This window comes from Mustela lutreola, chromosome 13, assembly GCF_030435805.1.
Source record: "Mustela lutreola isolate mMusLut2 chromosome 13, mMusLut2.pri, whole genome shotgun sequence".
Classification (NCBI taxonomy): domain Eukaryota; kingdom Metazoa; phylum Chordata; class Mammalia; order Carnivora; family Mustelidae; genus Mustela; species Mustela lutreola.
The window spans coordinates 21,683,203-21,755,291 of record NC_081302.1 but is presented as its reverse complement, the minus strand read 5'-3'; the positions used below and the strand labels follow the sequence as shown (position 1 = coordinate 21,755,291).

At 35.4% G+C, this 72,089-nt stretch overlaps 1 pseudogene; it reads right to left on the bottom strand.

Moving 5' to 3' along the window:
• Positions 1 to 52,286: 52,286 nt before the first annotated feature.
• On the bottom strand, positions 52,287 to 53,513 carry LOC131814055 (SWI/SNF-related matrix-associated actin-dependent regulator of chromatin subfamily E member 1-like; annotated as a pseudogene).
• Positions 53,514 to 72,089: the final 18,576 nt, after the last annotated feature.

Below are 72,089 nucleotides of genomic sequence, written 5' to 3'. Positions count from 1 at the left end.
TGCCTGCCTCTTCGCAGTGTCTCCATTGACAGGTGCCAGAGTGCCCTGAATGTGGGATCCTTCCTTGATACTGCCTTCTGACATGTAGATGAATTTTGTCTCTCTGTTTGTTGCGAGTTCATTCATTAGGAACTTTGTGTCTGTGAATGGATATGTTTGTTTTTACTTCTCTATACAGAAAGAGACTGTCAGGTGAAGAAGAAAGGTAAACTTCAGCTTTCTGTTTCCCTAACAGGCCTAGGGATGATAGAAAGATAGATGACGCATGGGTAGAGAGATAGACGCACAGACAGACAGATGCCCTGTGGATTTGTTTCAGGTAGGTGAGACACTGTGTATTTATATGCTATTACAGATCTCCCTGGACTTGCAAAGGGGCTGTGTCTCAATAAGCTTTTATACGTTGAAAATATCATAAGATGAAAATGCACTTAACACCCCTAACCTGGTTATCATTATTGTTTAGCCTGGCCTATTTTAAATGTGCTCAGAACACTTACCTTAGCCTACAACTGGGTGAAATCATCTAACACAAAGCTTATATTATAATAAAGTGTTGAGTATCTCTTGTTTGTATTGAATACTGTACTGAAAGTGAAAAACGGAATGACTGTAGGGGAACAGAAATGGCTGTCAGTATATTGGTTGTTTACTTTCGTGATCGTGTGCCTACTGCTGCCCAGCATGACCAGAGAATAGCACCTACAGTTAGCCTAGACATAGAGGAAAATTCAAAACTCTTAAGTATGGTTTCCACCGAATCCATTATGACTTTGGCATTATCATAAAGTCAAAAAAATATAAGTCAAACCATCCCACGTGAGGATCTTCTCTGGTGAGTTATAGAGGAATGAAGCTCTCAATAGACATGCAGAATAGCAGCTGGGGAAATTATTAGTAAGAGGAAAGAAATTGCACAACTATTGGTTGACCTATATGTTGTCTTTATGAGTCTCATTTTATTCTCTGTTACCTGAAGCTGCTGCTCTACTCCTAGTCACTGAGCTGAATATTCATCTCCAGGATTTGCACATCCACTCCTCCAGTTTCACCCACTCCTACCTACCTTGAATTCCTTCTGCGGGCCTTGAAGGGCGTAACTACTTTGTTCAGATTGGAGAATCACCCCCTCCACCCTCCCACTCCCCGCCCCACGTTTTACCTTTGGTGAAGGCAGAACTTAACAACCCGTGATCTGACTGGGAATATGTTCCCGGTAACTTAGATCTTTTATTTTGTTTTGGAACATTGTTACATATGCTTCATTGGAAATGAAGTGTACACAGTGTAGTAAATAATTAAGGAGCATCATAGGTTAGATTGTGTTTGTTAGTAGTAGAAAGGCATTTTTTATAGTTTGATTTATAGTGGAAAAAAATATCAACTTCAAATACAGACTATGGCCCATAATACTTAAAATATCCCATTTATAAATTAATTTTGTGCATTAATCAATTCTCAACTTTGGATTTAATCCAATGTATGAGTGACAAAAGCAATAAGAATATATGTATGCCGGGGCGCCTGGGTGGCTCAGTGGGTTAATCCTCTGCCTTCGGCTCAGGTCGTGATCTCAGGGTCCTGGGATCAAGCCCCACTTCGGGCTCTCTGCTCGGCAGGGGGCCTGCTTCCTCCTCTCTGCCTCCTCTCTGCCTGTGTCTCTGCTTACTTCTGATCTCTGTCTGTCAAATAAATAAATAAAACATAAAAAAAAGAATATATGTATGTAGAATTTAAATTGTTCATGCTTTTCATATAGTGTTGAAATGTTGAGGGTTTTGTTCTGTTTTGTTATTTTTATAATCATTGGTGGAAAGGTAAAGCCAATGACACAGTTAAGAATGCACAACCTTAAAGATACTCTATCATTGTATAAAGACATGGCTACAACATTTTATGCAGTTATATGTAGATTCCAATAGAGTGCTTTAAACACTTGCAATAGGTACCCTTCTGTTTTGAAAAGGGCACTTTTTAAAAGCAATCTTCATGAATTTCTTTCTGTTCAGACTAATACATATAAATCTAAAGAATACTGTATCTCTGAGAACGGCTTTTTAAAATATTGATTTGATTTTTAAATGAAGGCTATGTTATTAAGCATTCATTAAAACAACCCTGTATCTCATCATTCCTTAAGAAATGATCATGGCCTTGTGCATTGCTTGTGAGGGGACAGTAACTGCTTTTTGACATATTTACTATCTAATGACTTAATCAGGTCACAAATAAGGCAACCACCGTACTCACTGAGCTGGGTTGTGAATGCATTTCTAACTGACTATCTACTGTTACCGTGAGGTTACATTATTATTACATTACTATAATGTGAGTGAGGCAGAGAAATTTTGTATGAACATTTTTCAGCTAGTTTGAAGCAGAATATTTATGCCTATGAAATGACAGAAGCAGACAGATTTTGCTGACAAGAAAGAATGGTTGTGTTTTGTGAAAAATAAATGTATTGGAGACCACAGGGCAAAAAAGAAAAATTGCAGATAGTGAAATGCCTTCTGAAAATGAGAAGACAGCCACCAAACACCGGCAAACCACACAAGGCAGTAAAACATACAAGTGACAAGTCCAATGACTGTCATTCTGACCACTTTCAGAAGAAGCAACAGAATAAAGCAACTAGAAGGTATGTTATGTTCAATGTTTACCCATTATTCCTACTATTCAAAGTAAGCAGGTCCTCACAATCAGTTGGGAAGTAAGGGTAAAGTAACCAGGAGCGTGACATTTGTCACATCCTCACAAGGGACAGTAGTCCTTTATAGAAACTGGCCGGTTTTGATTGACCTTTTAATATACTGAGCAGATTTTATATTCTTTCATTTTGAATAAGCACATGAATGAACAGGTCTTGTCTTACTAGGTTAATATTCATTGAACATCAAGGAAACGGTACAGGCATGCGTGTTAGAATCACAATAAAATAAAACCAGTCATTACTTTCAAGACGCTAGCTAACTGGACAGGCACCCATACCAAAAAAATAGATTTTTCCAGTATACCAGGATATAAATTTATAATTTCTTATAGTCACTTCGAGTTGGGGATCTAGCCAAAAGATTTACCTCCAAAGTAGTAACCAAATATCAATGTCCATATTGATCATTATGGATAATTTTTATTTTAAGACTTCAGCTAATTGGTACATAACACTGAAACTATACTGTATATATTTCCCTGTTTTGTGCTTATTCTCTGTCCAAATTCATCTTTACTAAAAAATTAGTAAAAATTCATCTTCACTCAGGTTTATAGAAAACACTGCTTTTATTTATTTGAATCCTTTGTTTATCTTAAGAATCACAGTTCTTGTGCACATTTTAATTTTCTTTCTTTTACCCATAAATAATTAAGTTTATTTGGAATGTGGTGTCCTTAGGTACACAGAACGTGAGTACCAGACATGACATCGATCACAGACATTGTGGCCTGGACCTCATGCTAAGTAACTAATATCTGGGAAGCAAATAACTATATAGACAGAGACAGGTGAAAGTGTTTATTCTCTCTTTTTCTTCCCCTCTTCCTTCTCCTTCTTGTCCTTCTCCTGTAAGTGCCTACTAAGTGACTGCGAATAATTAGTTGATTCTAGTTATAAGAATAGTTTGCAACTAGATAAGACTTCATCAACTGATGTACCAGGCTTAATAAAAGTGATTAAGGTGGGCTTTTTTGTTTGTTTATTTGCTTGTTTTTTGTAGCTAAATCATTCAGACTAAAGATATCCTAGGGTCTTTGGAATGTTTCATTTGTAATTTCAGATCTCGCTCTGGTTTGAGCTGCATGAGTATAGCACATACATTTTTAAATAAAGATTTTATTTATTTACTTGAGAGAGAGAATGAGTGAGAGAAGCAGATGCCCCGCTGAGCAGGGATCCCCAAGCAGGGTTGGGTCCCCAGAACAGGATCATGACCTGAGGTGAAGGCAGCCACGTAACTGACTGAACCACTCAGGCGCCCCTACAGTTTTTTTAAAATAAAAATTTCCAGAAAGTGTTTGGTTGTTCAAATACGTATGATTATACTCTTCAACTCAATGCATACTAAGATATTAATATAATGTTAATTCTCCCCAAACCTGAGAAAAACTTCAAACTTCTGTTAATTTATATAGATTTGGCCCAAATCTATATCAAAAATTGTAATGGCTAAAATTCAAATAATGTTGGGAATTTTATTTAATAATAGGAGGTAAACAGTTGGAAATACATCAACACAATTGTCACAGTCTTAAAATTGTCCTTTATATATGCTTGATATTCTGGAGAGATGAACTTCATATGTAAAATATTCCATATTACAAATTTTACTAAAATCTTTTAAGTTAAGCACTTCTTTTTAAAGAATCATGAGTTATCAGGAATTGTACTAAACTATTTTTGATAGTTTGTATCCAAAGTCGTATATGATTATAATAAATGCAGACTACAATATTCTTGGGGATATAATTAGAACCCTTTACTATCCTTTGCCAAAAAAATGTTCCCTCTCTTAATTCCCCCTGAAAATACTACACATTAATGCACTTGTTGGCAGTGAAAATCAGTAGAGTATCATAATGTGGTATTGCAGTAGGTTGCATTTTTATATTTATTAACATTCGTCTATACTCAAAGTCTTATTTCCTTCGGATTTGGACAATTTCTTTTTACGAGATAAAAGAAAATGTGTCATAAAGTTAATTTCCACATCTAAATTGCAGGATTGTTGGTCCCTGAAAAATAAGATTCTTTTAATAGGAAATTTACCTATAGTAATAAAGCCTTAAAGCTCTCATTGCAACTAATTTTTAGAAAGTCAGCAATAAGGAAAATGATTATAGTACAGCAGCAATAAAATGTACTGTATAGATTTAGTCAATATATGATGCAATATGATATAGCTTACTTATTTTTTATGGATTAATATAATACTTCCCTTCCTAGGAAAGGGCAACCAGAGGAAGAAACGGAGAAAAAAATAAAACAAAAATATGCTCACAAGCATCTGGATTCCAAAGTTGATATAGTTTTGATTCCAAAGTTGATATAGTTTTGTGCTCAAAATCTTCGGGTTTTATTTTACTACTCAGCATTTAGTAGTCATGCTGTACTGAAAATAATCTTTGGTATATATCAATATATTTTATAAAGATGTGTTACATTCCCAACACAAGCCAGGCACCATGAATACAGCCATGAAAAATCCTGGAGTTGTCTTTGTCGCTCTTATGTTTTCCACCCTTATTTCTCGAAGTGTACTCTCCATGTGGACCCTGATGCCTTATAGATTTCTGCATGCATGGTCTCTCCTGATTTTATGAGTAATCTCGTCTCACTTTGTGGTGGTAAAATGAATAAGAGGGAAGATACATTTCTCAAGGTCACCCAGCAAGTGATGAAGTCAGGATGAAGAAGTGATTCCTTCAGCCTCAGATTTTTTTTTTTAATCCTATGAATGCTAAAACCTAGAAATAGGTAGAAAAGTAGATAGGTACAAAGATAACTGTGAGATCTCTTACACAAAGAAAAACTAGTTTATGAGAATACAAAGGGGGAAGATATACTACATCATATCCTGGAACAGGTAGTATCCTCAACTGCTTCAGAAATAAGTCAAGATTTTGACTGAAGAGAGCAGGAAACTCTGATGTATAGTAAGAGCCAAACCATGGACAATCCCAAGGGTACATCTGAGAGTAGGCTATTCAACATTAGTATTAGTATTAGTATTAGTATTAATATTAGTATTTGTGCTCATATTTATATTTGTATTCATGTTAATGTAGTGGTGTGATTTGCAGAACATTCTGGAAAATCAAATTATTTTTTAAAAGTGAAAGGTCTTGAAGCAATGTTGGGGAATTTCCAGACAATGATGACCAATTAAAAGATTTTGAGCAGGGTGCTGACATAATGCAGATTTTTATTTAGGATAATAAATCTTACAGAAAAGGGCGAACTAGCTAAGAAAGGAGAAACATTGGAGAAAAGAACTCCTGGTTGGGTAAGTATTTCAGTAACCCAAGTGTGAAACCAATAAATAAATAAATAAATAAGAGAGAGAGAGAGACAGTGGAAAAGGAAATGAGAAGATATTTCACAAGGATAATATATGAAAAGTTTGAACAAAAGAGTGCCTTTACTGGAACTTAAACTCCATGAACAGATAGCATTTGTTGGTCTTTCCTATATCGCCAGCCTTCAGATAAGAATCTGGCACAAAGGACAAAGTAATCAGGATTTTTTAAAATGATTTTATTTATTTATTTGAGAGAGATAGAGACAGAGAGAGCATGCAGGAGTGGGTGCGGGACCCGGGAGGCAGAAGGAGAGGGAAAGAGACAAGCAGACTCCCTACTGAGCAGGGAGGTCAGTGCGTGGGGCTCAATCCCAGAACTCTGAGATCATGACCTGAGCAGAGGCCAGACGCTTAACCCACTGAGCCACCTAGACAACCCAGGAAATATTTTTAAATTAATAAATGTAGTGAGTGAAGGAAAGAGGCTAGTAGAATGTAAGTGAACTTGGATGGTAATTTTTGACACAGGGGGCTGAGATGTTTTTTGAAATACATCTTCATGATTCCAAATTTTGATGTTAGTAATATTCTTCTGAACACTCCCATTTGCTGATCAGTTCTTAAAACTCCCTTTGAATCTTGTTGGGTTTGTATAATTCTACCAAAATTAGGGAATAAAGAATGGTGAATTTTTTTTAAATTTCTTTTCAGCATAACAGTATTCATTGTTTTTGCACCACACCCAGTGCTCCATACAATATGTGCCCTCCCTAATACCCACCACCTGGTTCCCCCAACCTCCCACCCCCCCCCCAAAACCCTCAGGTTGTTTTTCAGAGTCCATAGTCTCTCATGGTTCACCTCCCCTTCCAATTTCCCTCAACTCCCTTCTCCTCTCCATCTCCCCTTGTCCTCCATGCTACTTGTTAATAAGTGAAACCATATGATAAGTGAAACCATATGATAATTGACTCTCTCTGCTTGACTTATAGGAAATTATGACTCAGCATAATCTCTTCCAGTCCCATCCATGTTGATAAAAAAGTTGCATATTCATCCTTTCTGATGGAGGCATAATACTCCGTAGTGTATATGGACCACATCTTCCTTATCCATTCATCCATTGAAGGGCATCTTGGTTCTTTCCACATTTTGGCAACCGTGGCCATTGCTGCTGTAAAGATTGGGGTACAGATGGCCCTTTTTTTCACTACATCTGTATCTTTGGGGTAAATACCCAGTAGTGCAATTGCAGGTTTTTGAATAATTAACTATTAGCTGAAAAATTCCATCATCATGAATTGCAGATCAGGACAGTGGATTATAAAAATACCCATTGGAGATGCTTACAGTCTTAACTGCTGGTAAAGACACATAACTAATTTTTGCATGTACTTTCCTTATAATGGAGAAAAGCAGATTAAAAGATTAGCATTTTCCAGTGAGTGGAAAATACAATAAAAATATTCAATATAAGGACCACTTTGATAAACCACTCTGTTGCTTCTATGTTTATGCACCCCGAAGGTTGTCAAAAACGTGAATGTACAACTTTGGGTTAGCACGATTCCTTCAGTGTTCTTTTGGGACTTAAAAGATTTAATGATTCCATTCCCTAGAAGAGTTCATGTAACATAATCCATGCTTTTCTGGTAATATAAGACTTCCTGTATCAAATCTTCAAAAACTAATTTCTGAGAACACATTTTATAGTCTAAGTTAGATAGGTCATTACTTTAACTGCTCACCTTCCTGAAGAGGATGGATATACAGAGGCAGAATTTACTCGTAGACCTAGAGTTGAGATTCCCCTGGAAAGGTGCTGCTCCTTCACATTTCTATTACCCTTGAAGCATTGTTCACTCTCTTGTGCATCTTGTGTCTTACAAACAAAATGACAATAGGATCAGGTCTCAGCACCTGAAAATGAAGGCATCCCTGCAAAGACCTTATGATTTCTTATAGGAGATACAGATCTAATTGCTGTGCTCTGGCTAGCTGGCCCCATTTTCACTCCTCACTTGGAGCAGAGACACAAATGCAAAGTTTTCTTTCTTCATGCCTGTGTAGATGTGCCTCTCAGCACTCATCCTGAGTGAGGAAGCAAAATTAAAAATGGAATGTAAATTTTCCCAGGCTTGTGTTTGAGCCTCAAACAGAGACAAAAAAGACAGCAAACTCTGGAATGATTAGCAACACTTAGATTTTGAATTTCCAGAACATCTACCAAAAATCCGGAACACAATGTATGTATTGTCATAGTTTCTTAGGAAAGAAAATAATTATGAGCTGAAATATTTTCATTTTGCCTGAAGAAATTCATGACTTGGTGCAAACACTGACCAGAATTTGGAAATCCAGGAGAGGTATTTGTTTAACTAGACACCTTCAGGTCAAGGTCAAGAGTGCCATGTTCCTTGGCAAGAACACTAATGTTTCATCCCTCTACTTCTTTCTCTTCTATGTATGTTTTTGCTCTCTCTACTGGATTTCTACTTTCAGTCTATAAACCTGCTCACATCCTATTTGTATGAATTTTTAAAGCTTTATTTTATCTAATTACTCCTCTAGCTATTGTCTCTCTCCTCTTTCCAATTAAACCTCATTTTTTAAACCATAATCTGCCATTTACTTCTTAATTTTTGCCCGTTGATTTGATTTTTCCATCAACCTAGGTCAGTTGGATTTATGACTCTATAGCTGTATTGACAATGCCACAGCTAAAGTGACTAGTAATAACCTATTTTTTTTAAAGCCACTATACATGGTTTACACCTAGTGCAATTCCCTGCTGCATTTGACACAGTTAATTGCTCTCTTGTTTCATGACTATGTCTGGTGCATTTCCAGCTACCTCTTATGATTCATAGTACATCTGTTGGGTCACTTTTTCTATCTCCATATTGAATATCACTGTCCTTCTTCTCCTTAATGTTGGTGTACTCCAGATGTCTAAATTCATTCTTCTAATCTATCTTTTCTCTCCAATTTACTGTTCTCAAGGTTTTGAGTCACCTAGAGAGCTTATCAAACTTGTGACGCTATGGAGAACCCCCATCCCACCGTCATCATTCTGATCCATCTGGTCAGCAACTCTTGCCATGCGAAAGAGAATCCAGGTCCCTTCTCTTCTATGTGTAGTCGACCACTGCAGAAAATGTAAAGGAGGCTTGCAAAATAGAATCAACCCATACTAGATGTTTTTGTTTACCCTTCTCTTTCTTTATATGCTGCCATTTTATTTTTTAGATATTTCTCAAATAATGCTCTTTTATCTTTAATAATACTGTCCAAATGTATGGCAATACATTTGTTTTTTTTTAAATTATGGTAAGATATACATAACATAAAACTTACCATTTAACCACTTTTAAGTATATAAGTCACTGATAATAAGTACAGTCACATTTTTGTACACCACCACCACCATGCATCTCCAGAACACTTTCATCTTCCCAACTTAAGCTCTATACCTATTAAACAGTGACCTTCTGTTGTAATTTTTTCTCTCCCTTTGCCTCCTACAACCACCACTCTACTTTCTGTCTTCATGAATTTAACCACCCTAAGTACTTTATATAAGTAGAATCATGTAGTATTTGTCCTTTCGTGACTGGTTTATTTCACTTTTACTAAGCTTTTCAGAGTTTATCCATGCTGCATGTGTCAGAATTTCCTTCCTTCTTAAGGATTAAATAATACTTCAGTGTGTGTGTGTGTGTGTGTGTGTGTTGTAGCATTTTTTGTTTACCCATTCATCTATTTGTAAATACTTGATTTGTTTCCACCTCTTGGCTACAGTGAATAAAACTGGTATAAACATAGATGTACAAATATTTGTTTGAGTCCCTACTTTCAATTATTTTCGGCATATGCCCAGAAGTAGGATTGCTGGATCATTGTAATTCTATTTTTAATTTCTTGAAGAAATGCTATTCTGTTTTCCACATCAGAATCACCATTTTCCATTTTCCACTGCTGTGCAACTAGCAGTGCACAAAGCTTCCAATTTATCTACATCCTCACCAACATTTGTGTTATCTTTTATTTTTGTTTTTGTTTTGGATACTAACCATCTTAATGGGTATAAAGTGGTTTATCATTATGATTTTGGTTTGCATTCCCCTAGGATACTGACATTGAACAGGTTTATTGGTTATAATATGTTTTCTTTAAAGAAATGTCTATTCAAGTGCTTTACCCATTTTAATTGGGTTTTTTAAATTGTTGAATTGAAAAAGTTATTTATATATTCTAGATAATAATTTATTTTTTTAAAAGATTTTATTTATTTATTTGAGAGAGAGAGACAGTGAGAGAGAGCATGAGCGAGGAGAAGGTCAGAGGGAGAAGCAGACTCCCCATTGAGCTGGGAGCCTGATGTGGGATTTGATCCTGCGATTCCGGGATCATGACCTGAGCCGAAGGCAGTCGTCCAACCAACTGAGCCACCCAGGCATCCCGCTAGATAATAATTTATTACTAGATATATACTTTGCAAGTATTTTACCCCATTTCAGGAGTTATCTTTTTACTTCATTGATGGTGTCTTATGATGCCCTAAAATGTTTTATTTTGACATACTCCTCTTTATATATTTTTGTTGTTGATATTGTCTGTGCTTTTGGTAGTCATTCTTCCACACCTTTATCAGAGTAACTTGTATAAATTATAAATCCAATCATGTCATTCTCATGATTAAAAACTCTCTGACATATCTCCTTTTCCTATGGGAAAAAGGTTAAGGTCTTTAAGATGGTAAATAAGATTTTCATCGTTCAGGCTCTTGCCTCACTTCTCCACATACTCTCCAACAGCATTAAGGTATTGCTGTCCTGCCTTTTGTGATAGTGCTCCTTTCCCTAGAATCCTATCTTTCTCTTCTTGTTCATACCTTAGGCAAGAAGTCCTTCCTTTTAATTCACCACTTTCTAATCATCATATTCAAGTAGGGTCCATTTCATGTGCACCTTAAATCTGATGGTTATCTCTTACAATGATTTTGTCAGTCCTTTATAATAATAATGGTTTTCTGTCATTTTTCTATGCTAAAACATGACCTTCCCCAGGAGAAAGCTATGTTTTATTCACCTTTATATCCCCTATGCCTTAGCATAATAATGTTGGGCTGAGTCCTAAATTTGTGGCTATGATTAAATGCAAACTTAAGGGTCATTCTAGTTTTGAGATAAGTTGAGGTGAAAGAGGTTAGGGAAGGGGGAGTGGGGGAACTATTGCAGGGCAGGAATCTCTTAGGAAGGACAACGTTTAAGAGTGCGAGAAGCATTTGAGAGTAGTTCAGAGCTTATGAGTGAGGAATCAGGAGAAAGGCAAGAGAATGTATATGTATGTAGGATCAGAGAAAATTTGAGGAAGGTCATCTGACTTTGGAGGTCAAGAACATCTAGGAAAATAAAGTATTTCTTCCTGGGCTAAATGCCAAGCAGAAAAAAAAAAAATGTTCAAAAATAGGCATAGCTACGTCCCTATTAGGAAGCAAAAGTTGCTGTCAGCAGCAGTTGGTCAGCAACAGCATCCATGAATGGATTACCTGTAAGACAATGAAATTATGACCATAGAGAAAAAAATAAACCCTGACTCAGCCTTGAAAGCACCTAGAAAAAAGGACACACTGCCATTACGCCACTCACACCCATGTCAGTGGGGACTCATTTCTTATTATAATATACTCATTAAGATTAAAGTAACAGATGAAAAGAAACACTATGATAGAGATTCTTGGTTTTCTGATGATTTTATCCATTTATTCCAGAAAAAATCTTCCAGTTCTGGAAACTAAACAGAGCAGTCTTCCGATAAACTAATTTAAACATAATACCATCATTCAGATTTTTTTTCCGATTTCTTAAAATGGCAGGTATTTTCTGTTGTATTGCTTACACTGATACTTGAAATAACTACTTCATTTCAGATGTTTTATAATACAATATCACTAGCTTTGATTTGTTCTTTTAGCTTTGACTTTGAAATTATATGGTTACATGCAGAAATAGCATGTCCTCTTGTACTTTCATAGCTGGCAAAACTATATTTTTTCCCCTTACAGTTGGATCAAGGACTACATTGAACTTATAGTTGTTTATTGTACTATGTATAATCTAGTTCCACAATGAACTAAAATACTGAAAAATAGAAAACTCATGCTATAGCATTCATCATAAATTTGATTAGAATGATAAAATCACATAAGATAGTTTTATAGTATATTAGGTCAAGTATTCCATCTTCCTTCATTTACCAAACACTAAAAAAACTTCAAGAAATGGCATCCTTCATTTGAGTACCTCTGTTCTATTTGGCAAGTGACTTGAAATATCTCCAGAAAATGATTTTAGTCTAACAGTAGTCTTCTAAAAGTGGAGAACTATAGCACTGATACTTCTATCATCTTAGCAATAATACTCAGAGTAATATGAGTATATCTGCAGATCCCTTAAATTATTTTAATAATTTCAATCTGAAGTATTTATTTTCGTTGTTATAAAATTACAGTGTCATTTTTAAAAGAAAAACAAATTTTATTTCAAATATTGTAACACTCTGTAATCTATAAAACAGGTCCAAAACAAACTCTTTAGAAGAGTGTAGTCAGGGCACCTGGGTGACTCAATCGGTTAAGCATCCAAACCTTAGTTTCAACTCAGGTCATGATTTCAGGATCATAAGCCTGCTTAAGATTCTCTCTCTCTCTTCCTCTGCCCCTCTCCACCCCATGTATGTGCACACACTCTCTCTCAAAAATAAATAAAATAAAATAAAATAGGGACGCCTGGGTGGCTCAGTTGGTTAAGCGGCTGCCTTCGGCTCAGGTCATGATCCCAGCGTCCTGGGATCGAGTCCCGCATCGGGCTCCTTGCTCAGCAGGGAGCCTGCTTCTCCCTCTGCCTCTGCCTGCCATTCTGTCTGCCTGTGCTCGCTCTCCCCCCCCCTCTGATAAATAAATAAAATCTTTAAAATAAAATAAAATAAGAAGCAGGAGAAAGAGGAGGAGGAGGAGAAGAAGAAGAACAAGAAGGAGGAGGAGGAGGAGGGAAGGAGGAGGAGGGGAGGAGGGGGAGGGGAGGAGGGGGAGGGGAGGAGGGAGAAGGAGGAGAAAGGGATGGAGGAAGAAGAGTGTAATCCATTAGTAGAATAACCAATCCATTGTAGCCAAAGGCTATTCCAGAGCAATATCTTTTTAGTTATCTGTGCGATCCCTATAGCAACTTTTGAGTACTTCTGATATAGCAGCTTTTTTTTTTTTTCTTTCAACTTTTGATTTAAATTCTAGTTAGTTAACACATAGTATACTACTACTTTCGGGTGTAGAATTTAGTGATTCATCACTTAACATACAACACCCAGTGTTCATCCCAAGTGTCCTCCTGAATACCCATCATCCACTTAACCCATCCCCCCGTCCACCTCCACTCCAGCAACCCTCATTATTTTCTCTATATTTAAGAGTCTGTCCTGCCCTGTTCATCTGTTTTGTTTCTTACATTCCACATACGAATTAAATCATATGGTTATTTTTCCTTCTCTGACTGACTTATTTTGCTTAGCATCATACTCTCTAGCTCCATCCACATCATTGCAAATGGCAAGATTTCGTTCTTCTAGATGACCAAGTAATATTCCATTATATATATGTGTTATATATAATATATATACACACACCAATTATTTGTCCATTCATTTTATACACACACACACAGGCCACTTATTTGTCCATTTATTAGTTGATGAACATTTGGGCTCTTTCCATAATTTGACTATTGTTGATAATGCCGTTATCAACATTGGGGTGCATATGCCCCTTTGAATCAGTATTTTTGGTATCCTTTGGATAAATACCTGGTAGTGCAATTGCTGAGTCCTAGCATAGCTCTATATTTAAATTTTGAGGAACCTCTATAGTGTTTTCCAGAATGGCTGCTCCAGTTTGCATTCCCACCAACAGTGTAAGAGTTCCTCCTTCTCTGCACCCTTGCCAACACTTGTTATTTCCTGTGTTGTTAATTTTAAGCGTTTGGACAGATGTGAGGTGATATCTCATTATAGTGTCAATTCATATTTCATTGATGATAAGTGACATTGAGCATCTTTTAATGTATCTGTTAGTCAACAGTATGCCTTCTTTATTTTTTTTTTCAAAGATTTTATTTATTTATTTGACACAGAGAGAGATCACAAGTAGGCAGAGAGGCAGGCAGAGAGAAAGGGGGAAGCAGGCTCCCTTCTGAGCAGAGAGCCCAATGTGGGGCTTGATCCCAGGACCCTGGGATCATGACCTGAGCCGAAGGCAGAGGCTTAACCCACTGAACCACCCAGGTGCCCCAGTATGCCTTCCTTAAAAGTGTCTATTCATGTCTTCTGTCCATTGTTAATTGGATTACTCATTTTTTATTCATTTATTCATTTTTGGGGTGTTGAGTTTCATGAGTTCTTTACATGTTTTAGATACTAACCCTTTATTTTGTATGTCATTTGCAAATATCTTCTCCCATTTTGAAGGTTGCCTATTAGTTTTGTTGATTGTTTCCTTTACTGTGCAGAAGATTTTTATCTTGATGAATTCGAGTCCTTTTGTTTCCCTTGCCTCAGAGGACACATCTAGTTAGAAGTTGCTATGGTCCATATCAAAGAAGTTATTACCTATGTTCTCCTCTAGAATTTTAATGGCTTCCTATCCCACATTTAGGTCTTCCATCCATTTCAAATTTATTTTTGTGTATGGTGTAAGAGAGTGGTCCAGTTTCATTCTTTTGCATGCTGCTCTCCAATTTTCCCAACAACATTTATTGAACAGACTGTCTTTTTTCCATTGAATATTCTTTCCTACTTTGTCAAAGATTAGTTGGCCATGTAGTGTGGGTCTATTTCTGGGTTTTCCTTTCTTTTCTTTGTTTGTTTGTTTGTTTATTTGTTTGTTTAAGTAGGCTCCATGCCCATTGTGAGGCCCAGTTTGGGTCTTGAACTCACAACCCTGAGGTCAAGACCTGAGCTGAGGTCAAGAGTGAGGTACTGACTGAGCCACCTAGGCACCCTCATTTCTGGATTTTCTCTTCTGTTCCACCAAACCCTATGTCTGTTTTTGTGCCACTACCACACTGTCTTGATCACTACAACTTTGTAATATAACTTGAAGTCTGAACTTGTGATGCCTCACTTTGCTTTTTTGCTGTTGTTTTGTTTTGTTTTCTGAGTTTGCTTTGGCCATTTGGGGTCGTTTGTGGTTCCATACATATTTAAGTATTTTGTTCTAGCTCTGTGAAAAATGCTGGTGGTATTTTGATAAGGATTGCATTAAATGTGTAGACTGCTGTGGTTAGTATAGACATTTTAACAATATTAAAAGAATTTTTAATGTTATAGACTTTTTGTTGTTGTTGTTATAGACGTTTTAACAATGTTTAACAATGTTCATTTTTAACAGTGTTCTTCCAGTCCATGAGCATGGGATATTTTGCCATTTCTTTTTGTCACCTTTCTCTCATGAGTGTTCTATAGTTTTCAGAGTACAGAAATTTGCCTCTTTGGTTAGGTTTATTACTAAGTATCTTATAGTTGTTGGTGTAACTATAAATGAGATGAATTCCTTGATTTCTCTTTCTGCTGCTTCATTATTGGTGTATGGAAATTCAACAGATTTCTGTGCATTGATATTATATCCTGTGATTTTACTGGATTCATGTATCAGTTCTAGCAATTTTTTGGTGAAGTCTTTTAGGTTTTCTACATAGAGTATCACATCATCTACAAACAGTGAAAGTTTGACTTCTTCCTTGCCAGTTTGGATGCTTTTTAGTTCTTGTTGTCTGAAGGATTGCTTATGCATTTATGACTGTATCTTTTCTCCATGAACATTATTTGGTTGATGCAATGTGTCAGATAGTACATTAAAAATTGGAAAAAGAAATCAATGCAGTTTCAGACCCTAGAAGCTTGTTTAATAATACTAGGGTAGACATAAACAAAAGATTATTATTGTTGTTGTTAACATGAGAACCTATTCTACTACATATAAAGGAAAATGGGGAGAGAAAAAGGAAAAAGCAACTTTGTGGAATATTTGTTTGTTGAGCTGCAGACATCTTGAGCAAATTGCAAATCTTAGTAGTTTTTGGACTTTTATAATAACTTTGTACTTTTTATGACTGTAATCTATCTTTCATTCTGTCTGTCTCTATTTCTATCTCTCTCTCTCTTTCTTGTTGTTGTTGTTGTTTTAATTTTGGAAAAATCAGTGATATTCTTTTGGCCCCTTTATTTCTAAGCTAAAAACACATATAGTCATTTTATAGTGTCTTATCACTGAGTACTCCATCTCTTGAATTATTTTAATTTCTTTCTTTAAAATTTCCTTAAATGACTTTTTAAAGTTTTTTATTACACTACATTGTTTTAAAATGTTCAAATTCTAAAATCACTATCATTGCAGAAATAGATGTCACAATCACGTACAATGAAAGAGTAGAATCTGTTATGAGCTGCCTGACCACCATATGGTCCTGGAAGGTCTAGGCCAACTTTAATTAAAGTCACATCCATATATCTGTGCTCACCTACCAATTTCCAAAATTAGTTATTCAACATAAATTCCATTTTTATGTGTTCCATATGATATCCTGAAATTTAAAAATCTAAGCAAATCAAAGTTGTTTATATGTTTATAACATATAATCCATATATCATATAGAACATTGAATAATGCTATACAAAAAGTAACCTATCTTACATGCCAAGATATTTTAATTTAGTTTGACTTGTAGGTGATGGCAGAGTGGTAGAAGAGTATCATAACTATTTTAAGAATTCAATTTTCTTAAAAAATTAAGCAAATTTATTACAGAACTGTTCATATCATACAGGAAAGGGGTCTCACAGATATTGAGCATTTCTCATATATCATAAAACAAGCTAAATGCTTTACAAAATTATTTCATTTTATTCTTACAAAAGCATCTGTCCATTTATCTGCTACCTCTGTTTTGTAAAAGAGAATTGAGAGTTCGAGAAGTTAAGCAACTGGAAAAGCAAGGTCAGGAGCAAACTAAAGCTATTTGGCTCTAAACCTCACCATGATTCTACCATATTATTGTCACTAGTAAGGAGTACTCTGTAAGTGAGAAAACAAATTTTCTTTTAATTTCTTTTGTTTTTGAAATAAAATTCTTAGAGTAAGGAAGGAAATAGGGGTTGTTGGAAGGTCTGGAGTAGTCTGCTTTTCGTGGAGTTTGTGAGGACACTACTTGAAAGGTTGCTAGACCATTGATAAGAGGTACACAATGGGATTTTCACATTTGAAGACAAATATTCCATGGTGAAACACCAAGTCAGTAAGTCAAAATGAAGGGGGAAAAAAAAAGGCCGAGTAAAAGTCTACCAGGCAGAGTAAAAGTCTACCAGGCAATACTTAAAGTTTTAGGAACAATATAAATTTAAGTAAACTCTTTACTGTAACTGAGTTATTAATTAAACTGATTTGAGAAACATTGGAAGATATAGGGAAAACAGTGTCTCAGATATATAAAACCCATTTATAAGTGGAAAGAAATTTTTAAAATTTTAAAGAGGAATAAAGACCAGTTAAATTTCCAAAATTAAAGAGAATCAAAATATTCAAATCTGCAAATAGTGCATTATTAGCACATATATATACACAAAATAAGTCAGATTAAAAAAGGCCCATGGTTATTAAGAAGACTATATGTACTTCCATTTACATTCTATACCCCATTAATTCCTTATTTAATTTATTGTGGTTTGTTGATACATTTCTACATTGCTTGGTAAGTGATTTTGAGATATATATGTCCTTTACAAGTCAAATTCAAATCATTATATACTGAGAGCTGCTTCTTGAAAAGATGACATGATGAAATACCTTATCAATTCTCTTTAAAAATTAGACATTAACTCAAACTGAAAGGGTTAAAAAAAAGAAGGAAGAAAATTAGAAAAGTTTGCACTAGAGGAACGTCTGACAAGCCACTCAATCATTTTCAATTTCTCTGTGAAATCATATTAAAAATAAGATCTCCAAAATCAAGAAAGGTGATTCGTATTAGGTAAAAATTTTGTTAGTAAGGTTGTCTTCCATTCAACATCTTCAAACAATTGTCAGAAATTGGTTAGTATTATTCAGGATAGGAAGGCAGCAATTTGGGAATTGAACATCATTGTAAGTTAGAGTGCACCAAAAATCAGTTAGCAGTGATGCCTTCTTTAATTTTTAAAGTATATTTATAACATTTTATGATAAAATATATTTTTAATTACTCTGCCTGGTTTAGAAATTGAAAAACAACTAAACATAGGTTCTAATCTTAAAATCTCTATCTAGTGAGGATCTATTAACCTATTAATGTGTCAACACAACTTATAATAATAATTATTATATCAATATCTATATTTTGTCTTTATTAAGTGGTACTATGTTTTTATGAAACTGCATATAAATAAATTTGAAAACATTTAAATCACTTTTGAACATAAGTACTAATTTTGTTGATAATTACTGAGTGTTTGCCAAGTGCCAGGCACCATTCTAAGCATTTAAATTCACTATACAGTTGTAACTATTAAATAAGAATACAACCCACTAACAAAAAGAGCTATTATTATCCTCATTTACCATTAAATAACTTGGAGACAGTAAATCATTCTCTTAAGTTCAGAAAGAAATTAATTGAGAGAGACAGTGCTGAAACCCACATCTGCCTGCCCCAAATGTTCTACTTTTAAGTACTTCATTATATTGATGTCAAATTTTATTTTATGTTTTTATAATCCTGCCCACATGATTGTTTACTTTAAATTGCTACCTTTCTGAAACATAAAATTCCATTTTATATAGATGAAAGTAATAGAATTGATGAACTGCCAATGAAGATTATGCCAAAAAGTATTTTCTCCCCAAGAGTGTATAAATTTATACTGCTCTTTCCTATGTCATCAGTGTTCTCTTTGTGACTAAGGACATAATGTAGAAGTAGTACGACCCATGTTATATTGAAGTTGTGATTCTATGGCTATTGAACAATGGAAATTTAACTATGATGGAGATGAAACTCAAGACTTTAATCATATTAACATTATACTGTAGTCCACAGGGACTTTTTTTTTTTTTTTTTTTAGTACAAACATTCTAAGATACTCAAAAAATTTTCCACTTACTTGTTAGACCAAGGACAAAGTGCATGAGGTCCACACAGAGCACCATCACCCATGTGTCATCATCTTGAATATACTACCACCAGAGTCCTTGATAATATGTTTGAAATGCCAGGAAGAAAAATTTTGAGAACTTGCATATCTTCTTTATCAGATAGCTTTAGGAAGGAAAGTTTCATAAATTTCAAAGCTCTTAAAATCTGAACTTGTTCAAATAAGTATATTTTATTCAAGACTATAAGGTTGGCTGAAAATGTAAAAAAAAAAGTCAGATATTTTTAGTGATTTAAATATTCATGATTTGAAATTAAATGTTCAGCTTAATTGCTTTTTACTCCATAGGGATTTCAGTAATCTGTACATTGCTTAGTACATTTCTGCATCACATAAGACAGTCACAAAAACAAGAATGTAAATACATATTGGTCTTGTATATCAAAATAATTCCCAGTCTTGCTAGAAGGTATTTGTGCCTTTAAAAAGGAAATGAATTGTCAAAGAAAACATTGAAGTTTTCCTGAATCTGCTAGAGAACCATCATATTGAGGGTTACCAAACCTTCACATTTTATCTTGAATGTTTGATTTGAACCACTCTTTGAAAGGAAACAGTTTTCATAATTTACTACATACTGTTAGGTAATATTTGTGGTTTTCTTTCTTTAAAACCTCAAGAAATTTTCTTTATTTTTAATATCATTTTCTACACCATGTTTCTTTCCTCTTAGCCTTTTTTTTTTTAAGCTAGCGGAATTTACATGAAGTATTTATATATTCTGGCATGACTTGTCTGTCTCTTCCCACACCTGTCACTTGTCTGATTAGGTGAACAGATAGATGACTTTGTCTTCTTCATTACCTTCTAGAACACCGTCAAATTCTCCTAGAATAACCTACTGGGCTTGCATCAGGCTGTATCGTGTACTGCTCTGCACTTAGCTGCTCTCCCCAATTTTCTCTTTTCCCACCCATTTTCATTTTCTGGTTCTCACTATGGAGTCTATTCTTTCTCTAAAGAAATGGCTCTGGTCTTAATAATTTAAAGCCCTTCTTTTCTTCTAAAATTGAAACATTGAAACTAACAGAAAAAAGTAAGATTCTCTTGAAAAACAATATTCTATCTCTAATTCACATAAAAGAGGAAAGAGAAAGAGAATTCAGGTCAAAGAAATTTTTTCTATGATGATATAAGAACAAAAGAACAAGGGTGTCATATATCTAGATGTGTATCTACATATATTCATGTATTGTTGATCCTTCGTATATATATATGTGTATATATACATATATATGTTACATACAGGTTTAAAAAATAATACAAGTTAAAACATCAAGTCATAAGCAATATACTATCTTCTCTAATTAAAAGCAAAATTATTTATACTCATACTCTTTTGTTCTTTGAATATATTTTCCCACTCTTCTCCTCTAATGATTGCTTTTCATTTTGTAGTATAATATTTTCTGTCTTTCCTGGTATATTTTATTTTACCATAAACTGAGTTTAATATAAAAACTACTTTTCCAAATCATTAACAAAGTAGTTAAGTAATAGATTTCAAACAAAATCACAGGAGCAGACCAACCAGAACTTAGAATTTATAATTTGTCTCTAGCACAATTTCATATTTAATTTTGCCACCATGATTGCAAGTAATAACTTACAAAACACAGTAAAAAAGTTTAATAATATTCTCCAAATAGATTTCATGATCAAATACCAATATATAAATTTCTAGGATGCACTTAGAAATATATATACACTTAAAAATCTATACGCACTTAGAAATATATATATTTGTTATACAACAAAATCATTTCAAAACTATAAACCTACTTTTTAATGATTTTATCGTTTTTATTGGATTAAGTGATCAAGATAAATCTACATTTATGTATTTTATTGACTTTATGTGTAATATGAGATGTGAAAAATAATTTATGTAGCTAAAATTTATAATCTGGTGAGTATTTTTCCATAGGTATATTATAGATATAATTATACCATTATAGAGGTAAATATACTGTAATCAGATTTGATAAAGTTTATTGAACTCCTGTATGAGAAAAATCAGTATTTGACCAGTTTTTTTATTATGTGTGTTTTTAAAAATTTTATTATGTTATGTTAATTACTATACAGTACATCATTTGTTTTTTATCTAGTGTTCCATGATTCCTTGTTTGCAAATAAGAAAAATGCCCCCAAATTTATGTCATATTCAGGGCGCCTGGGTGGTTCAGTTGGTTAGTCCTCCAGCTCTGGATTTGGGCTCAGATCATGACCTCGGGATTTTCTGCCTCCCTTTCTCTCTGCCTTCCTCCCCACTCCTAAGACTCAGCTCACATGAGCACTCTCTCTCTCACTCTCTCTCTCTCAAAAAAATTTAAAATATATATCATATCCATATGTATACCAAGAGCTTTCCTAAAGCATTTAACCTAAACTATCATTACCAGTCATGGTCTGCAGTTGAACAAGCATGACTTTCACTTTGAATGTTCACAATCCACTGGAGAAATACTTTTATATTAATTCTTTCATAGCCCTGCCTCTTTTCCCTCAGCTTCCATGACATATATCACCAGGTTATACATGAACTAAATGTTTTTTGGCATAAGGTCAATTGCCAAGGGAATTGGCAATGATTATATTTTTTCCTTCCAAGGAAAGAAGAAATAGAATACAAATAAGAGGGCAAAGAAGATGGAATGCTGATAGATTTCAGTTGTATGAGAACACTCACGACTGATATGGCCACGGGTAGAGTTAACAGATGGCCAAAGTGCATATTAAAAATCTATGGGAATCAGCAATACATAATGCCAAGTACTCTCGAGCTAAAGATGTTTGGCGTCAGAGTCAATTGCTTCTGTTGATCCCGGTGTTTAATGTGTTGCTATTTCATCCTCAAAGGGATGGATGTCTATGTCAGGAGCTCAACTGATGTGGGAAAGAGAGAACAGAATTACCAGGTGTTGGAGAAGCCAATAAATGCAACAAGTCAGAAAGGAAACAGTTCAACCTTTAATTACTGCCATGGTATAAGCAGCAATCTAAAATGGAAGTGCTGACTCCCCCTGTTCCGTGTTGCTCCACAGAATGTGGGTCAGTGTGGAGGGAGGAGTCATCCCACTGTTGAGATAGTCCTGAACAAAAGGCTTCATCAGTTTTATGGATTCTGGAGTGGGGGAAGTGAGGAGGGCAAGAAAGATCTCGGAGTAGAAGAAGAGTACTGGATGCCGAGGGGGGGCAGGGGATGTCTTCAAGATGTCCCCCCTCTTGGGGCACCTGGGAGGCTCAGGCCATTAAGCATCTGCCATCAGCTCAGGTCATGATCCCTGGGGGCCTGTGATGGAGTCCCCCATCAGGCTGCCTGTTCTGCGGGAAGCCTACTTCTCCCTCTCCCTCTGCTGCTCCCTCTGCTTGGGCTCTCTGTCTCTCTCTGTCAAATAAACAAAATCTTAAAAAGATTTCCCCCTCTTTTCTCCATAAGGAGGCCTCACCAGAGGTTCCTGAAGAGGACCTCTACCCAAGGCCTTAGATAAAGAGACCTAGAAATTAAGGCCCACAGGCTGGGGAAGGCAAGGCTGCCCTGAGTCTGACTGGCAGAGTGCCTGAGTCGTTGGCCGCAATACCCTGGGCTACTGCATTGCATCCTGCTTTAGTCTGGGATGCAGGGGGCAGCTTTTCCCCTTAGGAGTACCTGTATTTGGGGCTGAAAAATCAACATTGGTTTTTAACCAGTAGCCTGAGTTCTTAGTTTGCATTGTGATATGTTGGGGTTAATGTAAAGCATGAAATCGGCCATAACACCTGACTTGTTAAAATGTAACAGGTGAGGCCCCTGGAAGGCGATGGAAGGTTTCAGAGAAGGGTATGGGCCTTTGGAATACCAAGGCCTACAGGACCACTCTGCCCTAGGAATGTCCCGGGAGCTGGCTTCTGGAAGCTTCCCTAGCCCAAACAGCAGCCCTGAGATCTAAGAGATGGATGCATTGTCCCTTAAGCTATGTTTAGTAGAACTTAGAGAACACACAGATTAGCATATCGTATCTTTCTCTTCAGCAGATCCTCCTAGTTTCAGTAGGACCCCTTGTCACACATCACATACTTGAGAAACAGCGATAAGAATATGTGATTATCCTGAAGGACCAAAAAAGGCGGGGGCAAAGAAGTGCAAAGGGGTTTTGGTCTCTGAGCGTTGACCCCCTTGCCCTCTCCTCTCTTTCCCAGCAAAGTCTGGAGTCATCTTTCATCTGTCGGTACAGGGATTGCTGACCATTTCTGGCAGTGATACCCACCTCACTAATTGTGAAAATCATGTGGGGAGTGATCGCTAGTGCTAGAAAAGGGAGTGGTTAACACTTGGGACAGAGGCTTCTCCAAATAACACTCTAGAAGTATGAGTTAAGATTCAATCCCTACAGATAAAAGAGAGCAACTAAATAGAAAACCAAAGGTATCAGCTAACCTGCTTATGTTTATGTTCCTGAATGCATGGGCCTCTTCATACTCTGGAAAATTGCGGACCATCCGTAATTACTATGCATGGCCTCACATTTTTGAAGAAAAGATGAGAGAAAGAGAAGAGAAGGGCAACACACCAAGGGAAGTGAAAGTGCCATCAGGAAGGTAATATTAGGATTGGGCAATAAATTACTTTAAGAAAGGATGAAACAAACCAGGGCATGCGATATGATGTAGGTCGTAGTTCAAGAATTGATAACAGTGTGAAGAGGAGTCTATCTAAAAAAAAGAATAAATTTCAAGAAAGTGCCCCTGAATGCAAGAGAAGTAGCGTAGAATTGTTTTTCTTCTCCCTTTTATAGTAACTTTGTGAGATTGACAGGAAATTCACTAAATGGGAGTTCAGTTGTTTATCTCTTAATGCTCAGGCTCCTGGTCAGCATATAGGTTTTGTTTTGTCTTGTTTTTTTAAGATTTTATTTACTTATTTGACAGATAGAGATTGCAAGTAGGCAGAGAGGCAGGCAGAGAGAGAGGAGGAAGCAGGCTTCCCGCGAGCAGAGAGCCTGATTCAGGACTCGACCCTGGGATTATGACCTGAGCTGAAGGCAGAGGCTTTAACCCACTGAGCCACCCAGGCGCCCCGGGTCAGCATATAGTTAAGCAGTAGTTGAAAGATCCTTAATCCAGACATAAGAATCCCACAGAACAAGAATAATTGTAAATGCTTATTTTATCTGTTTATAAAACTATATCCTGGTTCCAATGTGCCTGGTGGCTCAGTTGGTTAAGCGTCTGCCTTCGACCCAGGTCAAGATTCCGGAGTCCTGGGGTCAAGCCCGCATTGGACTCTGCTTAGCACGGAGTCTGCTTCTCTCCTGCCTGCTGCTGCCTACTTGTGCGTGCGCATGCTCTCTCTCTCCCTTTCTCAGTGTCAAATCAATAAAGAAATAACCTTTAAAAATAAAAGTATTGTTTTTATATATTTATATATCCTGGTTCCTATAGCCCCACATACGGATGACTCAAACAAAACAGGGGAGCTTCTGGTGGCTGCTGGAAAGATGTGGATTCCAGAAAAGAGCCGGCAGGGCTGCAGGGCATGTTGTGAGTCAGGCCCCTGCAAATTTGAAGGATAAACTCTTTTTTGAGCAAGTGGGGGCTTCTGGAAATCGCCTCTAACAGTCAGTGCAATTGAATCCCACTTTGGAGGACATTGCCCACCTGTCTCCTGCTGTTGCCTAGGTGAGTGACTCAGGATTGGGAAGTGGCTTGTCTTCCCTGGGGAATCTCCACTGACAGATGTTACTAAGTTACAGGGAAAAGACAACCAGAAATGAAATGAGCCCAAGGGATTGCTTTTAAATGTTTCCACAGAAAATCAGGGTAAAATATGAATTAATTTTATATCATATTTGTAATAATCAGAATAATATATTTAGCCTCATATTGACTCTAACACAAACACCTAAAATTATTTAAAATCATCTTTTATGAGATCATTTAAATCATTTTAAAAGATGAGCATATATCATATTTGGTTTGACAGGTGTTTCATGCCATGAAAGTGTATCTCTGTGTAATGGTCTGAAAGGCTACTATTCCAACAATTTTACTTTTTGTCAGATCAGCGTTCTGAATGATTTCAGATGAACACTGAGATTTCACAGACATATATTTATACACCCTTAAGTACTCTTTCCGGGAGTCTCAATCCTCTTCACCATCTCCATAGAAATGAGTGTCTCCCTGCTTGCAGACATTCCCTAAGTTTATTTCAAAACAGTGCATGTGATACAGTTTCATATTTTCTTACTCTGTGTGGCTTTCTTTTTGTCTTCTATATTATGCAAAGCTTAAGAACATCAGCTATGACATAAAAATAAGAAACGGGTTATATATCCTAGTCAGTGACTTGAACGTTTTTAAAGAATTTACTTGTCCAAGGCATAGAGAACTTTCTAAAGTGGAATGATATATGGAAAATTGTATGCAAGTATATTACAGAAATTAAGTTTATGGACTCAAGAATTCCAGGAGTGGCTCTAAAGCTGAGTAAAACACATGCAGCAGATATACCAAAATAAATTTCAAATCGGTGAATGACCTAAGTTTTAAATGTAAAAATCATTAAAATAACAAATAAGTAAGTATTGCTCTAATTTTTCTAAGCATGACTCCGAAAGCAAATAGCATGATGAAGAAAGCTATATAAAAATAAAAGATATGTCGGGCGCCTGGGTGGCTCAGTGGGTTAAGCATTAAAGATAGAATAGGTGTTTCCTTGATGCAAAGAGTTTCTTCAAATCAGTGAAAAGTGAGGCTACCAGTAATAAAACATCAGTTATATGATGTTATATGATGTTATATATCAGTTATATGACTCTCAAGCAGGGCTCCAGCAGAAACCGAGTCTTTCCTTCTGCCTGTCCCCCTCCTCACGCGTGCTCTCTCCCTAAAATGAATAAAGCCTGGAAAAAACCTCCATTTGATTGGAAAATACATTAAAGATAGAATAGGTGTTTCCTTGATGCAAAGAGTTTCTTCAAATCAGTGAAAAGTGAGGCTACCAGTAATAAAAATCAGTTATATGAATCAGCCATTCCTAAAAAATATATGAAACAATTTTAAGCTTAATGTTTCAAAAACAGTAAAACAAACAATAGAGACGCTATTTCTTCTTTCTATTACAGTATGAGATCTTAAGTGCTGGGGCCAGTTCAGGTAAGGCCTATGCTCCTGTCCAGGCATTGAAACAACAATGCCAAGATAAACAAAGAAAGTAGTTTGCGTGTTCTTATATGTACAATTTTAAGAACATATAGAGAAAATAGAAATAAAATGGTGACAAAGCTTAAGTTTAAAGATTTTCTTATCTTAATGTTAATTACCATAACAAAGAGCACAACTATCTTGAACATATTTGGATGAATTTGTTCAACAAATGATGCATTTAGAATAATGAGACTTTAAAAGCAATGTGGCAGGGGGTCCGGGGTGGCTCAATGGTTTAAGCCTCTGCCTTCCACTCAGGTCATGATCTCAGGGTCCTGGGATTGAGCCCCGCATCAGGCTCTTTGCTCACTGGGGAGCCTTCCTACCCCCTTTCTGCCTGCCTCTCTGCCTATTTGTGATCTCTCTTCTCTGTCAAATAAATAAATAAATAAATAATGATGTGGCAGATTAATTCTCTTTACATGGAGTATACTAAGCTATTTTACATGTATTTTGAATCAGAAACATATTGCAAGAAATCAGGATATATTTTTTATCCGTAAATATGACCTACACTGAATATTGTGAGTTTTCCTTTGTATCATAAACTTATATTGATTTTGATTTTTAAATTTTGTGTTTTATAGGTTGTCTATGGCATTTTCCTTTTAAAATAAAATGTATTTAGTTTCAAACAACAGCAAAAGTATTTAGTGAAGTTTATTCTTATAAATATTTTCAAATGCATTAAATACAAATTAATTGAATTGCTTTTTAAAATCAAAGAGTTGAGAGCTAATTTTTCAGAGTATGAAAAATGGAGAAACATTACACTTAGAATTTAATTTTTTTTAATTTTATATTTATTTGAAAGACAGAGATCACAAGTAGGCAGAGAGGCAGGCAGAGAGAAAGGAGGAAGCAGGATCCCCGCTGAGCAGAGAGCCCGATATGGGGCTTGATCCCAGGACCCTGAGATCATGACCTGAGCCAAAGGCAGAGGCTTTAACCCACTGAGCCACCCAGGCGCCCCTTAGAATTTAATTTTTTACTTTAGGCATTTGATAACTATTAAATATGATGAACAATGGATAATACATAAAAACTCAGCACACTAATTACAAGCAGTGTATCCATGTAACAATTGCAAAGAACTCACATGCTATCACTCTTCAATGGGAACGTGTTAAAGATGAGTCTACCATAAGCATTGATCTTGTAGCTAGGACAATTTTCCTTACATAAATTCCTCACATAAATTTCCTTAATAGCTACTTATCAAAAGTGACAGGCTTTGAGTGTATAATTGAGAGGGAAAAATAAAGTGCCTATTAAGATAAATTATAATCACATATAATAAAATAAGATTATTGAAGTTATTGAAATAAATCAAATGAAGTAGTGAGATTTCAATACATTTCAATATATTTTACCATTTATAAAAATATTTTATTGAAATTCAACTTTTCCCCATTTGTGCAGGATAAACATTGAGGCATTGTTTTAACAACACAAGTTTTTAGGCCATTTGCTCAAATTTTGATTAGGAAATTGTGTGTAATTGTCTTTTAAAGGAATCAAAAAATTAGAATAACTTAAATTCTCTTTTAAGAAAAACATGACTTTACTAAAACCTTGATAATTATGTCTTGATGTACAGTACTTTTGTCAGACTTGTCATGATTTGGAATATTTCAAATAAAATATTTATCTACTCTTTCATTTACTCATGTATAACATAACTTTACACTTTAGACAATATAAAAATTTCTTCTCTGGCTATATACCCTGATGTAAATACACTATTCTCCATCTGATTGCTGAGTACATACAAATTCAAGCTTGGCCTGGAAAATCCCTCTTTTATACCTGTTGAAATATTCCAGACTGTATAATTTAGCAGTCACCCATTTTATTTTTATTTTTTTTAATTGCCTTAGTATTAATGTTGCATTAAAATAAGCTGTACTGGGTTTGGTTAAAATTCCTCTTTGTGAAACTAGTTTCTTCCATGGTCTTTTCTAGTAGTCCCTCTTTAAATCTTAACTACAGGGGTGCCTGGGTGGCTCAGTGGGTTAAAGCCTCAGGTCAGATCCCAAGGTCCTGGTCTGCTCGGTGGGGAGCCTTCTTCCTCCTCTCTCTCTCTCTCTCTCTGCCTACTTGTGATCTCTCTCTGTCAAATAAATAAATAAAATCTTTAAAAAAAAATCTTAACTACATCCATAAAATTATTTGGGGCCACAATTCTCTCTCTACATGACCCTTATTTAGAAATGTGGCCAACTCTTCTCTTTCACATATGGCCTGTTGGGTCACTTACTGGTCAGCCAGAGTGTGGACATGCAGAAAGAAAAGTATATATTTTGGGGGTGCTTGGGTGGCTCAATCCATTCAGTGTCTGCCTTCAACTCAGCTTGATCCCAGGGTCCTAGAACTAAGTCTGGCATTGGTCTCTCTGCTCAGTGGGGAGCCTGCTTCTCCTCTGCCTGCCACTCCCCTTGCTTGTGTTCTCTTTCTCTCTCTTTCTCTTTCTCTGTCAAATAAATAAATAAAATCTTAAATTAAAAAAAAAAAAAGGACTCCCTTTAAAAAAAAAGAAAAGTACATTTTTGGCAATAGTTTTCTTTACCAAATGTGTTGTAAGCTAATGAATATAAAATAAAATCATTCAAGACATAAATGTTTTATAGTAATATTTTCTTTTTTTGTAATATTTTCTTTTTAAAACCTGTTAGATTTTCAAAACTCCACTTTTTTTTTTTTTTAAGATTTTATTTATTTATTTGTCAGAGAAAGAGCGAGCGAGAGTGAGCACAGGCAGACAGAGTGGAAGGCAGAGTCAGAGGAAGAAGCAGGCTCCCTGCGGAGCAAGGAGCCCCATGTGGGACTCGATCCCAGGACGCTAGGATCATGACCTGAGCCGAAGGCAGGTGCTTAACCAACTGAGCCACCCAGGCGTCCCAAAACTCCACTTTTTGATAAAAAATTAGAGTTAACCCAGCTCTTACCATCATCATAAAAACACTGACTTCTTAATTGTAAACTAAAAGTTTACAATAAATTTTGATGTCAATAAAAATCCCTCATAAATCTGTGACTCTTCTTCAAAATATCAAAAATTAAATATCAAAATTAAATATCAAATTTTCCTAAACTGTATCACCAAGCTAGGTAAAGTTATTAGCATGTTGTGAGATGTAATTAAAACTTAAAATAATTTATTTATTCAAATTTTTCTAATCTTTGCACATTTAAAAACATAACCTATTTTTTCACCACTTTTTATATTACTTGACAAATATACTAAATGTTTGTGTTGTTCCTTTTTATGATGGTTGAAAATGTACTAAGCTTGCAAGTTATTTTTTTTTTTCATGTCTTTAATTACAGGAGTAGAGGTAAGATATCTCATTCCTTCACTTGAGTTGTTATTTAAAAATGTTTTTAGTAAACTTGCTTTTATTAATTTATCTTTTCATCTTTTTTTTTTTTTTTTTGCAAATGAGCAACGACATGATTCAAAGACAGGTGGTAAAGACAAGAAAGAAAACAGGTTCTGATTACAACAAAAAAATCTTTTTTTATATTTTCGGGGGAGCTTTGCTCTACACATCAAATTCCTTTTGGAAGTAAATGATAGAACAATTTAGAAAAGCAGCTCAAATGAGTTCCTATGACCTCTAACTGGCTCTAGAGAGCTAATGCAAACTGGGAAGAATTAAAGAGAAGAAAGATATAACCTTCAAATCTTGAAACAAGAAAACTGATGCCCAAGAAAATCTGGAATTGCTGATAATCCGAAGCGTGGGATGCATACCTAATGTATTTGTCAGAGTTCCATCTAGGATATTTAGAACAAAGTGCAAAAGCATCACTGTGACTGGGGAAGTAACACACTGTGACTGGGGAAGTAACAAGAGATGGAAAGCGATAGCATCATTTTGCAAGAATTTAAGTTGCTGGAATGACTTCAAGGAGAGCAAAATTAGCAAACCATTATAGCAATCAGGCTTACTTTAAGCAAAAGAAGATTTTCCCATTGCAAGGTCTGCATCTGAGTAAAATGAGTATTAGTAAGATATTACATTTCCTATTATTTTTTTTTCATTTCCTATTATTTTTGTTACTAAGTTGCTATTGTCATCTTCCTCCTTTTGGTGAAACACTGAAAGTGGAACATCTGCTTTTGATGAAATTGGTGTATCAGTATTTCTGTACAAATCCCAGTCATAATTAAAGGTTACTATTCCTATCTTTTCAAAAGATGTTTTGAAAATTACATCTCATTTAGAAAAATTACTTTCCTTTTTGTCTAATAGTTATACTTCTTTCTATTTCTCAAAAATAAAATAAAATGGCCCATTCTGCAAAGGTTAAAGCCATTGCTCTGAATACTCTTTAGTGCATGACAGATCTTTTTTTTGGTGGTCGTTGTCTTGGCAAGTTTAGCTAACAAATGAGTCTTCTAGACGACTTTCATATGCTTTTCTTCATGAAAGTTTGTCAAACTGCAATGTTATTCCAGAGCTCAGTTCTTTGATTTGTGTTTAATAGTGCAAGGGAGGACTCAGCTAAATTTAAAAGAAGATGAGAGATTAAAAAATTTAAAAAACTTTCTTTTTGCTTTTTTTAGATGTTTCAAATTAAGGATGGTTACAACTAAATGCTTTCCCACTTTTTTTTCTGAAAACTGTGTATTTTCTATGACCTCAGCCCTCTTTCATACCTATATTTAACAATGTTGAGAAATATTCTAAAAGAATCTAATTACTTGCCACACATCTAAAACAAATAACTTGGCCTCTCCACTTCCAATTCTCACTGCCATCTAAAACCCAAAGTTCAAAACTTTTCTTCCTACATTCCCCATTTCAGAATTCAATACCTCTATCCATCTAGCTATTCAATAAGAAACCTATGAGTCACTCTTAATAAATCAAATCCTCATGTCTCTAGGCTTTCTTTACTTAAGAAACTCATCAGTTCTCGGCTAGAATATTTCAATAGCCAGCTAACTATTCTCAAGATAATATATCTAGAAAACAAACGGAATTACTGCTTTACTCAGATGAAAATCCTTCAGTGGAAAATTGTATTAATTTTTCTCCATATATATACCAGCAAATTTCCATTAATGCTTCATACTTAGCTCAAATAGTACCATTCAATTAAATGATTCCTAAGTCACCCCTAAAAAACAATCACTACCCCATCAGGGAGAGTGCATACATTATTATCATTATACTAAATACCTAGTTATACAGTTGCATTTCCTCTACTGATATATAGAACCCTGTTCCATAACTACCTCCCCTACCAGCATATGAGGGTGGGTCTAATAAATATGTGCTTGTGAGATCAGTTGGCAGTAGGAAGCACCATTAATTTGTGGAAGAGGTAACAATATAGGCTCAGATCTGGTAATAGCTTAAAGCAAAGTGTGAGCATCAGAGGGCTTCCTTGGAAATTTCAAGGAGAAACAACTCCTACGGCCAAAAATCAGACAGAGTTGAAGAAAACACACCGGACTTAATGTTAAGACCAGAGATGGGATAATTTCAGCACAGGTAAGTTTGCAATACTAGCGTAGGGTCTTGGCAGGGAAAGAGTAGGACTTTGAGATTTAGAATGGAAATGTGTGTGCATGTACTCAAAGCCTTGACTCCATAATTGATCTTACCCTCTGGTCCTTTAGAAATGGCCCATTGCACCTTATCGAAAAACAGAGGTTTTCTTTGCTTAAAGACTACTAAGAGGCTTCAAATAAAAGAGGCACTTCACTTATTCTTTTTTAAGATTTTATTTTTTTGAGATAGAGTGAGCATGAAAGGGGGAGGGTCAGAGGAAGAGGGAGAAGCTGAGGACAGAGCCTGCTGACATGGAACTTGATCCCAGGATACAGGGATCATGGCCTGAGCCAAAGCCAGATGCTTAACCGACTGAGCCACCCAGGCGCCCATGAGAGAAGTATTTGAAGTACTTCTTTAGAGACAATATGTTTCTAAAGACTTCTTTAGAGATAATCTGTTTCCTCTTCAAGATCTGTGCCCATTTTCTATGGCCATAATTAAGGTCAAATTGCAGCAGTATCAGACTGAGAAGGTCCTGGGACTGCTAATGGAGGAAAAGAATTATACACAAAATGACTTTAGCACCCTGCATATAATAACAATAACAACAACAATGACAACAAACATAGGGGATTCCTCGGGGCGGGTGGGGGGGGGGGGACTTGAAAAGCAATGGCCTCAATTAAAAGAAGCAGAGATGCAAGAACTTCAGTCAGGACTCAGAAGAAAAGGATTGAAAAACTGACAGAATTGAGTGTACTAGCATGTGTTTCCTATAGAAGACAAAAACCACACACACAATCATCACCTTCTTTGAAAGGGTAAAGAGACCACTCCATTTACCAAGGCAATAAGGAAAGCAGTGTTTGGAAGATCAGTAATGACTATCCTCTGTAGGTATGAATTGGTGGTAGAGAAAATTAGAGAACTGGGCTCCCGTTAACAAACGTGGTAAGCTTTAACTTCCATAAGAAATGTGAATGTAATTGGACAGCAGGTTCAGAAAGGTACCCAGGGTGTTGCTAAAGGAATATGGAGATGGTACAGGGCAAGAGAACCATCAAATAACTATACTGAACACACACACACTCACACACAGACACATATGAAGGTGTATATAGCTATATGTTTATGCAGATTTATATTTGAAAATAAATAAGCAGAAAGCTGAGAACAGCAACATAAATGAAAAAAAAATTATGATCTCTTGCTTAATTTATAGTCTTGATCCTGTTTTCAGAATCAGAAACCATGCTGAAAGAGTGAAAAGAAGGTTCTTATGAGGAGACACACTGTAATATCTCAGAAAGTGCATAAAGTAATGATTCCTTCAGTCTTTCTCTTAAAAGGCCTATTGTCATTTACTTATACAACCATACTCTAGGGAAATCAGAATACCCAGACCTTTCCAGACCTTTCAAAAGCTGGTGAGTACAGTACAAATAGACATTGATACCTGAGGATAAAAAGCACCATCAATCCCATTAGAGTCAGGGAGCATGGAACTTAAATAATAAATTGTGAATAAATCACAGGAATAAAAAAAAGAGCATAAGGAATATAGTCAGTGATATAATGGAATGGATGGTGGCTAAACCTGTCGTGAGTATAACATAATGTGTAAATTTGCCAAATCACTATATCATACACCTTAGACTAATGTAAAGTTGCATGTTAACTACACACAAATAAAAACATACATAAAGGGGAGCCTGGGTGGCTCAGTGGGTTAAAGCCTCTGCCTTCAGCTCAGGTCATGATCCTGGGGTCCTGGGATCAAGCCCCAAATCGGGCTGTCTGCTTAGCGGGGAGCCTGCTTCCTCCCCGCTCCCTGCCTGCCTCTCTGCCTACTTGTGATCTCTGTCTGCCAAATAAATAAATAAAATCTTAAAAAAAAAATACACAAAAATAAATTGTTTCCTGGACCAAGTCTAGCTTCAAAGAAATATCCTGCGATGATTTCCCTACTTCTAAAATGTAAAATTGGAATTGACATACTTAGCAGGTGACAGAACCCTCACAATTTTTCCTTGACCAGTAACAGATTACAGTAGCAGCTATTACAGTAGGTAAGACAAAGTAGAGGGCCCTGAAATGACCCAAATCTTCCCATTCTGATCAAGATAATAAATTGAAAACAATATCTTATCTCTAGAGATACGGCAGAAATCGTTGGGACCATTTTAGACTTGAAGGATATAATTTGCCACTATTATAACCCTGTTTAATTCAACAATCTGGTACATGAAAAAAATCATATGGATAATGGCGAAGGCTAGCAGATTAGCACAAACTGAACCAATTAGTGGTCCCATTTGCAACACCTGTGTGAGTTGTATATTCTTATCAAAGTAGGATAATTTGCCACTATTGATCTGGTAAATGTCTTCTCTTTCATACCCATCAAGAAGAAAGATTAGAAGCAGTTCACATTTACATACTCTACACTAATTCTCTTCTCCTGGTGCTATGTAATTCATCTACTCGCCTTCCTAAAATAATCCAAATGAATTCTGATATTCTGGATATCTCTAAGAACATCACGTCGGTCCACAACCAATCTGCTTTACCGCTAAGGATATATGGTAGTGAGCACAGGATAGTTAACTAGGTTGTTTCCTACTAGAGCAATGGAATAATGGCCTTTTAAAAACACAGCTGAGAGGCCAGAGATGAGATGACATCCTGAGAAAATGTGTTCTCCCTTTCAAGACAGAATATATGGCGCTTATATGGTGCTATATCCCCCCAAAATACTATCATGAGCTTGGGAAACAATGGGTAGGAGTAAGGCTGACCTCATGACCCCATCTCCAGTGAACTGCTTGAGAAATCTGCAGTTGTCCTTTCTGGTCTCCAGACAGGGAATGTTTCCACAAGGTAAGGCACAATAGAAGTCCCACCAAACCTTCTGCTAAAGCCATCATCTAGCCAAACTGAGCTTCTTGTGCTAATAAAAATAAATAAATAAATAAATAAAAACAAAAATAAAAATAAAATTAAAAAATAATATAAATAATATAATATAAGAATATAAATAAAATAATATAAATAAAATAAAATAAAATAAAAACATAATAAAAACAAAATTAAAAAAAAAAAACCAGGGAGTTAATGTTCTAGTATAGCTAATTGACCATGAGTGCCATGAGGAAAAAGTGGACACCTCCTAAGAGGAAGAAGGAGAAATTACTTTGCCCTCAGGTGACCCTACCAGAGCATCTCTTGGTGTTCTCATCTCTAGTTCCAACTCTAAATAGGTAAGTACCATAATCACAGCTTGATGAGCAGATGACTCATCACTTTCCAGTGACTGACCCTTCATTAAGGTCAGCATCCACCCATGAGATAAGCCACCTAACTAAGCAGATATACTTGAATCCCAGTGGAAATCTAGATTTGAAGGGGAACCCAAAATGGGGTTGGATGATGGAAATAATAAGCAGCAGGAAAGACCTCATGAGCAATTCCAGCAACAGAGACTATTGGTACCACTCTTCCCTCCTTGTAAGTTTTCCAAGACGTTGTGATAAACCCAAACTTACAAAAAACAAACAAACAAACAAAAAACCCACAACACTGTCAGAATGAACAAATTCAAGGTAAGGAACAAATGGAGTTGAGTAGTTAAAGGAGTGCAGCAGGGCAGGCTGCCTTTGATGCCCCACCCCCACCCAGATCCTTTAAATGGCTGCTGCTCCCATCCCCCACCTATTGGGATTATTGGTCTATAATCAACTCACAATGATCCCCTTCCCTAAAGACGTGTCCTTATACAGGAGCCACCATATCTGAGATGCTCCATTCCACTTCTGAGGTAAGAGCTTGACAGGGACTAACTGAAGGCAGTGAATGATGGTTTGAAGATGGGACTGACTCTGTGTGGCAGCCTGGTCCTCAAAGCTATTCCCTGTGTGATGCCCTCTGGGTAGTGTCTTTGTAAAGACTACACTCTTGTTTTTGTCCCCTTTCTTGTCTTACATTCCTGCTTCCCTTTCTCTTGAGAACACATCCCAGATAAAACCCTTGAATTAATATCCCTTCTCAGGTTCTACTTCTAGGGAACTCTAGGTAAAACCTGGTCATGCTTTTTAAAATCTCAATTATCAATAGCTATATTATCTAATTACCTATAGCTATATTATCTAATTATCAATAACTATATATAATAGCTATTGATAATTGAGATTTTTAAAAAGCATGTTTCTTTTGTCCAGGGGATAAATACTCTTTTTATTTTTCTAATAAATATTTATCTTTGGCGCATGTCCCTTAAACTGTCTTCAATTCAGAGGACATTTCCTATATATTCAGTAAGGGGCCCATTTTCTTCTACCCTTATAAGCCAAATACCATGTTAGCACTATCTCATTGTATCATAATTGTTTGGTTTTTCTCTGGCAGTGAAACAAGTATTAATAGAAGCTCATTTAAGGATCACCTTTTATTTATTTATTTTTTTAAGATTTTATTTATTTATTTGACAGACAGAGATCACAGGTAGGCAGAGAAGCAGGCAGAGAGAGGAAGGGAAGCAGGATCCCTGCTGAGCAGAGAGCCCAATGCAGATGCCAGGGCTGGATCCCAGGGTCCTGGGATCAGGACCTGAGCCAAAGGCAGAGACTTTAACCCACTGAGCCAGCCAGGTACCCCTAAGGATCTCCTTTTAAATACATTTTTTTTTCTTTTATTCAATTAATGATGAGTTTGTGGAAAAAAATGGAAATTTTGATTCTTAAAAAACTGACCTCTTAATTTAATTCATTTATATGTCTACAATATACTAAATATGATAAGGAAATATTTATTGCAGGAAACATTTATTGTGACGCACAATTTCCGTTAATGACTTATATTTTCCTTTTTGACTCTCATTATATCTTTCAATGAAAAAAAGTGAATCCCTGGCTACAGAAATATTGCAACAAAATATGAAACAGTGGAAGATAGTCACCAAATATTAATATTAACAAATATTAACAGTACATCTCAAAATACTAATGACGTTAGAAAATCATCACTGAGTTATACTAAACTATGTCAAAATAATTAATATAATCCTGCTAGTGGTCCTCCAGTGAGGAACTATATATTCATACAATGATATGTGTGGATATAAAATAAATTTCTTAAGTAAGGTAACCAATATTTTTCTCCATTACATTTTGCTTGATAATCCACAGACAATGTGACAGTAATTTTAAGTACAACTTAACTGTAGTTTTTTAAAAATATGAACACTTTTCATAATATTTTAAACTACTTAGATGAAACCTCATTGTAAAGTACCCAGATTACCTCTGCCCACACAATCCCATTCATGTACTCAAGGAAAGGGAAATTGGTACAGAAAATGGTAATAATTTCACCACACGCTTTACTTGGCAGTGGGTGAATTTCCTCAGATATGAAGAACATGTGGTTCAACGTTTTCCTATCTGAACATAATTAGTAAAGAGAGCCCTGACTACCCAAATTTCAATCCAACAATGTGTACAATGAGGAATGGCATGAAGGATTTTTCACATGTTCAAGTGTTGTTAAATTCACTTGTATCAGGGTCTAATTAGACATTTTCAGGGAGTTTGGCATATATTAAGTATTTTTCATACAATAAAAACTTAACCATGTTAAGGAAAAGATGCTAACCTCTACCATGCTTAAGCAATAAAAAGTTTACCCAGATAAACTTAGATGACAAAAATCTATATGAAAGTAATAGTCCATGAGCTTTGTCTAAATAAAGTAGCTATATAAAAAAAAAAAAAAAAAGTTTTTAGAATATTGAGTTCCTCAAACAAACAAACAGGCAAATAAAAATAATTGAGTGAAAAATGAAAAAAAAAAACAAATAAAAATTTTCCCAAAGGTCTGAAGCTAGGCTCTTTTTAAGGGTAAGTTCTTATAATTCTGAAGAGATAGATAACCTCTAGGCTACATAAATTGATCTGTAGCATGAAAATGATTGGAGAGATCCCAAATAATTGTAAAATATTGTATAACCCTCTCAGACTATTATACATGCATATAGTATATTTAATATATATTTTATATAAGAAGAAATTAAGTGGGGTCTAAACTTTAAAAATACTGTTTACTTCAGTGAAATAAAAATGTAAATATAATATTCTATCAAACTCTTATCCATCAATTACTCTGTTGTTATAATATTTAATAAAATATATAATATGACTGTTAGAAAAAAGTAAAATATATATTATCTGCACTGTTGAATGGAAAGTAATGGTCTAAAAAATTTTAGAGAGTTGTTCAAATTCATTAAATTTTAAAGTATGAAAATACTTTGAACTAGCAAATGCAGTCTAGAAAATGCTAAAAAGATCTATATGTATAGTGTTTTACTTAAAATGTACTAATTGTGGTAAAATTTGTGAGACAAATAATGAAACACATCAAATCACAAATACAAAGTTGATTATTTTTTATTTATTTTTTTTTTTAAAAGATTTATTTATTTATTTGATAGACAGAAATCACAAGGAGGCAGAGAGGCAGGCAGAGAGAGGAGGAAGCAGGCTCCCTGCCGAGCAGAGAGCCCGATGCGGGACTCGATCCCAGGACCCTGGGATCACGACCTGAGCCGAAGGCAGAGGCTTTAACCCACTGAGCCACCCAGGCGTCCCCAAAGTTGATTATTTTTTAATCTTCGTAAGTTGAAATGCATATAGCTGCTTTAAAATTAAAGTGAATGTATTCATATATATTGAAACACATATATGAGTATATATAAAACCATGTATTATATATGAGTATATATATATGCAATTTATTTGAAGATATTTTTTATTTATTTAGGCAATTTTTCTAAGGTAGAGCTTATCCAAATAAACTGCAAATCATTATGAATTACATAATATTAATTTTTATAAGTTGTTAAAATAACAGTACAATATCTAACGATCTCTAGTAAGAATGATTAGTTTTATAGAGGCAATAATGTATTTTATAGCTTTGATCTAGAATTCCCTTGTTACATATCAATTATAAGAAAATAGTCAAAAGTCACTGAAAGATTTATGTTCAAAGATGCTCCTATCAGGGTAATTTTTAATTGCAAAAAATGGGATCTGGCTAACATGTTCAAATGCAGTAGAATAGTTAATTCTAGAATAGTTAATAGTTAAGTCATAAAGAATTCAAATAATACAATACTTTAGCCATTGTAAATATTTTAGAATGTAATTAATGATCCTAAGACATGTTTACCACATCATTCTAGTGAGCAAAGAGAAGGTAAATTAATAAAACATGTGATCAAGATTTTGTTTTTAAAATATTGCATGCATATGCACATTAAAATTTGTGATAAATTAAGAGGTAAGAGTGAGAATGACAAATTATCTTATGGGAAAATCCTCCCAAGGAGATAAATAGCTTAAGACAATGGAGAATTGAAGGGGAAGATAGAGGTTATGCAAATCAGAGACAATGATCTTCCTGAAGCTTGAACATTAGAAAGATGTTGAGAGATGAGTTTCTGGGAGAATGACCAGTGTTCTTGGGTTCTGCAGTATAATGAGGATTAGCATATGTCAAAGCCCCTATTTTAGTATGAGGTCTCTTCACCATGATCTGAAAAAATCTTCAGTAAACTACAAATGGAATGATATATCTAGTGTGATTGACTTTGGCTAACAGCTAGGATTATGCTTGAACTGCAGTGTGTATGTGTTGGTGGGTGGGAAAGTAATCAGATTCCCTAGGTAGATGCAGAACAGTGAGGTAGCTCTATGAGAATTAAAAAAAACAAAAACAAATAAAAAACCTCACAAGCTATAAAATTTGAGGGAGAGCACTGAACTTTCTCAGCTGGCGAAACTGGGAGCTTGAGTCAAACTATTAAATCTCCCAGGGTAGATTTTCTGGGAATCCAAATCCAAAGCAACATTTGAGCAGAAGAAAAATAGACATAATATATGCATTTATTAAGTATTAAATCTTTTTTTTGGTAATTCTTTACAAAAGAATAGCATGTGATGTGATATGACAGTGATTCATATAGTTATAAATGGAATATGTGCTTTGAGGAAGTAGGGCTAATGTTCAGATATGTACTGGATGAAACTTTATTGATTTATTTAGAGACAGCTAGTGTAAGGGTTTACTGAAATCTTATAAAATGCCAATGTTTAACTATATTAGGTAGCCATCGGTATTTACCTATTGTATTAGTTTGCTAGGGCTAACATAACAAAATATCACACACTCTGTGACTTGAACAACAGAAATTTATATACTCATGGTTCTAAAGGCCAGAAGTCCAAGACCGAGGGGATGGCGGTTCTGGTTTCTCCTGAGGTCTCTCTCCTTGATTCACTGATGACCACCTTCTCACTGTCTTCACGTGGCCTTTCTCCTTTCCGTGCATGTGCATGTCTGGTGTCTTCCTTTACTTATAAGGACCCTGATTGTATTTGATTAGGGCCCCCATTTTATAACCTCATTTAACCTAAAATACTCCTTTGAAGTTCCTGTCTCCAAATGCATTCACATTCTAAGGCACTGGGGGTTGGGACTTCAGTTTAAAGATGATGACTTCAGGGGCACCTGGGTGGTTCAATGAGTTAAGTGACTGCTTGGGTTCAGGTCATGATCCTAGAGTCTTGGTATCAAGCCCCATGTCCCGCTCCCTGCTCAATGGAGAGCGAGCCTGCCTGCCTGCTACTCCCTCTCCCTTTGCCCTTCTTCCTCCCCCACCACCCCACCCGTGTGTTCATGTTCTTTCTCTTTGAAATAAGTAAAATCTTAAAAAAAAAAATAAGATAAATAAAATGACGATGCAAACAAGCATCAAACTGAAGTTGCTCAAATCCTTAATTTGCAAGTTCAATGGGTGCTTTTCAGTTGTATTAACTTAGGCCTCCATTCATTCTTTACAGCCAGAATCTGTTCACTGAGTTCCATCAAATAAAAAGTAAGTATTCATTGTTTAAAAAACTCCATTAAAAATATAGTAAAAGTAAATCTGCCAAATTAATTCTTTTTCCTTAAGTCAGTGAGAAGAAAAAAACTAACAAAGAAAGACAGGTATAATATTCCTCTGGAGAAGTTCCTTAAGCAGATTGAGGATGATTTCAATCAGCCTGCAGCAGAAGAATGTATGAAACAGCTGTCAGGAAGAAAGGGGTAAATTATTCCATACAGGCACAACTGACTGGGGGAATAAAAACCAGGTCCATTGTGGCATAATCTAATGAGAAGAAGGATTCTTTGAATAGGTAACTTTCCAATGAGACCTGAAAGGAAAACAGGAATTAGCCAAGAGAGTGAAGAAGGACATTCCAAAAAGGGCAGTCCAACCACACTTTAAAATTGACTTTGTGTCTCTGTAATCCTTTCCATTTAGGTAAAATAGAAGAGTATCCTCACCTTCCCTTGTTTTAATTTATTAAAAAACCTGCAGTTTGGAGTTCACATTGTTTCAATTATGGTCTAACTAATTTGATTCTAATTTTCCATGCTTTTTATAACATATTCCTTAAGTAAATGGGACTGATAGACAAAACTATATCAGGCTCTCATATTTCTGTAGTATTATGTAACATTGAACTTTTAATGTAAATATAAAAGGAATTAAAATATCTGAAACTAAGGCAAAATTGTTACAGATTCCATGAACACAAACACTAACAGCTCATTAGTTTGGTAGCATGTTACACTGGAGCACATCTGGCATGTGTCAAGGCTGTGAGGATATGCACGGTAATGGTCTCATTTTGAGTAATACGTCAAGGGTAGTTAACTATTGAGTTTAGCATATGCGTGCAAGTTAACCAGTTCACTGGACATCTTGACCTTCAATTATATAAATGAGTTCATGGAGCTATAGAACAGGGCCAGGGACATGGCGGGCAGTGTTTAGGGGGAGAGAAATATGGTTGATCATTCATTCAAGTGGAACTGGAGTTACAGTAGTTGTTTTCACCTTTTTTTTTCCCACCAAAGGCAGAGAGAGGTTCCTTTGTCTCATTTCTTCTGTGTAAATACACTTACAAGTATATTTGATTAAAAATATTTTTTTTGATTCCATACCAACTGGCACATTTATAAAAGCAACTGAATCATTCTCAATAAGTCAACTGCCTCAAATATTTTTAACCTGCCACCAAGGTAAATACTGACTAAAAAAAAAATGAATTAGGATTTGCTCATTTTTCCAACATCTATTTAGAAGTAGTCTTTGGTTAGCTTTTGCAGTATCTCTGTCTGCTGCTTCACAGGGCCCTTGGCAGACTTCCGTTGGCCCCACCAAAGACAGGAAGTCATTTCCTGTCTCTCACTTTCTGTCTATGCCTAAGTTGAAAATATCAGAGATTCAATTTGATATCAGATTTGGTGTGTGATGGCAGTGCTATCTCCTGGCGCTGTAAATATACTTGTAAAGCCTGGGAAGTTTATTTAGGCTCTTGCACAGAGCTCTAAAATATACTAGATTTCTGGATTTGGGTTTTGGGTTCAGGAAGGTGGCTTTATATTGACTGTTTAAATTTTGTTACTCTTCTCCTTGTTGTTGAATGAAATCCTATTTCAAAAAGAAAACTGTGGGGGCACCTGGGTGGCTCAGTGGGTTAAACCGCTGCCTTCGGCTCAGGTCATGATCTCAGGGTCCTGGGATCGAGTCCAGCATCGGGCTCTCTGCTCAGTGGGGAGCCTGCTTCCTCCTCTCTCTGTCTGCCTCTCTGCCTACTTGTGATCTCTCTCTGTCAAATAAATAAATAAAATCTTTAAAAAAAAAAAGAAAAGAAAAGAAAACTGTGGTTAGAATAAATAGCCCCTGAGAATTCATCTGGCTTTCCAGAAATCTGTCTGAGGTGTCCTTGCTCCTTTGCTCTGTGAGGCCAGCTTGACTGAGGTTTATTTCCTATCAGTGCCAATTGTAACAGTAGATATTACAGATCCAGATTATGAGTGTTGCTATGGAGATCATTAATTAAAACATTTCTAATGGTTATCCTAATTACAGAGGAACTTCCCATATTCTTCAACTAAAGCCCTCAAATTTGCTAAGAAGCCTGCACTTGGAATTATTTGGTATTTAGAAATCAAAATAGGTACTAATGTGTTTGTAACACTATTAATGTAGTCATCTATGTGAGTCAAATCTGGGACAGAGGCCCATTTAAAGAATACCATATAATCCGGGGAGCTAACTAATAAATAAAGACTTAAGTGAAGGAAGCCTTTACTTTTTACTCTAGTCTCTTATAGGCTAGCAAAGGGATTTAATAAATAACACCCCAGACCAATTTATGCCTAGTTTGCTTTACATTCTCTGAGTTCTCTCATTTTCCAGGGACCCTAGGTAACTCAGTTGGCTAAGCATCTGACTCTTGGTTTCAGCTCAGGTCATGATCTCAAGATTGCGGGATCTAGCACTGCACTGGGCTCTAAATTCAGCAGAGAGTCTCCTGGAGATTTCTCTCTCTCTCTCTCTCTCTTCCTCTCTTCCCCTGCCCCCTTCCCCCACCAATACATAAATAAATCTTCAAAAAAAAGGTCCCTCATTTTCCAAACTTTTCCCACAATAAATAATCCACTCTGGTATCCCAGCCCAAGCCACTATGACTCCCTCTTCCTCTTCCTCCCTTATCTGCCCTCTAACTCCATCTGTTATTCCTTCTTTCATATATGAGTATTATTTTAGCTCATTTTCCTGATTTGCATGAGAAATCAGTGGATATGACAGGCTCCTCTACGTGGAGTTGATAGGCTTTAGACATAAGTCAAGATTTGCATCAACTATTATGAAGTATTTAGCAAGTCGAATGAGAAGGAAGTTTTCTTTTTCTTTCCTGCTTTATTGAAATATAATTGACACAGAGCACAGTGTCAGTTTATGGTGTACAATGGAATGATTTGATATATGAATATATTGCAAAACTACTGAGCTGGGTGTATTTTCTTCGTTTATTTATTTTCTTTTCCCTCGGTGGACACAATGAATTCAAAATTTTAAAGGTAGAGAAAACTATTCTATAAGAGACCGCATGTATAGGTACTTCAGTCTTGAAAATGGTAGAAATTATCACTAAAGTAAAAAAGAAACTTATTTATGAAAAGATTCAAGGCTTTAGAGAAGAGGAAATACCCATGTGAAAGGAAAATGAAAGCTATACTAAAGGAACAATAACAACAATGGAATATGGTCTAGTCCTTTAAATACAGGAATGGAAGGAGGCAAATATTTGGTTATAAATTGTGAGGCTGGTATTAACAGCATGTTCAGGGAAAATTCCAGAGAGTGAACTGACTCAGACAGATGATTATAGCAACCTCTGAAAGCTGAGAAACAAACCAATAATGGAATCAACTGGGGAACCTCTTCCAAATGGATGAAGCAATTACTTAATATGTTTACACCAATGAGGAAAATTTAAGCAAACAATAAACAACATTTGTCAGATTCTATTCAGTGTGTTGTAGAGTGATAGAATTTGTGTGTGAAGATGAAAGAGAGTAAGAATAGCACATTTAATGAAAAAGCAAGACTACAAAATGTATAGATTTATGTTTTAAGGGAAGTACTAAGAAAAAATGTGTAAAAAGCAAATCAAGGTATAGTCCAGCTTTGTATTAGATATTATATCTATAATAAGTAGGGTAACTATATAATTTATTTTCCAAACATGTACTGTTGTGGGAGTGAAAGATAATTATGTAAATTCAATAAATATAAACTAGGATTGAGCTGGACAAACAAATTGAATGTGTGGTTCTTGTGGTGACAGAGAATGCATTTTATAGTTAAGTTATCATATAATTATTATATAATTTAAGGTAATTAAAGTATTCTTCTCAATGGGGTATCAGGGTGTATGATTCTTATAAATAATACATATTTTTGGCAGTCAAATAACTAATTGGCATTATAGTTCTTATTTACCTCCATTAATCTGAAAAGAGAAAGATGTTCAGAAGATGCATTTATGAAATGAGAAGCGCAGAGAAAGCAACTGTGCTATGTGTCCAGCTTGTGTGCTAAGGATAGGTCTACTAGGGAGATTTGAGATAAAGAGATCTCACCATCTAAAAGTCAAGGTGAAACAATATTGATGGTAGGAGATAGACCTTAAAAACTCAAAGGCCATTAGAGCAAGACAGAGTGAGAACATACCTGGGAGACTAAGTGACTAGGATTGTTAGTAATGTGAAGCCAAGAAAATTGCCAGATGATCTTAGTACAGAAATGGTCTGTAATACTCTGAATAGAAGAAGATTCAGAGAGAATGAATCAGCCATGCTGGCTGGATATAGAAATTCTAAACTTTTAGATGTAACTTCAGTTTCATTATAGTTTATAAGAAAAAAAAATAGAAACACTACTACTGTGAGCACAGACATCATTTGAAGATGTATTCAATTTCAAAAGGCCAATCACTGAAATAAAAGTGACATATTTGAAGAAAATAAAAACAAAACCTAATAAAAGGTTTGATCATTTCCACACACCTAAAAAGCAGACAGTTCCATTCAAATAGCTTGTCTATGCTATTTCTGATTCTTACCATGATCCAGGTGGTGGTCAATTATAAGATTCCTTAGACTTTCATTATTAGTACTTGGGTTTTCATTAGTTTCAGACTTCTTGGAACTTATGGGTAGAGGGAATGAGAACACCCAATTTATAAGAACCACTTTGCATATAAGAAGAGCCAAAACTGTCATTAACTGAGTTAATTATGTTATTATTGAAGAACAAATTAAAATAAATATCATTAAAGATATTGTCAATAGGCTAAGATGTTCAGCAGTTAAGAAATTCCTAGTAGTACCAATGACTTAGCCTGTGTTTATGATATCAGGAAAAGTATGGGTAACAACTGAAATATTTATTTGAGCAGTCAGCTATCCAACAGACAGAATATCTGAAAGCCCCAGGCAAGTCAAAAACAACAAAAGTAATTGCTAGAGATCTATTATTATCACCAATTGTTCACTTCTTACCTCCCTGCAAAAAAATTTCTTATTCTCTCCCACTGCCATGCGACTTGTCACATCCCTATTCCCTAGAGGAGGAATACACTTCCTCAACAAACTGATATTGTCTTTGGTCATTTGATTGGATTTGGCCAATGGATTATGAGCATACATCAATGATGTCACTTACAGATAAAATTTTGAAGGGCCATTTTCCTTTGCCATGAGAATGACATGTTCCAAAAGGAAGCTGTTCCTTCAGCGCAGAGCTAGAAATGAGGCAGAGTGATGAGAACCAAGTTACAGGTGTGAGACAATGTAATGTGAGTTAGATATAATGATGTGTGTTTGTAAGGCTCAATGTAATGTGTAATGTAAGCCAGTGAAGATTTAGGATTCCTTCCTTCCTTCCTTCCTTCTTTTTCTTCACCAAAACAGAACTAATACAAGTAAACTTCAAATGAGTGGTAGATATAGGAAAGTTAATTGCAACTCAAAGGAAAGGGAGTAAATATATTTTCTTTTTAAATTCTGTATTGGTGTGGTCTTGCAAAATAAAAAGCTAATAATGCATCAAGATTTATGAAAAAGTTTAGTGAGCCTAAAAATCTACCAAGTCTGTTAGCCCTTATTGTCATAAGGGAAATACCCACAAATGTGGATTCCTAGCCAATGTTCTTTATTCTCTGGTATTAAAAATTAAAAATTGGTTTTATTCCATATCATTTAAAAGAAGTTGTCAGTGCAAATTTCTGTGCATTGAAGATAGGCAGAGGACATGAAGAGTTCTATCAGAAACTTTAGCTAGCTATATGAACACTTTCAAGAACAAAGCTATCTTTTGTTAATGGAGAATTTTGAGATCTCTTGTTAATATATGCCAACCAGAAACCATAGAAAGACTAGAAAATACCAATTTGTATCTTGTAGGCATTTAGGAAAAATAATGGTTAATCTAACTGGGAGGAGCACATCTTTCTCAATAGGAAAAGAAGTTGGACTTTGGAAGTATTATAACTATTAACCTTGATGCAACAATAACTGCCAATATTACAATCATTGTAATTAAGTGTGTTAGAGAGAAGACTTCTGTAGAATGTCTGCTGAGGGCTTTGCTATGGGAAAATGAAGTGTAGATGGTCAAAGACTCACTGTTTATTGAAGGACAGTACCATAAACCTAGAACTTGGTTGATGGTGGTAGTAGGAGTGACAACAAACTTCAAAACTAATATTACTAACTCCATCAATGGCTTAATCTGGGTACATTTTTAGAAGGACCAATCTGTAATAACTCTTGTCAAGTGGAGATTTCTATATGAAACTATTGGAGAGGTTATGGTCCGGCCAAGGGCACAGAGATCACATGAGAATATTGGCACACCATCGTAAATGCATTTCATCTCTAAATTGGAAAACTTTGCCAGTTCTGATACATGATAGATAGACAGTAAGGTATGCTGATGGGAGTTTAAAATTTGATGAATACATAAGGATTTCAGAAGTTAATGCCATTAAAATAACCAGGAAGGAAATCATGGGTCCCAGGAATTCAGTTGGCTTGTGTCAGGAGGCTAAATTAGGTGTCCTATAATATGATAGTAAAGAGAAGGTGCTCTGATGACTATAAAACTTTCTATGAATCTAGGGGCAAATTTTATTTTTATTTGGTGAATCAACAATCAGCTTGCAATCCAAAATGGGTTGAGCATAGGCAGTAAGATATAGGATATAGCTTCAAAATTACAACAAAATACAAGGAACAAAATGCATGAGGCATGCTAAGACAATTGTGTAGATAAAGCAACACTGGCATAGCAGCTTTTTCATTGCATTAGAAGGAGGCCTAATGTTCCCAGGTTCTTGTACAACAGTCCTCTATCACTAACACGAATTAACTCTGGCTTTGCTTCAAAAAAAGGAGAACCCACAAACATGCCTTCATTCAGGCCAGTAACAATCAATAATTAGTCTTCAATTCCTCACAAGGGAAAAGGCTTGTGGAATACTGACACATTTTTGAGCCCCAAATATTTTCATATTCAGGGGTAAATGTAAGGCATGAAATTATCAAATATACATATTATCAGCTGGGAGGCTGGGGGTAGGGGAGCAGACAGTCTAAAATGAGAAACTATCCCCAGCAACTCACTGATTGTCAGGAAAAACAGGAGGAGCTGTGGCTCAAGATGTCAAGACCCTGATAGCACATTTTTTTTTTAAAGATTTTATTTATTTATTTGACAGAGAGAGATCACAAGTAGGCAGAGAGAGAGAGGGGAGAAAGCAGGCTCCCTGCTGAGCAGAGAGCCCGATGCGGGACTCGATCCCAGGACCCTGAGATCATGACCTGAGCCGAAGGCAGCGGCTTAACCCACTGAGCCACCCAGGCGCCCCCTGATAGCACATTTAAACTAAACCATCTTCCTACTGATAAATGGGACTAGCATTTTATTTTTATAATAGCAGTAGTTTCTCCAGAATGAATACAAGCTTTCCTCCCCAAAGATTAATCTATTAGTGTCAGTGTAGAGATTCTAGCTTCTGGACTTCCATACAGAAGACTTTTCTTCACAATTATTTACTTAAAAAATGTGTCCACCTTTAGAGTAGAAAACTTCAGGGGATGATTATATATATATATACACACACATATATATATGTGTATATATATATGTGTGTATAAAATTATGTATAAATTTTATATACATATAAAATATATGTATAAAATTATATATTGCAGTGAACCGAAAGCTGTTGCAAAATTGGAAAGCAAAATCATCTGAATAGGGTAGAGTTGACCTTTGAACAATGGGGATTTGAACTGTGCAAGTGCCCTTGTGTATGTGGATTTTTTTCATTATAGTACCATACTATAAATGTATTTTCTCTTCCATATGATTTTCTGAATAACATTTCCTTTTCTTTACCTTATTTTACTATAAGAATCCAGTATATAATACATATAACACACAAAATAAGTGTTAGTGAATTGTGTGTGTTATCAGGAAAGCTTGTAGTCAACAGTAGACTACCAACAGTAAATTTTGGGGGAGTCAAAATCTATGCAGAAGTTTGCAACTGCATGAGGGGTTGGACACTTAATGTCCACTTGTCCAAGAGCCAAGTGCATTTAGTTATACTATTCTGTTTTTTATGAAACCTAGACAAAACCAGGCTATTGGCTTTAGGAGCTGTTTGAAAATCTCTCCCTCATTGTTCTTTATATATTCACAGGGCATGGAAGTCTTATCAAGGAAGGTTCCTAAGGTTACTACAAAAGCTGTCCAAGGGGGCGCCTGGGTGGTTCAGTGGTTTAAAGCCTCTGCCTTCAGCTCAGGTCATGATCTCAGGGTCCTGGGATTGAGCCCCGCATCGGACTCTCTGCTTGGCAGTGAGCCTACTTCCTCCTCTCTCCCTCTCTGCCTCCCTCTCTGCCTACTTGTGATCTCTGTCAAATAAATAAATAAAATCTTAAAAAAAAAAAAAAAAAAAAAGCTGTCCAAGAAGAGTGTCCACACAGACCCAGTTCAAGCCAGGAAAGAAGTCCATCTTTGTAACCCTGATGCCCTTTAATCCCCTTCAGTAACTTCAGCATCCTTTGAAGAGCTGTTGAATCCACTGAGTTGATGAGTATTTTCTCAATATTCAAGAGTATGTATTCTTATACATTTTCTCTTTTTTAAGATTTTATTTATTTATTTGACAAAGAGAGAAAGAGAGAGCACAAGCAGGGAGGAGGGGCAGGCAGAGGGAGGGAGAGAAGAAGGCACCATGCTGAGCAGGGAGCCTGACATGGGGCTCGATCCCAGAACCCTGGGATCATGACTGAGCTGAAGGCAGCTGCTTAACAGACTGAGCCACCCAGGCACCCTTCTTATACATAGTCTTGTACATTACAGGACTATAAACATACAGTATATACTGTTATAGTAATATAGGTATACATTAATATATATATATATATACCATTATACTCAAGATAGATATAAAAGAAATATAGTAAATATTGACTGAATCAAAGATAATACATATTCAAAATTGATAGCAAAAAACATTTTATAAACTTGCCAAATAAAAATTGGACACAGCATTCTGGGAGAGTAATGAAAATATAATAAATTGGTGGTTTTGTGGACTACCTATCATTTCTATGGACCTATCATTTCTGTGGCCCATAAAACCTCCTTCTTTCCTATTAATTCATTTCACATTTTCTGCACCAATCTGTTTCTTTCTTTTCTTTCCTGCTCATTGGGGCTTACTTTATTTTGATTTGGTATAAATTGTTAAAGAATGAAAGTAACTCCAGGGTCATTCTCTTAGCAAGTGGGCCCCAAATCTTGTTTTTACCTGTCCACAAAAATTTGCCATTATTCACTACCTCATTTCATTGCCTACACCAAGAGATAGGATGGTATTAGTGACCTGAAACTGAACTTCTAAGATTCTGGAAACTGCTGGGATGTCCCTTGTTCTTCTGACATGTATGTATCCCTAAACTATTTAAGCTGAGATTTGTACCTTTGTATTCCAAATAAAACACATTAAAGTCTAATGGGATTTCACTATGGGAGAGCTTGAAAGAAGATTGTCTGAATAACTTTAATGTTAACACCAGGAAAATTTATTTAAATATAAAAAGAATCAGATCTTTCCTTTCATATCTTGGTATAGCCAAGAAACTCCTGGACTATACTAATCTATTTTTTTTTTTAACTGCAGGTACCTCTTAGGGAACATCCTCCAACATGACAGAGTAATTCAAACTCCTTGTCTTAAGAATGTATGAGTGGGTATGACATGGTATGAAAAGTGATCTGACTCAGATGAAGGAATATAAATTAGAATACAAGTTTTAGAGAAGTTATATGTTTGTCTCAAACCCACATGGCCAAGACTAATTTTTATAGGAGAACCTGGGAGAGAAAAAAAAAAAAAATCGACTTTAATAAATGTTGCTGAAATTTGGGATTTATAGCCCTTTAAAAATTCAAGGACTTAATTGTGAGTAAAGCAGACATCATTTTGCTGTCATCAAAAACTGCAGTCTAGTGGAAGAACCACTTATTAAAAATAAGATGATAAGTGTTACGACGAAGGACAAATGCAGTGTGCTGTAAATGAACAATCTTAGTCTAGATAAATGTCCTCAGCGTTTGCTTAAAAATATAACTTTGATCTTCTCATTGAAATCTAAAGAATGAAGTTTAGCTGACCAAAAAAAAAAAAAAAGAGAGAGAGAGATAGAGAAAGAGAAGTCTAAATGGGTGGAGCAGAAGGAACAGTTTGTGTGATGGCCTAAGGCAGGGTGTACTGTTGCTCACTAGAGGAAATGAAAGACAGAGTGAAAGAACAGAAAAATGTTAGAGATAAAGCTAAAGAGTGAAGTGCAAACCAGATAATGGTGGGCCTTGCACAGGTTAAAAGTGGGGAAGCCACTGAAAAATTATAAACAAGAAAGATGCAGTCAGATTTGCATTATCAAACAATTGTTTTTCCTGTACTATAGAAAAAAAGATTTGCAGAACAGAAAGAAAGTGGGACCATTTGGAAGGGTGTTGCATTAATTCAGGGAACAATAGGTGATCCCTTGGATTAGGATTTTGGCAGAAAAATTGTTGAGAGATGCAGAGTCTGAGAGCTATTTAAGGAGGCAAAATCAATAGAGCATCAGACCTCGCTGATACAGGGGACAAGAGAGATGGGAGAGTGTCTTAAAGGATTCTCAGGTTTCCAACTTGTCCAATTGGATGGATGCTATTATCGTTCATTCAGATAGGAGCCATTAGAGGAAGACACTGGAAGTTCACTATTGAACATGGAAACATACAAATAGGCAGTTATCTGGACTGCAGACACATATGTACATATTTCTCAAGACGGAAGCTATGGGCATGGGGTGAACACTTAACTGAAGGACGCTGAGTGAGAAATATCATATGACCTATGACAAACTGCAAAGAAATTCAACAGTGAGGGATTGGATAGGAAAAAAAAAAAAAGGACCATCCATGTGGTTAAGAAGGGAAAATTAGAGCATAAGAGGAATGCCAGGAGAGCATGGTATAGAATAAACCAAAGCAATACGCTGTTGTTTTTATTACTGTTGTTATTATGAATATTAGTTTATTTAGAGACAGTGGTTTAATGTTAACTCAGAGATAGTACAAAGTGTTTCTGAAATAATAGGTAAGGGGAAAGTTGAAAAACATTCCCCAGACTTAGAGATACGAAGAATGGTGATGCAAAAAGGAAGAGCTCTTTAAGCAGAGGGGAGAGTAGACAGATTGAAATGGAGCAGAGAATGAAAGCATGCTGAAGAAATCTCTTTCTTTCCTTCTTTTTTAAAATTTTCATTTAAAAAAGTATTTAGAACACATAAAACAAGGCAACATTTATTCTTTCTTCTCGTCTTCCCGTGTGGGGTCCATTGGTGGCTCCTCCATTGTTGCTCTCTTAGACAGCCTTACTACCACTGGGCTCCTCCTCAGCCATCTGGTCCACCCCCTCCTGCCCACTCTCATTGTCTTCGGGAGTAGGTGTGCCTTCCTCAGTGTTCTATTGGCTCTCTGTCACTTCTTCTACCTCCTCTGTCTCCACTGGGATACGCTTGTGCTCTTTCTGTTCCGCAATCTTACTAGCAGTTTGCTCTCCCTCAGGAACCATGCTGCTCTGACGGCCTTCTACTTGCTGGGCCATCTCTCTCGTCTTCCCTTTCCTCCTGCGTTTTTCGAGCCTGTTCCTCTGTCTGTGCAATTTCAGGGGCAATTTTTTTCCAACCCACATCTACTTTCAAACTGCACCCACTTCTATGTTCATTGTTAGAAGAATCTATTCTTTCCAGGAATTTCGTCTTCTTTTCCTGGTATTGCTCCTCTGCTTGAAAAAGTTCAGCTTCTAGTTTTTGCTGTTGAGCTATTAAGGACTGGACTTGCCTTCTAGGTGTTGTGGCAGCCCACCAAAAGTCTGACACCACACTCTTCCTGGGGATTTCACTGATGAGGTGTTGGTGTCTCTGGAAATGGACAGTGACTGTATGATTTGCTGAAAGCCATCATCATCATCATTTGGATCTTCTGCAGAATGCTCACATATGGTTCTCCTTTCTCCATGAGAGGCTGTCTCTGTCGACTTTCTTCCTCCAGAGCAGCTTCTATATGACTTTTTGCATTTATGTAAGGAGAGTATGCAGGGAACTTAAAATAGACCTTCATAGATTTATGTTCTGCTTTGTATTCATTCACATAGTCTCATTTTTTTCATTGGTGAGATCTTGCTACATGCCACCAATAATCTGGCCCAACTCCCACACCTTTGGGTCAGGGTTGGAAGCTTTTACTTGGTCCGAGAACTTTCTGCTGTATCTCATGTGAGGCATCAGCTGAGTATCTGGTGGACTTGGGTGTTTTGAAATGGTAATACCAGAGGATGTTGAGCTGGCTGTTGGCGGCTGAGATCCCTCTCAGCCTGCAGTTGTTGTAGGGGTGAGGACTGTATGGACTGTATCCCACAAATCCAGGTGTGCTGGACATTTGTGTTGCAGGAGCTAGGATGGGAAGTGGGGCATAAGATGGTGTTTTTGACATTTTGGAAGATTAAGTTCTCAGTTCCATAAGAATGAATCTGAGATATGGTGGGCATAAAAAGTGCCCACAGCTCTGCCTTCATTTCCCATTGTGATGATGAAGAAATTTCTTAAATTGGGCCCTGAAGGTAAGAATACAGGGTGGTAGTTGGGTAGTAAATTGACCTTGGAAAAAGGATTATTTTTTAATTATTATTTTTTTTTTTTTTTACAATTAGAAAGATTCCAGCCTGTTTCAGCACCAGTGGAAAAAATATACTTGATCTTAGCCAAAAGTCTGAGAAGCGATACCAGTGGAAAAGATAAATAGTAAGACATAATATACAGAAAAGTGAGTGATCTGGCCAAGAGGAGGCAGGGGTAGCTAAATGCAGAATTTCTTTGTTCCTGAGAAGAAGTGCAAAAGAGAGGCAGGTACATATCCTAAAAGTGAGTGTTTAAGTCACTCCATAGTTCTTTCTAAATGTTCATATAGATTAACTCACTCAATCCATAGCCATACATAGGAGAAGCACTGATTAACCACATTTTATGGATAAGAGATTAAGTAAATTATCAAAAACCAGTTTCATAGGGAATGCAACCAGGAAAGAAACCTGGAAAGATTGACTCCAGTGTCAAGTGGTTCGCCATTACCCTATGTCATCTCTCTATCTGGCCGTACAATCTTCCAGCTAATTTGTGAGAACTCTGAGGGAAGCCTGTCTGCCTCATGACCTCCACTGCCTTTTAGTAAAGACAAATTGAATCCTTGAAATGAAATACATATTAGTCCAATACTTTAGATAAACAAAATTTTAGAAGAGATGAGAAATGACCTCAATTTTATTTATAGTAAATGGAAAAAGACCAAATTTGAACCCAAATCTGTCTAAATTTAAAGCCATTGACCTTTTCCCTTGCCAAGATGAATGATTTTCAAGTTCTGGTTGAAAGCTGCTCTCTTGCTGATCACAGTTACTCCAAGATTAATCTCTCAACCCTAATTTAAAAGACTTTCTTTTTTTCCCCTTTAGAGCCTACTACAGTAATTTAAATTTGTTGCCCTCCTCAGTGCTCCCTATTACCCCATACCTACTTCAATCACAACACCCATCTTTGCATTGTAATAATCTGGTTAATTATGAAACAAGATAACTGTTAACACTTTTTTTTTTTTTTAATGATAAAGTCTACCAGCTGCTAAACTTAGTCTTGCTGAAAATAACCAGGAGCAGATCTTGTAGTTTATCAAACATTACTTAATTCAGTGTCTCAGCTTTTCAAAGGCATTGGATAGATGGTATGAAATCCTAGGACTTTGACAAAATCAAAGTCTTAAGTTTGTCTTGAATGGCTGCAATCTGAGACCCAATGCTACAGTAACATTTTGTGTGGAGAAAAGGAGCCGCGTCTTATGTTCTTCAGTAAAGAAAGACCCCCTCCCATCCACCCACCCAGTACACTAGAGGAGGTTCACAGGATGGGGTGTGTACTCTGAGCTGATTGGGGCGTGGTGAGGTTTGCTGATTCTTGTGGGGATCTTAGTCTGTATCTAAGACTGGAACACTTCTGAGGCTCACTGACAATGGCTGAACATCGGGGTAGGCAGGTAATAATAGCTGAACATGGGGGAAAGTAATGAGAAAAATCTGAACTAGTCCTCACTTAGAGTGAACAGGAGTGAACAGGTTTCATCTTCTTTACTGGTCAGGACCAGGTCTAGGAAATGTGTACTCTTTGACAGTGAGAAATGTGTACTCTTTGACAAACCTCTGATTCTCTTACCCTGGCACTGAAAGCCACGCCCCCACTCCCTATCTACTAACTGATGCAAATTTCTTGGACTAGCCTGTGGCAGGACATTGTAAAAGCTAAAGGAGGGGTTAACTGAGAAAATAAAGATCATTAATAGCTAACCAGGGCAAAAGGATTTTCTTTTGCTAACTCCTACTCCAGTGTGTGAAGCCCCTGTAGATTTATTTTTGCCCCTTCTGTCTTGCAAACATCTGCTCAGAGTGGATCTTAATTGCATAAGAAAGACAGGATGAAGTGTAGCATATGCATTTTTACTTTGGGTGGTAGGCTCACGTGGTTCTATCTCTAAATGACTGCAATGGCTATTTTGTGGGACTTGGAACACAATGCTAGGAATGTTAAAGATATTACCTCGTTTAATACTTACAGAACTCTGTATGATATGTACCTGCTATTTGTTAAAACCTGAGACTTTGGCATTAAACTACGTGGACAGCATCACATAATTATATTGATAAAATCAGTATTGAATCAGACTTAAAATACAAGCAGTTCAGTTACAGAAACTGTACTCTTAATCCTAAACAGTTTTGTGCCTTGTCGAAAGGACCAGGCTGAAACTGTTTTAAGTGGACTGTGGGTAAAGCAAAATGTCCTTCACTATCAATCTTTTAAGCATAAAAGCCTTGTATCATCTCATAGGTAAATTATATTTTAGACACAGAAAAAAGATAAGTTAGGAAATTAATACTAAAATTTCAACGCTGCTTCAGAACTGTGGTTTTTGAAAATATATTTAGTAACTTCAATAACCTATTTTTTATTTTGCATCAGTAATTTGGAAGAGACAGTATGGTTAGAAACTGTGTAATTTGAAAATTAATCTTAGCCAGTAGTGGATAAACAATGCTTATTGAGCTTTTCTTGAAGGAGGACAACATCATTTAACTCTTACCACGGCCTCTTTTTCCTAAGCCATACACACAAGTGGAGAAATTACACAAATAAAAATTGGTCGGTAGCCTGTAAGTCTGCCCTGAACTGAATTAAAAAAATAAAATATTCTTGTATAAGGTCTAAAGATGTCTTACACCCACCCCCTCCCCAACACCCTACTCCGTCTTTCCTTCTTTTTTTCTCTCCCTCTCAGATATAAGGTACGTGGTCCTAAGCAGCAGAGGTACCACACAGCGGCTGTACCCTTGCAGAGGTCAACCAGCTGCTGTTGTATCTTCCCGCATTTCCAGGGAAGAAAAGCATTGTGCTGTGTTTTGAATTAGAGTATGTCACCAGGAAATTACTGAAAACTAAAAATTATAATTCAGATTAAGATAAGGGGAAAATTAATTGGACACGAATCAATAGTCGCTTAGAAATGACACATCTTTTTCTTTATAGTTTTCTTCCTTCTGGTCTCTGTCCAATCCTTCAGGCCGTCCCCTTTCTCCTTGATTAAGCACTGAATCCTGAGTAGGCTGCACACACTGTCATAGGTACCTACCTCTTGAGGAGTTGAAGTTTAGCTGAGAAGGAAAACATAGGCAAATACATTGCAGAAGAGGGTAAAGTGTTTTACATAAAGAAAATATTGCACAGTGGATGTTCAGTTGTATCTCCTAGCATTTCAGAAAAGGTGGTGTTGTTCTGAATCAGCATTGTTTGATGATTGAACACTAACAGAAGGAAATGAAAGGGTGTGATTTTTAACTCAAAACTAACATTTAAATTGTTGTATTTTGGATCCCAGAAACTAAGAGCTAAATTTCATCCCCTTCCCAACTGGAAGCAGGTGATTTGATCAGGCAAATCCAGGAAGAATTTTTTTTTTAAATCTCTTTTTTTATAAAAAGGTCTGTGCCATATTTTTCCATTTCAATGATTATTCTAATGGAGAAATTTTGATGATGTTTAATAAATGCCATTACCTACATTGACATAGCACTATAGATCTATGTTGACATTCTTTCTGAAACCTTTCAAAGTGAACTAATTAAATAATTTGATATTTTCAGTAAAGTTCTGTTATTTCAAAGCATTCTGAAAGCATGTTTATAGCAAATTACGGAAGACTAATTCTAACTAGGATTGGTCTCCTAATGATTAATTCTGTGTGCTTTCCATTGGCCTAGTGTTAGGCCAATACTAGAGGTTTTTGCTTTTCAGATTATTTTTAACATAATGCCTTAGGTGATAGTTTGCCTTCACAAAGTCCCACAAACTAGGTGGCTTAAACAATAGATTATTATCTCACAGATCACAATAGATTATTATCTCACAGCTCAAAGGCGTGGACAAGTTTGTTTCCTTCTGAGGGATTTACAGAAGGATGTGTTCTAGGCCTTTCTCCTTGGCTTGTAGATGGCTGTCTTCATGTACACATGTTCCCCTGATGTGTGCCTGTGCAAAAATTTCCACCTCTTATAAAGATACCAATTATATATAATTAGGACCTACTCTATAGATCTCTCATTAACTAATTACATCCCCAACATCCTATTTCTAAATAAAGTCATTTTCTGAGGTATTGAGAGTTAAAACTTCAATGTATAATTTTTGGGGAGGGGTGCTCTGTGTAACCATCGACTACCATTGAGTCTTGTAATTCAGTCCTTCTTTTAAAAAATGTAGGAATAAATTCAAAATAATGTCCTGATCTTTGGATCTTTGGCATCTCATTAATATACAAACAACAAATGAACATTTTTACAGACCAAGTCTACTTTTCACTGCCCATAAATGATCATAAGGCATTTTTTTTTCTACAGTATCCCTTGTACTCATGTGGACATTGGTAATTTAGACCTGATGATTTAATATGCAGTATAATACCAAATAGGTCTTGTTTAGTTATGCTTTATGTCTGGATGTTGGGGGGAAGGGAGATAGATGTAGAGGAGTTATCATGTGTTTGCTGACTGAACAAATTACGTTTTTTGTTTTGTTTGTTTGTTTGTTTTTAAAGATTTTATTTATTTATTTGACAGACAGAGAGATCACAAGTAGGCAGAGAGGCAGGCAGAGAGAGAGGAAGGGAAGCAGGCTCCCCACTGAGCAGACTCAATCCCAGGACCCTGAGATCATGACCTGAGCCGAAGGCAGAGGCTTAAACCACGGAGCTACCCAGGCGTCCCAGTTTGTTTGTTTTTAAGTAGGCTCCACACTCATCATGGAGCCCAGTGTGGGCCTTGAACTCAGGACCCTGAGATCCAGACCTAAACTGAGATCAAGGTACTGAGCCACTCAGGTCCCCAACAATTAACTTTTCAGTTAGTTTTGGTTCTGGCAGATTATTTCCAAGATTACTTCCGGATTATTACCTTGAAAATGTCCTGTATGGAATATTTTGCTTTCTCTCACCCGACTCAGCCCCCAAACTCCAAACCTGCAGACTACATAAATATAAAACAAATAATAATTTTATGTATAAGTTAAAGCTCTCTTCATAGTTTTAATAGTGTTTTTACCATATTGACTTTATCATCTAAGTTGTAGTAACTTTTCGCTTTAGCAATGTATCTTTTAGGATGGAAGCTGAAGATATAAAAATATAAAAAAATATAAAAAGACCAAGAGGAAGAATTCAGAGGTGAAGGCCCTGGGTATGAACCAGGGCTGGACTTCTTTCTCGCTTTGCCCTGGCTTGCAGAGAAAGACAACTTTGTGTAGTGTGACGATGTTTTCCCATCACCTCTTCTTCTTCCCCGTTTATGACTCTTAACATTTTGTTTATGATTGCATTCAATATTATTTTTAAATCTTTTGTTTATTTCTCAATTCAGTATCTTTATGATCCCTTTTTTCTATAACTGTGTTCTTTTATATACATAAAATATCTCAGAAAGCAGTCTTTATTACAGCTTAATTAAGCTGAAATTAAGACAAAGTACACAAAACATTTTCCCAGGCTCTTCAGTCTGGAATGTAGACTTCATGCTGACCTTAATCCAATGTATTTAAAATTAAGCCCAAGCTTTATTTCTGGACCTTATGTAATTTCAGAGATGAATGTTAGTAATGTAACATAGATTGATTTAAACTCATGTTCTCTCTCAGGTTATAAAGCCTGTCAGGGATGAGACTGAAACCTTACGCATTCACTGCTTTTACTATGAGCAAATTGCTCAAATTCTCCAGACTTCAGTTCTCTTACTTGCAATATAAATATAATAATGACTACTTCATAAGTCTGTGCAGGAGTTAAGAGAGATGACAAATGCAAAGTGCTGGAATGTTTTTTTTCTGTAAGTGCTTAGTAAGACTGTTACCAAAAGCCTCAAAAGTTTTTCTCTCCCAGGCACCTGGGGTTATACCTCTACCTTGTGCTCCAGTCATGATCTCAAGGTCCTGGAATAAAGCCCTGAATCAGGCTCTCTGCTCAGTGAGGAACTTGCTTCCCCCTCTCTCTGCCTATCTCTCTGCCTACTTGTGATCTCTCTGTCAAATAAATAAATAAAATCTTAAAAAAAAAAAAAAAGTTTTTCTCTCCATCTTCTCAATTCAAACCATCTAAGAACATTCTCTTTAGCAAGTCACTTTTATACCATGTCCAGGCATAAAAATTATCTCACTAAATTTCCTTTTCATTCCAAGGGCCTGATCTTAGCTTGCTTTCTTAAAAATCTTGTGAGTAGTTTTCAATACTTGTATTTTTCTCTCTGAGCCTTGGTTTATACATCTATAAAATGGGGATAATAATCATGTCTAACAGCACTATTATGACTGGTTTTGGAAAGTAAATTATAAAGCACTATACATATATATGTGTGTGTGTGTGTGTGTGTGTATGTGTGTGTGTATATAGTGCCATACATATAGGCATTATATATTAGGCACTATATAACATAGGCACTATATTATTAGGATATATATATATATATATATATCCTAATATATATATAAAATTTTATAAAAATTTTTATATAAAAAATTTATAAAATTTTATATAAAAAATTATATATATATATATATATATATATATATATATATAAAATTGATGGCCACTTTTTGTTCCAATATAGTAAAAATAACATGTAAGCAAAATGGAGTGTGAGGGACATATGAAGCCAGACTTTTACCCAGAAATATTGAGAAAAATATATGTGCCTACTTAGTTAACAAGCATAAATTAATACATAAGTGGAAGCTCTCTACCAATCACCGTGATTTCATCAGGTGTTATTGTAGCAGATTTGACCTAAGTTAGCATTACAATTCAAGCCATGTGTGCTTATCTATGTAATTATGAACATTTCAAGGTTAATTTCTCCAAAATTGCATTTCTCCTGTTGTGTATTTTTTAATGTATAAATGGTTACCAGACAAATGGGACACACATTTGAGCTTTGTCCAACTTTACATATCAGGCTTGGAACCTTGAGTCACCGATGTATACATTAGTCTAATATATATAAACATGAGGGTTATTATCATTTTAAATATAGATGCTGTTGTGTTTTCAATACTCAATAGTACATGAAGTCATTTTTATTTAGGCTGAGAATTGGGGGAACATAAATTCTTTCCTAAAAACTAGAAAATCAAATTTGCTCACTGAGTAGAAGTGCTACTGAATATATCTTTCTTCTTCATACATATATATTTTTCTTCATATATATTTTAAGTATTAGTTTGTAAAATCTATCAACAGTGCTAAAATAGCATTTCCAAGGTATAGACATACTCAGTGAACCTTGAGGATAAGCTATAATTGATGGAGAAATTAAATGCAGAAATTTCTAGTAAAAATTAGTGAAAAATGATTGTGTATTTATAGTTATTTTATTCACTTGTGTAATGTTTTTTATTGAACAAGAATGAAGTTGTCCAGGTTTCAAAAAGAAGGATCAGAAACTGGAATCAAATATAGTTTATTTATGATAGATATATATGTATCATAAATAATTATATGTATTTATGTATTACATATAAATATATATTTATATATATAATAAAAACTAAGAGAGTCAAGGACATTTCAGAACTAAAAATGGAGAACCCACTCATGGTAACAGTATGAAGTTAGAAACAAGACTTAGTAGGTATTAACAAAGGAATGGCTTATAAAATTAGGTCAATTCATTTGTTAATTGCTTTTTCTTTTAAAAGGTCTTTTGGGAGACTTTAATATAATAGTTATTTTAAGAATAAAATACCTTTCTTCTCCCATTCTCATATTTGATCATTAAATTTTTTAGTATCAAGGGAAACTTATCATTTGCACTTTGAATCAGCTAAATTATATGAATAAATTATCTGTAACAAAGAGCTCACATGTTTCTAGACATAATATCTGTCATGTTAATGAATTCCAAAATAAGAGATGATTTGGAATATATATACATATAGATTATATGATACTTCTTTTCTCTTGCTTTCCAGTTGTCTACATGGGTTATTAGGATATGTAGGTCCAAAAATGGAATGAATTGTTTTGGAATTCCCCATAACATGTTTAATTGACATGCTTAAGGAGAGTACTGATCTTCTGCTAAAATTATTAAGAATAAACATTAATGATAGCCATGATGAAGCCAAGATATTTATATTGGTATCTTCTCAGAAATACCATATATAACAACATTTAGTATTAAAGATATAATGTCTTTCATTAAAACCCATATTGTGATATCATTATAATAAAAAAAAAGATTGAAAATAACAAAATCTGTATACAATATCTATCTTTAATGTTAGTAAATTATAATTCATATTATGTATTTAGTAATAGATCTGCTTTAAGTAGTTCCTCACTTCCAGGATTTAAACTACATGCTCAGGGACTCTCTGTCTTATCATTGATTGTGTATTCCAATTACACAGATCAGAACCTGTCACTAAGTCAATATGCAATAAATGGCAACTGATAATTAACATTCCAATTTTTATAAAATTGAACAAAAATTTAAAGAATGTACAATATGAGCAAGTTAACTGTTAATAAAACTACCTGTTAGCATTAATTAAAACTTTAAAAACTGCATTTATAGGCATATATATCATATTTTTTGATATATATGTATTTTAAAAATTTTGCAATAAATTGCAATACATAGAAAATGCATTTGTGGACACCTGGGTTGCTCAGTCAGTTAAGTGTCTGCCTTCTGCTCAGGTCATGATCGCAGGGATCCCGGGATTGATCCCAACATCAGGCTCCCTGCTTGGTGAAGAGTCTGCTTCTTCCTCTTCCTCTGCCCCTCCCCCTGCTAGTGCTCCTGTGCTCTCTTGCTCTCTCTCTCAAATAAAGAAATAAAATCTTTCAAAAAATGCATTTGACATTAAAAATAGGATTTATTATTGACCTTAGGCTTGGCTCATTTTGTGCCATATCTCTTTTTTGGCTCTTGTTCTTCCTCTTATTGTAGATAATAAAAAAATAGCATGGATATTTTTATCATGAAGGTGGCTTCTCTAGTTATTTTTGTCTTTTAAGTGACAGATATTTTTTGCTGTCTAAATGGAAATAGACTGTCTTCGGAATTAGTGAGTTCTTTTTACTGGAACTATAAAAAACAAAGCTGGGAAATATATAATTTTGTACTGATATACTGAGAGAGAATTTGTACATTAAGTATGAAATGATACAGGAAATGATTTTCAAATTGCAGTCCATGAATTTCTAGGGATTCTTTTCTGATTGTCAAGGGTTCTTTTGGGGAATGGAGGAAGAGCCAAGCAGAGAGTGCTCTGGGGCCTTCAATTTGTTTTAAGCAGGGCAGATTGATATTAACTACTTTAGGTACTGGGATTCCACAAAGGATTTATCCTGAAGAAAGTAGTACATGGTTATTTAAGTTTAATAACCACTGCATTAAAAACTCCTTGAGGTCCTTTTAAATTGGTAGTCCCATAATTCAACAAATATACAAGATACAGGTATCACTTGTTTGTCTACATAAGCTATTATCACTTTCCTCTTTGAGTATATATCCCCATCCTTGAAGGAGAATTATATTACCCTTCTCCAGTGAATCATAGAAAATGCAGGATTTGAAAACACTGTTTGAAGTAGTTTTCAAAATCCTTACTTGGCTATATTCATAGAAACATTAAAAATCTGTACAGTAAACTATGTATAAGAATAACATCACAAAATATATATACTCTTTAGTAAAACAAATACATATGCATACATTTGACAATGAATGAAAAGATATTCTAAATGGGTAATAAGGAATTTTAAAACTGTAAGGTAATTACACAATACCTACTACTAAGGTAATGTGTGGAAATGCTATTCATTTTTAGTAGTTGGTTTTCATTTTTATTTTTTTTTTTTTAGTGGTCAGTTTTTGAACAATTTCAAAATTTTAGAAAAGTAGTAAGTACAACACAAAGACTTTTTTCTTTTGTTTCTTTTTCTTCTCGGTCTCTCTCTTTTTAAACACAGGACTCACTACTGCACTCCTTTCCAACCACACTCAGCCACCACAAAGACTTTTTTTTTTTTTTTCTTAAAATGTTGAGAGTATATTGCTAAACTGATGCCCTAACAACCCCAAATGCTTTAATATATATCTTATAGTTATGTACATGGCTCTCACATAATCACAGCACAAAAGTCACAATCTGAAAATTAACACTGATATGTCATATCCAGTTCATCCTTAAATTTCATTCAAATTTTGTCAGTTATCTTTACATAGTTCTTTGTAGCAAATTGATCAGGTTCAGAGTCATTGGTGGCATTCCCTTGTCATGACTCTAGTTTCCTCCAAACTAGAATAGTTCTGTGTTTCCTTGAGTTTCATGATCTTAAAACTTTCCGAGTATAAGAAAATCATTTTGTAGAATGTTTCTCCATCTGAGTTTGTCTGATGCTTCTTCATGATTATCTATGCATGATTATCTTTTCCAGAAAAAACACAGAAGCTGGGCCACGTTCTCTTTGTGCCTTAGTAGGTGGCATATGATTTTTATTTTTTCCTAATACTGATGATGATCACTTTGAATGGTTGGTTAAGGTGATAGCCAGTAGGGTTCTCCATTGTAGAGTTACCATCTTTTTGCTTTTGTAATCGACAAGTATTTTGTAGACAAGTACATTGAAACAATGTAAATAGCCACCTTCCTCATCAAACTTTTGACTCCATCTATTTGTTTATTTATATCAGTATGGGTTCATGATTATTATTCTGTTTAGTGAGTTAAATTAAATAGTATTATTTATTTAGCCAGAAGAAGAGCCCCTTTAGCCTTATCACAGTCTGTGATCTCTCACACTGGTCGGGTTCTAACACCCAGCACCTGTAAACCACTCTAGCCCTCTGTGCCTCTCCAGCTCACACGCATTTGTCCACATGTCTTAATCGCTGTGCCACTGAAAAAAAAAATTACCTTTATTATTTAAAGTGCTGTGATCTCTGGGTGACTCAGTTGGTTAAGTGTCTGCTTTTGGCTCACGTCATGATCCTTGGGTCCTGGGATCAAGTCCTGCATCAGGCCTCTTGCTCAGCGGGGAGCCTGCTTCTCCCCCTGCCTGCTGCTCCCCCTGTTTGTGCTCACTCTCTATTTCTCTCTCTCTCTCTCTCTGACAAATCAATAAATAAAATCTTTTAAAAATAATTTTAAAAAATAATAAAATGCCATTTTGTTACTGATTTAGAAAGTTAAATACTTTTTAATAAACATTTTTGGGTTCTTTTAGAAACCAATGATTAGGATAATGGTGGTGGAGGTGGTGTGTCTATGGGTGTGTGCATTTTCTCCCAATGAATAGGTGTGTTGCAGTTACAAATATTCTCTCACTCAGATTTATAGAGAACTAAAATTTGAAAAAAAAATAGAAAAATACCATTGTGTAGTCAAATCTGAATATTAGCTATCAATCTACTGCTCCTTTGATAGGAGAGCCCTATTTCTACTCACAGCCTAAAAACATTAGAATCATCTTTGAATTCTCTCCTTTATCACTTACAAAATTCTGTTGGTTTCATATTTGCAGTATTTTACTTTTGCTTTTTTACTTACTTTCTGTGTTCTCTTTGTCATTCTCCTTTCCCCTAGTTTGCTGCAATGCTGCCGAACTGGTCTACCTCCTACAGCCTTTATGCCTTGATCTTACTTACACTTGGCTACCGAATTAATATCTTCTGCTCCCCATTGCCAGGAAAAGAAAGGCATTCAACACCTTCTAGGCTCTCCTTTCTCACCTACCTTTTCAATCTTTTCTTTTCCACTCTTTTCTTTTCCAATTGGCCACTCCAGCCAAATAAAAGACCTATTGCTCCTTTTGGAAACTCCTGGATTTCCAGATCTATACCTTTTCATTTTCTTTTGCACAAACCACCCTCTTTTTAAATTCTCCATTCACTCAGCCATTCCTCAATACTTAGAGCCTCAGTCAAAGGCAATCTCCTCTATGAAATATTACATGACTTCCCTGGGTCATCTAGCCACATTTTTGTAACCAAATTACATATATTATTTCCCACCATGTGTTTTATTTTTTAGTTTATCAACCCCTTTACATTTACAATGTGCCAAACGCTATTTTAAGCCCTTTATAAATATTACTTAAATTCTCAAAACAACCTTATGATAGAGATATTGTTAATCTAATTTTAAAGATTGGAAAACCAATCCATAGAGGTTTTGAACAATACCAACTTGCACAATTTGATTATCGAGACCATGTATTTAAATTTTATGCAGTGTGGCTGATGTTACTTTTTTATAATTTTACCTTATTTACTAATATATATAAAGAGAAAACTTATGTCAGTCACTCCCCACCCGCAACAGAACCTAGTTCATTACATTGCACTTATAAGACCTCCTAAAAATAATTGTTTGATAAGCAAAAGTGCTAACATTTGAGCATATGTTATGAAGAAGTACTATTACTATTAATTTGCATTTCATAGTTTATTTAATCTTTCGGTAGCCTATACAGTAGGTACTATTATAACATTTTAAAGATTAAGAAGCTGATCTGAAAAAGTTTTAAGCTGCTTATTTTTTTTCACTATCTGTCCTAGGAAGTACAAATTGGGAACATTTGAATATGTGATCTTTGAGTCTTAAATAAGTTCTGTACATCTTAACCTTTTAAATAGATTGTCTTAGTTAACACTGGCAACAGCCCAGCTATGTAAATCAGGGAATGTTATCCCAATTTATAAATGGGAAAACTGAAGTTCAGACAAGTTGGTTACACTGAGCAGGATCACACATTTGTAATAAGCACAGCTTGGAATTTAATTCATTTTCTGACCCTCAAATCTAAGAGTTTCACTTTAGCCCTTTCAACTCTCACATTTACTTTACAAAAGAATAAAATGAAGGAAGAATTGTATTCTCACATGCCCTTTCCTCAAGTTAGCCTTTGGGAAACAAAGACCAGAGCAGGAGCAATGCATTAGCAACCAAGGGAAACATTTCACCATGTTCCTGGAAGGAAATGTAGTCTCCACAGAGTACAAAAATGTGAAACTAGCTTGCCTGCCCATACTGAACATCAGGTCTGTAACACACAGAGAAGTGGCAGACATCTATGCAAAGCTTGAACAAACATTTTCTATCCCACTGAGCATATTCGGGGCTTAAAAAGCACTGAAAATAAGTTATATCCAAAACAATAACAGAAGCAGTTATGAAGATGTGATTGGGTGTATCATCTATTTCTCAGAATTTTATCTGACAAGTCAATTTAATTGCTGAACTGGGAAACCTCAGCACTTCTTCAAGATAATCTTTGGAAAAAGAAAAAATGCATACCCAGATAAATCGATTTAATTGTTGGAGAAGAATGAAAAAGGAAACTAGACAAACAACGCAACAAAAACTACGGGCTTGAGTTGTAAACTTTATAAATGTAATAGCTGTCATAATTGGAAAAACTAAAATTAAGGTTGTGGCTCAAGAGATTTTTAAGAACACAGTATAAACCTTTACAAGTATTAAATATAATTTAACACTTCATCAATAGTAGTTCTTTTTAGCATACATTCTACCCAAAGTCAGAGGTTTCTAACACACTCTTATTAACAACACTTCTCTCTGTAGAGGTAAATCTCAAGGTGTGGGAGTGGCTAGAATCAGTTAGTGAATATTATATCTTCAATGGAAAGAGAGTGGCATTATATTTCTTTTAACCTTTTATCTATCTTTAAAACTGAAAGAAAAAAAAGCACAGTTAATATTTCTTTGGGAAAGTAGCCTTCTTTGATCCTAAACACTTTTATTCTCAAATCTAGCCTAGATTAGAGATTCCGTGCTCACATGACCCATTTTATACAATGAGGGTGTTTCCTCATTTTGTGCTTCCATAATATACTGCATTGATTATTTTTGTACCTATATTATAATAAGCCTGAGCAAAAATATACATAATTTTCCAATAGGTGGAACTGGAAGGACAAAAAAATATAATCATTTCAAAATTTTAATAAATAGTAAAAATGTCTTTTCAAATATATTTCCTTAATTTATATTCTACTCAAATACATAAAAGTGCTAATTTTAAACTCCCTCAACAATATTAAATATGATCACATTTTTACTTTTCTTTAACTTTTTTTTTTACTTTAAAGATCTATTGGATAACACTTGTATTTTGAATATCTCCATATTGTTTTAAATTCTATTCCCTAGATTATAAATTAAGTTAAATATTTTAAGAATATTTACCATCAAATTATATTTCTTCTTTGGAGAAGTGGTTGTTTGTATATTGTACTCACTCTTGCTTTAGGTTATTTGTCTTTTTTATTATTTTTCAAGCTACATTTGTAATTTCTAGATATTAACATTTTTAATTTAAATATACTAAAATTATTTTCTGACTTTTTGTTTAAAAAAGATAATTATATGTTGTGCAAAAAGAGATGGTTTTATCTTTTTCTTTATAATATTTATGTTCCTTTGTCATTTTTCTTGTCATATTGTTTGTTGAGTAAATTAGGTGTATAATTGCGTGAAGCCATTATGTCAAAATGGCACTGTTTTTAGAATTTATATTTGGCATATCTGGGAGTAGAAAAAACTCATTACACCGTAATAAAAAGTGGTTTTTCAAAAGTGATACAACTTCTCAAGAGTATGATGTAGAAATAAATTTTACTAAACAGTCATTAGATGAGGTAAGTCTGTAATCTAATGGCTTTCAATTTGTAGAATTCACTATTCCCCCTAAATCTTGTAATTTTTATGCGTAAACTTTAGAAAACCTATTTTCAAAATGGAATTCTGGCAGAAAGCATAGTTCTTGAAGTTTCTTTTTAAATCATTGAGAATGGTAGTAGAGTTTTCTGGGTCCAGCTGTTACTTTGAACATTCTATTAAAAAGTTTACATTAAACTTTTGACTATTAATTTTAGGATATAGATTATTTTTACATGAACCAATGATTTCATCAGGAATTGCAAAATGGTTACTTTCTAATTCAAAATTTCTTCATCAGTTATCATCACTTAAATGATTATTTCAAATGTAGTTAATTTAAGAATGTCACAATAAATATCTTATCTTTTCCTTTTGTTTAAAAAAAATTAGTATGTATGTATGTGTATATTTTGGGCGGTTTTCAAATGATCTTTTATTGAAATGATTTTCCTGCATGGCTCTTAACAATCTGGGCATTCTACTTCAGCACAATTTATATCATCTATGATGTCATGAGGGTGACAGCCATCACCATTGTAGTCCACAGATTGGGCAGTTCCAAGGATCTCTTTAATGGCTCCAAAGAGTTCTACTGCTAAAGAAGGGTGCTGCATTTTTTAAAAAATATTTTATTTATTTATTTGACAGACAGAGATCACAAGTAGGCAGAGAGGCAGGCAGAGAGGGAGGAAGAAGCAGGCTCCTTGCTGAGCAGAGAGCCTGATGCGGGGCTCGATCCCAGGACCCTGGGATCATGACCTGAGCCGAAAGCAGAGGCTTTAACCCACTGAGCCACCCAGGTGCCTGGGTGCTGCATTTTTTGATCAATGTTGACAGTATCATCAAAAGTGGTATTTCCACTGTGCTTAATGTTTTTCTGCTTCCTTCTGTCTCTTGGCAGTTCCCTTAGGGCTTAGCTAATCAGGGAAGAGGCAGAGGGCACTGCTTCAATCTGGGCCTGTCTGTTCTGAATGGTTAATCCTCAGACCCTTCCAATCACCAGTTGCCTTGGCAATGTCATCAACAATATTCTTTGGAAGACAGACTCAGGGGGCCTATTTTTCCAGCCACAGCAGAGTGGTACCTACTTCTCACTGGTGAACCTCAGGTACACAACTTTGGTCTGGCTGGGGTTGAATTTAGGCAGCACAGTGGAGATGGCTGGTGTGGATTAACCCAGATTACAGAGAACCAAAGATGGCGGCACCTTTGCATCTTCCAGTTGAAAGCCCTTTTTTTGGTATTTAGAAAATTTTAGAGTAACTAGCTTGTGCTGCAAGTAATCCCCCAATATTGGTGGATGGGTTCATTGTTTTCAAACCCATCTTCATGTACTCTTGCATTTTCACATATTTGAAGTGTTTAATAATTCCTCCTTTTTTGTTTGAATTATACATTTTAGGAAAAGGGGAGCTTCTTCTAGTTGGTTTTTGCATACTTATGGACACAAAGCTTGAGATCTTATAATTTTCTTGTCTTGTGGCACAAAAAGGTGTCCCAGGATCATCCCATATATCTCCTGCTCTAACTTTTTTTTTGAAAATGGGATTTAGAAATCATAATTTGGATAATGGAGGATGAGGACAGTTGATGTACCTCTTTCTTTTTTTTTTCTTAGATGTAGAAAACAAAATGTTTTAAAAGGGAATCACAAATGTATACTGGTATTTCCATTTCAAATAGGAGGTTACAAAATATTTCTTCATGCTTTTAGGACCAACCACAAGGTTAAGTTGTTTTAGTTGGGATGGCATTGTTGTCATTCTTGTGAAAGTAATAAGAAAGAAAATAATTAAAGGCAACAATGACAATCAAATGTCTGCTGACTACAGCTAAATCTAAGGCTATATTTAAATTGTTTTTACTCTGAAAATGTAATCAATGAACAGTACTATATACTATGTTAATTCTAGATATTCCCTAAGTGAAGTCCAACTTTGCTCCTACTATTAAAGGAATATTAAAAAGTAAATTTTTAAGCCTAGACTTTGCCAATATCTGTTTACAATTTCTGAAAATAGAGGTATATATTTTTTCAGTAATATACTCAAAGATTGTTACATTTTATATACACATAGCATGCTTTTCAAAATTTTAACCCGCTGAGTCCTCTGTTGAGATGAAATTGTACACAAAAGCTTGATGTGCAAATGAATGAATGCAGATGAACTGTGGTTGGGAGGTTTTTATATAAATTTTGTTTCAGTAAAGTTACCTAGAGTTCTTCCACTCAGAAAACTCTATCACCAAAATCACTTTAAATAGAAAAATAAAATTTAAAAAAATAATGCTTTAGTTTTGAAATTAGAATAGCTGGCATCTAACTTGGTCATTCTACTTTCTAGTTTTGTACATCAGGAAAAAATTATTTAATCTATCAGAGACATGACATCATTATGCATAAATTGAGAATCTCAGAAGAAGATTTTATTGTGTTTTCACAATAAAATCATAGGTTCAAAAATACTTTATATATTGTATGTTTCATATAAATAAGGATTGCAATTGTATATTGAATTATCATTTTCATTGACTATATATTCTATTTTTAATCCTGATACTACAAGATTACTAACCCTCCCCTTCCTCCTCCTCAAAAGAAATCTTACAGGATTGTCATATGCACTCAGTTCCCAAGTGAATCTAAAACAATTGTGAATACATAGCACTTCTGTCTTCTGGGTGAAAATATGAGGCTTTATTGATAGAGGATGTGCACTCTTGTTCTGACTAAATCATTTTCCTTGAGTTATTGTGTAAGCTGATGCAGTACTGTACCTATTGAGTGTGGTATTTAAGACCTAGGATATTTCACACAGTCCTATAAACTCATAACATTGCTATAATCTTTGCAGCAAGCAGCATATGCATAAGCTATTAAGAGAAATTTAGCACAGGGGTAATCTTACTCTCCAACATCATTTAAATCTTTATGATAGTGTGTATATTTTACATGAAATAATAGAAGCAATGAAATCTCTGTCAGGATAATTTCACTCACAAGGCAACCTCACATTACAGACCTTGAAAAAAAGAAAACGACATTTGAGAGGTGTGTCCTTGTAAGTATTATTTTTAGTATATCTGGGGTATGGGTTAGATGTCTAGATCTTTGGTTAGATGTCTAAATGTTTGGTTAATAAATAACACATTCAGAGACAGTGTAGATCCTGGTTACTATGCGCTGCTACTAGCTCTAGTGCAGTCTCATCCCTGTTGCTAGCACACATTTGTGGAACTCAAAAAAAAAAAAAAAAAAAGAAGTAAAATTATCCTGATATAGGGACTATAGAAAGATTATTATTTTGGATGTTACATTTTGGAAAAGTAAGAAGAATGAAGGATCACCAACTGAAAGCTCAATAAACATGAAAGTTTCCAAATTCACAGAATATGTAGTGTGGCAACATTGAAGTACAGATAACTGAAATTTTTATTAATAACACTTTTAACACTTCAACAACATATTCTTCTTCTTCTTCTTCTTTTTTTTTTTAAGATTTCATTTATTCATTTGACAGACAGAGGTCACAAGCAGGCAGAGAGGCAGGCAGAGAGAGAGAGGAAGGGAAGCAGGCTCCCCGCGGAGCAGAAATCCTGATGTGGGGCTCGATCCCAGGACCCCAAGATCATGACCCGAGCTGAAGGCAGAGGCCTTAACCCACTGAGCCACTCAGGTGCCCCAACATATTATTCTTCTTAATTATCTGTTCCCCAAGGGAAAATAGAGGTAGGATCTTCCAGTAATGAAGTTGAGAGATTGTAATGTAAA